This window comes from Pristiophorus japonicus, chromosome 1, assembly GCF_044704955.1.
Source record: "Pristiophorus japonicus isolate sPriJap1 chromosome 1, sPriJap1.hap1, whole genome shotgun sequence".
In the NCBI taxonomy this organism is placed as follows: domain Eukaryota; kingdom Metazoa; phylum Chordata; class Chondrichthyes; family Pristiophoridae; genus Pristiophorus; species Pristiophorus japonicus.
The window spans coordinates 161,971,050-162,043,138 of record NC_091977.1 but is presented as its reverse complement, the minus strand read 5'-3'; positions in this window follow the sequence as shown (position 1 = coordinate 162,043,138).

Below are 72,089 nucleotides of genomic sequence, written 5' to 3'. Positions count from 1 at the left end.
GTCAGGAGGAACTGTGTCCTCCGTACTCGCTTGAGTGCTAGGGGTCTCACTCTGAGCCGACACGACACCTTGTGGTGCAGCGCTGTGTCCAGCCAGCAACGCATGCCGATGGGCATTGGTTGCGGCGGTCTGTTCTCGGATCACTTCCAAGGTCTCCCATGCTATCTCCGTTTGCACGGAAGACCAGTTGGAGAAGTTCGCGATGAACTGGCTCCAAGTTGTTGAGAACTGGCTCCAGTTCGTGGAGAAACCCTCAAACTCCTGGATAAGGTCGCGACCGATCGGGACCGTCTCCCTGCACAGGGATAGCAAGCATTCCATCTGCCCGTCCGAGGTAGGCGATTGCTCACCTTGCTGACCCGACCTCCGTGTGGTCGGCGTGTGCAAAATGTCGCACCTTGGCACCGCCACCTGCACACCGCTTGGTCCCGGTGCCTCATCCCTCTCAATAGAGATGACCGCAGGTTCTTCCCCCCCGCCCCCCCACAACAATGTTCAATTCCTCCTCCTCCTCCTGCTCTTCCTCCACACTAAATTTTTCACCTTCTTCCTCCTCCGAGGTGGTTGCTGCTGATGGTGCAGGAGGAGTGGATGGTTGAAGTGAGACAACCGTCTCAGGTTGACCTTAAACACGAATGACATTTCTAAACAACTTATTAGAACATTAACGGTGATCATTTATAGGAAACATTACATATCAATAGTTTCCAATACCCCATATGCACAAGGGATCACCAGGGCTGTCATGACATCATTCTTTAAAATATCTTTAATAATGTTTGACACATTACACCGTTCCCATTACTCACGAGACTCAAGGCTGGGCTCGGCCAGACCATGGGTCGTGACCGAACAGCTGTCATGTCCCACCAGCACGATCGCAAGCTCCTCAATTTCTGATAGAGGCTGGAGCGGAGCAGAGCCGCCCCCCATCCTCCTCTGCTCCGAACAGTTGATAGATATCTTATTCTGCAAATGAGAAGAGAACATGGCATTGCATAAGCTAATGGACTTGGTAATAAACATTTAAGAATGACAGACTTAAATTCAATGCCGGAGATGCAATGTTCGATTAAAAATTTGCATTGCATATGAACAATATTTCATAAATATAAAATGCAACTTACTGTTAGGATGCATAAATTAATTCATAATTTAATTAAGAAATAAAATTCGAGCTTCCAATTAAAATTTGCATGCATCATTAAAATATTACATATAACATTTTAAATATAACATGCAACTTACTCTGGCTGCTGCCAACAAGCTATTGCACCTTTTCTGGCACTGGTCAGGTGTCCGCATCTCGTGGGATGCAGATGTGACGACATCGGCAATCTCCTGCCAGATGTTTCGGTAGACATGGGATGGAGGTTTCCCATGCCCACCCCGTGTCAAGTCGTCCCACCTGCCATGCACAATGTTGACAAGTGCCTCGTTGGCCTCGTCGCTGAAGGGTTTTGCCTTTTACTTTTCGCTTTCGCCCACAATTTTGATATATAATTTTAATAATAAAGTTTTAAATTAATTTTGTCACTTTCTGGCCACTTCCACAATAAAAAGACTAAAAATATACATTTTTTAAAGTAAAAATAACTTTTTTTGATCACAACAAATTCCAACAAGGTCCAACAATTCTTCTCTGCCTCTCTGCCTTCCTTCACTTGCTCTATCTCTACTCTCTCTCTCTCTGTGACCCTCTCTGTGCCTTCTGAGCATGTGTGATGACCCCTGACCTCTCAAAACACGGCAAAGAAAGTCAGCCTAAAAAAAAATCCCACACATGCACAAAATAGTGTTGCTAGGGAAGCTTTTTTTTTTAGTTCTGCTTTCGGTGGGTGATCGTGAGATCGCCGAAAAATCACATTGCCCATTTGACATCGCTGGGGTAAGGCCGAGTGGAAAATCGCAAAAAAAAAATGGGCCTTGTCCCAGTGATCAGCAAGGCCGAGACATCCCACATCGCTGGAACAAGGCCCATTTTTTTCGGCCTTAGCCACCTAGTGAAAAGTCTAGCCCTCAAGGTTGTAAGTGAAACTGGCAGGCAAGTGACCAAAGGGGCCCAGGCAGCTTGTGAACACTGTCAACAAATGACCATTGGCTGTGCTGCTTCTGATTTGACATTATGCTTGCAGTATATTCCAATTAGAAAACCAGCAAAATAAGGGCCCAGATTTAGTTGGAGCGGGACATGGAGTCAGAGAATCATAGAATGATACAGCACAGCAGGAGGCCATTCAGCCCATCGTGCCTGTGCCGGCTCTTTGATAGAGCTATCCAATTAATCCCACTCCCCTATTCTTTCCCCACATAGCCTTCCCAACTTGTCTTGCCACCTTCAAAGATTTGTGTACATACAGGTCTCTCTTTTCCTGCACCACCTTTAAATTTGTACTGTTTAGAGATTATATTGCCTCTCCTCATTTTTCTCACCAAAATGTATCACTTCACACTTCTCTGTGTTAAATTTCATCTGCAATGTATCTGCCCATTTTACTAGTCTGTCTATGGCCTCCTAAAGTTTGGTTATTATATTTCCAAGTTTCATATCATCTGCAAACTTTGAAATTATGCCCTGTATACCCAAGTCCAGATCATTACTATGGACCTGAAATTCCGATAGAGGTCTTCCCATGGGCAAATTAAAGAAAAAAGGTAAAAAAATCTGCGCACTTACCTGTTGCTGCTGCGCCCGCTCGAACTTTCGAGCCTGAGGCCTTCACTCCTACGCATCGGAGCACGTGCACGTCAGGACATGCGCAGGACTGGAGCTGTCGTCACATGGCTCTGGGCAGCCAATCAAGGTACAGTATTTTCTCATTCATAATAATGGGAACTCGTAAGTTGGAGTTCCCATTATTATGAATGAGAATCCTCCCCCCCAAAACACACAAAAAATCAATAAAAAATAGAAAAATACACAACATATTTAAGAATCATTTAAATTAAAGTTCTTATAAAAAATATTTTCCCGACTTTTTTTAAAGATGCCTTAAAATAAACTTACCATAGTGGGGAGGATTTTTAACAATAAAGTATGTTTTCATATGTGTTTATTTAATTTAATTTTAATGTTTTTATGTATTTTTAAACACTTGCGCCTGTAAAAGTAGGCTATACGCCAGCTTTTTCAGGCATAAGATTTTAAAGGACATTTGCAGGGCTAGATATTCGTAAATATCGGAAATCTTGCCCTGCAAGTGTCCTCGCTCCTGATATGCACGAGATCTGTCAAGCCAGAAACTTGTCAGATCAGAAAAGCCGGCTTTCAGCGCATGCGCATTACATGCTGAAACCCGGCTTTTCCGATGCCTTCCTGTGTCCGTAGGAACTTCATACGGACCCGGGACATCGGGATTTCAGGGTCTATATATCAAAAAGAACAGTGGAATTAATACCGACACCACCACCCTCCCGCCACCCCCCCCAACCCCCCGAACACCACAATGTTCTTCCCTCCCATCTGAAAAACAACCATTCACCACTACTCTCCACTTTCTGTCCTTAGCCAATTTTGTATTCAGGCTGTCTCTGCCCCTTTAATTTTGATTATAAATCTATTATGCGGTCAGATGCCTTTTGAAAGTCCATGTACACAACATCAACTGTATTACTCTCATCAACCCTCTCCATTACTTCATCAAAAAACGCTATCAAATTAGTCAAACAAATCCATTCTGACTTTCGTTTATTAGCTCATACATTTCCAAATGCCAATTAATTTTGTCCCGGATTATTGTCTATAAAAGTTTCCCCATCACCAATGTTAGACTGACTGACTTATAGTTGCTGAGTTTATCCCTCTCCCCTTTTTTGAACAAGGGTGTAACATTTACAATTCTCCAGTTCTCTGGCACCACTCCCATATCCAAGGAGCATTGTAAGACTGTGGCCAGAGCTTGTGCATTTTCCACTTTTACTTCCCTCAGTTACCTAGGATGCATCCCATCTGGACCGGGTGACTTTGAGGATTTCCAACCTTTTAAATACATCCTCTGTATCTATTTTTATCCTATCTAATATCATTGCTGCTTCCTCCTTTACTGTTACATTGGCAGCATCCTCTGTTCTAGTGAAGACAGGTGCAAAGCCTCAGCCAGGCCCTCTGACTCCACAAGGAGATCTCTTTTTTGGTCCCCAATCAGCCACACCCTTCCATGATTTTTAGGATGAAAATTCGGTCTGTTGCCACCTCTGTTCGTGCCCCAGAGGGGCGATAATGACAATGGAAATAATTTCCGGGTGGGTGGCAGCTTCCAGTGCCCCGCCAGGACATTTTGTGGCAGTTTTGCGGGGGTGTGGAAGAGGCGAGCCAATGTGCAATGCCCCTGGTTGCGACACCGTTTTGAAATTTGTTTTCTGGGGAACCCGTAGCGCCTCGTAGCGTGCCCTAGTGGGACCGCCTGGGAAAGCTGGCAATCCGAGCTATACCGGCGGCAGTGAGGAAAGGAATGTCTAGCTGAGGTAAGTATGATTGTTTTTATTTTTTTATTTTTCGATTTATGTTGATGTGGCGTCAGTAAGCTATTGAGAATGTTTTTGGTGTTTTTTCCCTCACGGAAGCCTCTCTTAGGGCACTCCGAGGCCAGATCTTTAGCTCGGGATTTTCAGTTGCTCAGCCGGCCTAGCGCCCTAAATGAGATGTGGAACACCTCCCTCAGCGTTCTGCTCCACACTCAGGGCCCAGCTGATGAATTTTGCGGCTGCAGATGCAAACCATTTCCCGGAGCAAAATTTACCGCCCCGCCGCCATTAGCGCCTCAAAATGGGCGGTACCAAATTTCCACCCCATGTGTTTTAAAAGACTTTGGGTTCCTTTCTATGTTGGTTGTTAATCTATTCTCACTCTCTCTTTGCTCCTCTTCTCTTTTTTAGACCTCCTCTTTACTTTCTATATTCAGCTTGGTTCTCGACTGTTTTATGAACCTTCCAATTGTCATAAGCCTCCTTTTTTGTTTAACTTTAACCTCTATATCTTTAGTCCAGGGAGCTCCAGCTTTGGATTCCCCTTCTCCCCCCTCAGGGGAATGTATCTACTCTGTACCTGAACCATCTTTTCTTTGAAGCCTCCTATTGCCCAATTACTGTTTTAATTTGATCCTGCCTGGGCCAGATCCCTTTCACCTCACTGATGTTAGCCCTCCTTTTATGCTTGATGGTACCTTGTTCTTTTCCATAACTATTTTGAACGTGATATTATGATCATTTATGAGCATTGTAAAAACCATTGCACGTACCTCGGCCACCTCACCTTTTAGCATCGCTCCTGAAGTGCCCAGTCTCCAGCTGAAAGCCTCCTGCGACTGCCGGTTTTTCACCCGCTGATGCTGCAGGGGGAGGAACTGAAGTTCAGGTCCGGGGCGATGTGCACAGTGATGATGTCACGATCTCTGGGCGAAGGAGATCGGGGCGCAACGTCCTACCGCTGCCGCAAACCTCACGCTGAATTTACCGGGAGTCGATCTTCTCGCGCGCCTGGTCGTTAAGTGCTTAGCGCCTCGTTATTGCCCCTCGGAGGCGATAACGGGAGGCACTAAGGTGGCCAATTTCTAGGCCAAAGGACCGAAACACTTGCTGTACTTTCTCAATTAAAACATTTCATTCTGGCTCTTGTAATTTCAGGGGTTGACTACCTGACATAGATGATGGGTAGATGTGTGCTCAGAGTGGCCTGAATAAAATATCAAAAAAATTTTCCATTATTACACATTTGAAAGATAACGGATGACTCTGTGCTGAGCATCAAATGTATTGATGCAGAAAAATGTGATTAACGGCCCAAAATTTGCAGTCGGATGCTTCCCGCGGACGGATGTCTCCGACCTGCAAAAAAGATATGAATTTACCTGGTGGTCCTGGTGGTGCGTAGAATTGCCTCCTGGGCCTCTACGGGTACCCGCGGATAGAAGCCCACGTATCCGCGGGGCGCATGCGGTTCGCAAGCTTGCCCAACCAATAAAAGAAGGGAATCTCCATTCATGCTTATGGGGAGTACTGTTCATACGTAAATCCCATGAGTAAAATAAAATAAATAAAAAAACAATATTACATATTTAAAATTAATTAAAATGCCATTTAATTAAATATTTTAAACAAAAATGTAAGCTTTTGAAAAAAAATTATGGGGGCAAAATGCGACAGTTGAGATGCTACCTTTTAACATTTTGAAAAGTTAGCGCCAGGCGAAAACCTCTGCAAAATTAGGCCTTTTCGCCTCAGAAAGGAAGTGGGGTGGTAAATGAGATGCTAATGACCTCAGTGGGGTGCTGCAGGGACACCAATGGTAGAGTGCTATATCCAGTTTAACAATTATCCTTCAATCCTTGACTCTGGCTCATTCCTGCTCATAGGGCTCAATTTTGGTCATGTTTTGCTCCAATTTTTTTGGAGCAAGTTGGTTTTTCTGGCATAAGTTAAAAAACGCCACTTTCCCCAATCAACTTGCTCCAGAGTAATTCAGTTAGGTACAATTTTTTTTAGTTGAGTTTTTTTTCCAAAAGGGGGCGCTCCCAGCCACTTACGCCAGTTTTGGCCATTTATGTCACTTTGGCCAGCCAAAACTTACTCCAAATCGACTAGGTCAGCGTATGTGGCCAGCTCTGAAAAACCTTGCGGGCAGTTAAGAAATCAACGCAGGTTAGTACATTTAAAGCACCAAGACTTACAAAGCACTAAACAAAGCACAAAAATAAGCTTTCAATAACCAATAAAAAATAGAAGGAAGCTGAGGATCTGCACCAAGACTTACAAAGCACAAAATGTAACAAGCAATCAATCAATAACAAATAAAAAATAGAAGTCCTAACTTTATGCCAGAAACAAGTTTTTTTTTTAAGTTCCAACCACTTGGGTTTTACTCAAAATAAACAATTTGGAATACAATATATCACAGGGCTGCCATTCTCAAGGACAGGAGAGGTTAGCTCATCAAGACCGTTGGTCATTTTTATTTTTTGCCTTCAACCTTCCCCGTTCTTTTCTTGTTGTGCTTCTTGGCAAACTGCATGTTCCTTAGAAACTCAGGATCAACTTCTTTCAGGGGCTCAAATCGGCAGAAACAAGTTGCTCGCGGGCCGGTGCGGGTGATCATTCGGCCAAGGATAGGGCTGGTGAACATTGGGTCCTGCTGACAGCTTGCAGGACACGCTGGGAGGGCGAGGAGCATGTGTGCAGACTCCACTGCGCATGCAGACAGCTGCCGGCAGTGTTTTCGGCGCAGGGCTGTAGCTCCGCTCCCCACTTCACCATGGACGCCGCGCCAGCACCCGGGACACTCGGCAGAGGGGCTAGGATACTCAGTAAGGATTTTGCTGCCGTTTTGAGCGTTCAAAGTTGGTGCATCTCGGCTGAGTACGCCGAAAAAAGGGGTTGGGGAAAATCTAGCCCTTAAAGGCGAGATTCTATCAAGCTGTACCTGCACAATTTCAGCACTGCTTCATTGGAGGGGGAACTCTGAGTTACTGACACAACTTTCTGGGATGGCTGCTAAAAATCCTGCTCGAAGGGAGAGGCCAACTTTGTGTACAGTTTTGGTCTCCTTACCTTAGGAGGGATATACTTGCCATAGAAGGAGTGCCACAAAGGTTCATCAGACTGATTCCTGGGATGGGGGGATTGTCCAATGAGGAGAGATTGCGTAGACTAGACCTATATTCTCTAGCGTTTAGGAGAATGAGAACATAAGAACATAAAACATAAGAATTAGGAACAGGAGTAGGCCATCTAGCCCCTCGAGCCTGCTCCGCCATTCAATAAGATCATGGCTGATCTGACCGTGGACTCAGCTCCACTTACCTGCCCTCTCCCCGTAACCCTTACTTCCCTTATTGGTTAAAAATCTATCTATCTGTGATTTGAATACATTCAATGAGCTAGCCTCAACTGCTTCCCTGGGCGGAGAATTCCACAGATTCACAATTCTCTGGGAGAAAAAATTCCTTCTCAACTCGGTTTTAAATTGGCTCCCCCATATTTTGAGGCTGTGCCCCCTAGTTCTAGTCTCCCCTACCAGTGGAAACAACCTCTCTGCCTCTAATTTGTCTATCCCTTTCATGATTTTAAATGTTTCTATAAGATCACCCCTCATCCTTCTGAACTCCAACGAGTAAAGACCCAGTCTACTCAATCTATCATCATAAGGTAACCCCCTCATCTCCGGAATCAGCCTAGTGAATCGTCTCTGTACCTCCTCCAAAGCCAGTATATCCTTCCTTAAGTAAGGTGACCAAAACTGCATGCAGTACTCCAGGTGCGGCCTTATCAATACCCTATACAGTTGCAGCAGGACCTCCCTGCTTTTGTACTCCATCCCTCTCGCAATGAAGGCCAACATTCCATTCGCCTTCCTGATTACCTGCTGCACCTGCAAACTAACTTTTTGGGATTCATGCACCAATGGTGGAGCAGTGGAGACGTGTCCGTAAGCAGCTCTTGACGCTGCTGGCCGACGACGGCTCTCTCGTCTCGGATCCGGAGGGCGTCAACAACAGGGCCCATGAATATTACGGGGCTCTGTTCTCTCTGGATCCGTCCAGCGAGGAAGCGCATAGAGTTTTGTGGGAGGACCTGCCGAAGGTCAGCCCGGAGGGCGCCGAAAATTTGGAAGCTCCGCTAAGCCTGGCGGAGCTGACCGGTGCCCTCGACCGGCTCTCGAGGGGAAAATCCCCGGGGCTGGACGGGCTGACCGTGGAGTTCCACAGGGCGTTCTGGGACGTCCTGGGGGGCGACTACGCGCGGGTCCTGGGGGAAAGTCTGCCGACCGGGGAGATGCCCCTCTCTTGGCGCAGGGCAGTCATCGTCCTGCTGCCTAAGAAGGGCGATCTCCGCCTCCTTAAGAACTGGCGCCCGGTCTCCCTCCTCAGCACGGACTACAAAATCTTCGCCAGGACGATGTCTGCTCGCCTTGGTGCCGTGCTGGACCACATGATCCACCCCGACCAGTCCGACACGGTCCCAGGCCGGACAATCCACGACAACATCCATCTGGTCCGGGACCTCATCCATTGTTCCCAGGAGGCTGGTCTGTCGGTCGCCTTCCTATCCCTCGACCAAGAGAAGGCGTTCGACAGGGTGCATCACGACTATCTGCTCGGAACTCTGCGCGCTTTCGGGCTCGGGACGCATTTCGTAGCCCGGATCCGACTTTTGTACGCCGCCGCGGAGTGTCTGATTAAGGTTAATGGGTCCTTGACGGCGCCCCTTCGCTTTAGGAGAGGGGTGCGCCAGGGATGCCCCATGTCCGGCCAGTTATACACCGTTTGCGTGGAGCCTTTCCTGCGCCTCTTGCGGACGAGGTTGACGGGACTGGCTCTGCAAGGGCCGGGCGTGGAGGTCGTCCTCTCGGCTTACGCCGATGACGTGCTCCTCGCGGTAGAGGATCCCGCTGACCTGCGGAGGATGCGTGAGTGCCAGGAGATTTACTCGGCCGCGTCCTCCGCCAGGATCAACTGGGAGAAATGTTCCGGACTCCTGGTGGGTCAGTGGCGGGTGGACTCCCTGCCGGAGGAGCTCAGACCTTTTGCCTGGAGCACGATCCATCTCCTCTATCTGGGAGTCTACCTTAGCCCCGACGAGGGAGCCTGGCCGGCGAACTGGCAGGAGCTGGAGGCCAAGGTCGCCGCTCGCCTAGGGCGCTGGACAGGACTGCTCCGACTGCTGTCCTACAGGGGTCGAGCGCGAGTCATAAACCAGCTGGTGGTCGCAATGTTGTGGTACCGGCTGGTCACTTTGACCCCTCCCCCTGCGTTTGTCGCCAAGATACAGAAGAAGCTGGTGGACTTCTTCTGGAACAACAGGAAGCACTGGGTCTCTGCTGCGGTCTTGAGTCTCCCGCTTGAGGAGAGCGGTCAGTCGTTGGTGTGCGTCAGCGCCCAGCTCGCGACTTTCCGTCTTCAGACCCTGCAGAGATACCTTTACGTCGAGCCCCCTCCTAGGTGGTGCGCTCTGGCGACGTATTTCTTCCGCCAGCAGCGCGACCTCAATTACGACACGCAGCTCCTGTTTGTGAACTTGGGGGGTGTCAGGACCGCCCTCCGGGAGCTGCCTGTCTTTTACAAGGAACTCATCAGGGTTGGAACAAAGTCTCCACCAAGCGCAGCTCTCCGCCGGCTGGAGTGGCGGCCGTCCTGCAGGAGCCGCTGCTCGGGAATCCGTACCTCCACGACCGAGGTTTTATGTGGCGGACGGAAGAGAGGGCTGTGGCTGGTGAGGTGACCAGGATCAAGGACCTGCTCGATGGTGGAGGAGCGGGCTGGATGGCGCCAGACACGCTGGCGCAGCACCTAAATTCTGCCAACGTCCGCCACGCGGCCGATGCCATCGAGTCGCTAAAAACAGCTCTGGGCCCTGACTCCGTTAGGTGCATCGAGGAGGCTCAAGCACGTGGGGAGATCCCGTCCGAACTGACCCCCGTCCGGACGGAATTCCTCATCGGCGCCAAACCCCGGAACCTCCCTCGGGGGCCGGCGCCTCACAACTTGAGCCGCCTCGGGGAAATCCCCTCCGTGCCTTTCAGTTCCGCGCAGAGGGGTTTCTTGTACGGGCTGCTCCTGCACACTCTCAACTTTGCCATCCTCGCCTGCCATCCGGACACGCCATGGCGTACCATCTTGCCGTCCGGAGGAGGCGGGGGTCCCCGATGGAGGGCACTCTACGCAGGGGTCCTCCCACTATTCGTCGGGGACTTGGCCTGGAGGGTGGTGCACGGAGCAGTGCCGTGCAACAAATTTTTAAGCCGGTTCACGGACTCCCAGGCCGCCTGCAATTTCTGCAGTCTGGAGGAGTCCGTGTTCCATGTTTTTATTGAATGCACGAGGTTGCAGCCCCTGTTTTATTATTTGAAGGGGCTGCTCCTGAAATTCTGGCTGCACTTCAGTCCCACTCTCCTGATCTTTGGGCACCCTGTGCGGAGGGGAGCGGGTAGGTCCGAAGGCCTCCTCGTAGGACTGCTCCTGGGCACGGCCAAGGGTGCCATCAGCCGGTCCAGGCAGCGGGCGGTCGAGGGGGTCGTTCAACCTGACTGCCTGCCTCTCTTCCGCTCTTACATCCGGTCCAGGGTGTCCTTGGAGATGGAGCATGCGGTGTCCACCGGTACGCTCGCGGCCTTCCGTGAGAGGTGGGCACCGGAGGGACTGGAGTGCATCATCACGCCCGGCAACCAAATTTTAATTTGATTTTACATTTTAAAGTTTAATTTGTTTTAATTGCCGGTGCTTTTAGTGTCCCCCTCCCCTTTTATAGGGGGCACTTGGAAAAATGTGATTTTAGCGCCCAAAAATAAAACAAAAAAAAAAGAAAGAAAGAAAAAACCACAAAAAAGGAAAAAAAAAAGGGGCCTTGAAAATGTCTGCTGTGTCATCCAGGGCGGGTGGCACGGTTTAATGTTTATTTTTTTTTCAGGTAAACTCAAAAAGAGTTTCATGCACAAGGACCCCCAGGTCCCTCTGCACTTCAACGTGTTGTAATTTCTCCCCATTCAAATAATATTCCCTTTTACTGTTTTTTTTCCCAAGGTGTATTCCATCTGCCAAACCTTAGCCCATTCGCTTAACCTATCCAAATCTCTTTGCAGCCTCTCTGTGTCCTCTACACAACCCGCTTTCCCACTAATCTTTGTGTCATCTGCAAATTTTGTTCCACTAAAAATCTGTCCCCTCTTCCAGGTCATCTATGTATATTGTAAACAGTTGTGGTCCCAGCACCGATCCCTGTGGCACACCACTAAACACCAATTTCCAACCCGAAAAGGACCCATTTATCCCGACTCTCTGCTTTCTGTTCGCCAGCCAATTCTCTAGCCATGCTAATACATTTCCTCTGACTCCATGTACCTCGAGCTTCTGCAGTAACCTTTTGTGTGGCACCTTATCGAATGCCTTTTGGAAATCTAAATACACCACATCCATCGGTACACCTCTATCCACCATGCTCGTTATATCCTCAAAGAATTCTAGTATATTAGTTAAACATGATTTCGCCTTCATGAATCCATGCTGCTTCTGCTTGATTGCACTATTCCTATCTAGATGTCCCGCTATTTCTTCCTTAATGATAGTTTCAAGCATTTTCCCCATTACAGATGTTCTTATGTTCTTATGTTCTTATGTCTTCAGGGTCATGTGGGGAGAAGTGGCCGAGGAGGTGTCGGCCAGCACTGTGGTCGATAGAACCATGACCCTGGTTCAACGACCTCAGTCGAGTGGTCAAGGTGAGTACAAGCTTCCAAACCTGTAAGATTCAAAAATTCATGGAAACCCCCCCAGTGTTTGGACTCACTGAAAAGGAAATTCGATTTGGGCCTATTAAACAGAAAGTTTAGGATCCTAAAATGCATATGGAAGAAATTTATGAGTCTTAACCAAGTTTGGGATTTTAAAAGGCATGTTTGGGCATGTGGGGAAAAGCTGCAGAAACAGAGGGGTGGGATCAACCTTTACCTTTATAATTTGGATATTGTAGCTAATCAGTCTGTCTGGGGGAGCTGTTTAAACATAGTCAGGCTCCCAGAAAACACTAGCATTTAAACAATCGACCACAGAAGAAACATTATCCACCCCATCCACAGGGCCCAAATCGAACATACATTTTCCAACACCTTTTCGACATGCATGGAAATATCTGGCTCAGCCCAGACTTCCTGAAGCCAAAGCAGTGATACTACAATGGACAAGAGCTCATCAGCTCAGAAATAAGGAGTACCGCGATCCCAAAGTCTATCAACGCCAGATTAAAACATTTAATCAAGTTTCAGTTAGTTAGCCCGCCAAAACTTAAACAAAGAAGACCACTTAAAATCAATGGGCAGCAAAACTTAAACAAAAGAAACATTAGATTTGGCGCAAAGATTAAACGGCCTCTCAGAATATAACTGAGGGCCTATCGTACCAAAAGGAGAACTATTCTGACTATCACTTCGGAACAACAAGATCAAGATCGAGAGCACATGGTAAGAAAACACAGGAAGAAACATCGTGACATCAGAGAAAAGAACTTCAAAAACCAATCAGTGGAACATCAATACCAACTGACTTGATAACAGCCATCAACCGGACCACCGCGACCGACGAAACCAACCAGGAAAATCAACCACCAAGAAAACCGGGGTCCACGCAACTTTTCCACTCTACAATTTGTGCCTAGACATTCCAGCGGGTAAAAATTACCTAAAGAACTTAAAACCCTATTGATAACAAAGAAAATTGGTACTTACCAGAGATAAATCCAAAACGCGTCTAACCCCATCAGCGGACTCACCCCAACTGGCTTCAATACGCAGCAGAGGTCTTCTACCACGTCCGGGGTACAGCAAGGCAAACCGGCTATAACCAAGGAACCCCGAAACCGTGACACAGCCCTAGCTGTCAAAGGAAGGATCTGGTGAGCATAAATCCTGGAGCCCTAGATTTTGACCTAGTTAGAGAGTAAGTGGGAGGGGGGAGGTATTTCTGTTGTGTTTATTACCTGTAATAAAGTATTCTCCATTGTTTAGAACCTTTTTGTAAGATTTTACAGTTTTATTGGAGTGTATTTGTGTTATTTGCTTTCTTGAATAAAACCCAAGCCGCCTTTGTACAAAACAGTTGTCTGCTGTACTTTATCACACCCTGATTAATAAATCCAAGGTCGAGAACCAGGGAGTGGGAGCGACTCGAAACCGCTCTGGTCAGGAAGGCAAGCTGACAGACCCACCACCCCCTACACACCTCCTACATACCAGCCTCTGAACATCTGTCTGTGCACTCTATGCAAACCATCACTTCCCCACCACTCACACACCAAACATCTGCAACTACTCAAACTCTTCCTCATCTCACGCCTTGCCTACATTCACAGCTATTAAACCACAGCAGGAATATTTCCCACACAGATAGCTGGACTCTAACTCACACCAGTTCCTTTCTTTTGCAGGCCAAGATGACACATAATAGGAGGGAGCAGCAGAGGACTGGCGGGTGTGATTCTCAACTGAAAGAGCTCTCTGACCTGGAGGAGCGAGTGCTGTGGCTCATTGGCCCGCAGGTGGTAGGCACCGTGGCTGGCGGAGACGTTGAGCCCGCTGGGGACAACAATGGTATCCTTTTCTTATCCCACTTCCCCGTCACATCAGAAGGCTTTATCACTTTCCACCTCTTCATACTGTCTGACTTCCTTGCTCCACTCCTGCCCACCTGCACCCACCTTAATGCAAGTCTTGTGTCATTGATGCTTTTTGATAATCAGCAAGCAGATGACCAGCCTGTACCTGAGTCTCCCCCCCTCCCCTCCCCATTACAGTGGAGAAGAGGAGGAGGATCCAAGCATTATGTCACTGTATCTCTCACCTGCAGGCACCAGCTCAGAGACTGGCACTCCGCGGTCCTTAGAGGTTAGGTTAGTAGAGGGGTCTGCACTGGGTGATGCACCGGGGACTAGCGGGCTGCAGCAAGGTCAAGGGGAAAAGGTACCTCTAGAGCTAGCTCCCCGGAGGGAGAGTTCGCGCATGAGTTCTGCTCCACAGGGCTCAGATGAGGACCTCGATGGGGAGGCGTTCACAAGAAGGGTGATGACCATGCACTCCGACATGATGAGTGCAATGGCAAATGTGCCTGAGAGCCTGTCTGCTATGGTAAGGAGCATGGAGGAGAACGCCTCCAACATTGCACAGAGCTCTGTGCACACCATGGATTCCATCATTTCCAGTCGGTAGACAATGGTGGATTCCCAGAGAGACCATGCGGACCCAGACCTCATGATGCATGTCGTGGGCGATGTGGCAGCTTCCATTGCAGCACAGGCGGAGGCAATGCAAGGTCTCAGTGCTGTAATGCAGACAATGGTTGCTGGCATGGAAGCTCAGACTGCACTCACACAGTCTCAGTTGGATGCCACATGTGCTCTGACTTCTGTCATCGCCGCTGGGTCCACCACAGTCCACCGGATATCTCACAGTGTCGCAGCAGCCCACCAAACTGTGCTGCAGCAGATTGGTGTGGATGCTGAGGTGCTGCCCCTGAGGAGTGACAATGGGTCAGTGGAGCGGGAACCTGCTGCCCTCTCTAAGGATGACAGCATTACTGATCCCACCACTGCCACTCCGCCATTGCACTTGTTGCTGCCTGTCACCCAGCCAGCCCAATGCTGCCGCCCAGCCTGAGGTGGTGCAGTCTACAGCCGGGCCTTCCAGGCCCAGAGCTGGTCGAGGGCGTCCTGCAAGGCTATCTGTAGTCTCTGGGCCTGGCACACAGCAGCCGTCCACCAGCTGTGCTGCAGCCACAGGAGCCATACTGCAGCGGAGCACTAGATTAGTTAAACGGAGTGTTAAGATGGGATATAAGGAATTGCACAAGGGTGGTAGTTAAATATCTTTGCTGTTTATGATACTGTTCCATGACATAAATTTTAATTAGAATGTTGCATCTTTGCAACATTCCCTTACAGTTCACCAAGGGAATATGTGGTTATGTTACTGGACTAATAATCCAGACACCTGGACTAATCCGGAGACATGAGTTCAAATCCCACCATGACAGCTGGGGAATTTAATTTCAGTTAATTAAATAAATCTTGAATATAAAGTTAGTATCAGTAATGGTGACCATGAAACTATCGGATTGTTGTAAAAACCCATCTGGTTCACTAACGTCCTTTAGGAAAGGAAATCTGCTGTCTTTATGTGGTCTGGCCTATATGTGACTTCAGACCCAGAGCAATGTGGTTGACTCTTAACTGCTCTCTGAAATGGCCATTCAGTTGTCCCGTGGCACAGCAGCGCGATCATAATACCACTGCTGACTTTGACGTCTGTATTCAACATGATCGTTCAAGTCAGGGTGGACAAGAGAGAACTTGGTTTTGAAACCTCTCTTCATCAATAGTTCAGCAGGGGGGACCCCGGTAAGCGTGTGAGGTCTTGTCCTGTAACTAAGCAATATGCATGACAAGTGAGTCTGCAGCAAACCTTGAGTTACACATTTCATACTCTGCTTGATGGTTTGGACAGCACGCTCTGCTTGACCATTAGATGCGGGTTTGAATGATGCTGACCTCACATGTTTGATACCATTGAGTTTCATGAACTCTTGAAACTCCAGACTAGTGAAGCAAGGTCCGTTGTCACTTACAACGATGTCGGGCAGACCATGAGTGTCAAACATGACACGAAGGCTCTCAATGGTAGCTGTGGATGAGTGCTATGTAGGTCATGTACAAATTTCTCTTTGCCTTTCTTTGGCATAACAACACGATTATCCCACAGTAAACAATCTGACTGAATGGATAGTTCGTCTTTGCGACAGTTGTAAGGTTTGATCTCAACACCCATTTCTTTGGGTATGGCAGACCAATTACCACTAAGGATACAACGTTTCACAACCAATAATATCGGGTCCTGGCTGGTCCAGGTCTTAATTTGTTGAGCCGTGACATGGGTTCCTTCACTTTCAAAAGCATCCATAACTAACAGTAGGTCTGCAGGTTGTGGCGTCTCCACCTCCGGTGTGGGCAATGGCAGGTGGCTCAGTGCATGGGCACAATTCTCAGTGCCAGGTCTATGGCGAATGACATAAACATAGGCAGATAATGTCAACGCCCACCTCTGGATGCGGGACGATGCATTGGTATTTATACCTTTGTTTTCCGAAAAAAATGAAATGAGTGGCTTGTGATCTGGTTCCAGTTCAAACCGAATACCAAACAGATACTGATGCATCTTTTTAACTCCATACACACAGGCTAATGCTTCTTTTTATACCACGCTGTAGGCTCTTTTCGCCTTTGACAAACTTTTAGAAGCATTCGCAACAGGTTGTAGTTTACCCGGCTCATTAGTTTGTTGGAGTACGCAACCAACTCCATATGACGAAGCATTACGGTCCAATACCAGACGCTTACGTGAATCATAATGTACCAGCAGCTTGTTCAAGCAAAGCAGATTAGTAGCTTTCTCAAAAGCTCTATCTTGAGACGCACCCCAAACCCAGTTGTCGCCTTTTCTTAGCAGCATGTGCAGTGGCTCTAATGAAGTGCTCCATCTAGGTAGGAAATTACCGAAGTAGCTGGGTAGACCAAGGAATGAACGCAGCTTCGTCACATTCTGAGGCTTGGGTGCATTTTTGATGGCCTTGGTTTTCGAGTCTGTAGGCCTGATGCCGTCAGCAGCAATTTTCTTCCCCAGGAATTCGACTTCTGGTGCCATGAAGACGCACTTCGAACGTTTCAGTCTGAATTTCACTTTGTCCAGACGATGTAGAACCTCTTCCACATTGTTCAGATGTTCGGCAGTGTCAAGACCTGTGACCAGGATGTCATCTTGGAACACGATGGCTCTCGAGACAGACTTCAGTAGACTCTCCATGTTCCTCTGAAATATGGCTGCAGCCGAGCGAATTCAAAAAAGACACCTGTTGTAGATAAACAGTCCATTATAAGTGTTGATGCACGTAAGTTTCTTCGATGTCTCAGCCAGCTCCTGAGTCATGTAGGCTGACGTCAGATCCAGTTTAGTGAACGACTCCCTCCCGTCTAGTGTTGTGAACAGGTCATCAGCCTTCGGGAAAGGGTATTGATCTTGTTTTGAAACTTGGTTGATCGTAACCTTGTAGTCTCCACAAATCCTGACAGTGCCATCACTCTTCAACTCAGGAACAATGGGGCTGGCCCATTCGTTAAATTCGACCGGTGATATGACCCCTTCTCGCTAGAGATTTCGACCTTCTCCCTCATGTACAGAACCACCTGAGCTTTATGATGGACAGGTCTTGCATCCGAGCCCACGTGGATCTGCACCTTGGCTCCCGTGAAATTGCCGATGCCTGGTTCAAACAGCGAGGGGAACTTGCTCAGCACTTGAGCACATGGAGTACCATCCTCCGACGATAACGCTTTGATATCGTTCCAATTCCATTTGACTTTTTCTAGCCAATTCCTGCCAAACATCATTGGACTGTGGTCTGGAACAATCCATAATGATAAATCATGAACCGCACCATCATGCGACACCTTGACTACTGCACTGCCAATCACCATTATGAGTTCATTAGTGTACGTACGCAACTTGGTATTGACTGGACTCATCTTAGGCCTCACAGCCTTATTATCCCACAGCTTGTCGAATGTCCTCTGGCTCATTATTGATTGACTCGCACCCGTGTCCAATTCTATCGGTTCTGGCACACCGTTAAGTTTCACATTAATCATTATCAGTTGACTCTTTGTTCAGAACAAATACAGTCCATACACTACCTCCTCTGGTATCTCGAATTGCATATCCGGATCCGCGCTATACTGGTCATCATCCTCCACGTGGTGTGTCACAGCACGCTTGCTCAGTTCTGGATACATGCCCTGGAGATGCCCCAGTCTTGAACAGTCTTTACAGATGTACTGTTTAAACCGACACTGATGAGGCTGATGATTTCCCCCACAATGCAAACACGGTGAAATCGGATTCATTCCCGTTGGCGGACTTTGGGCAGCCACAGGTTTCGCATACGCAGTCGCGTGGGCCCTACCATATGCAGCTCTGCCAAACGACGATACAATCTTGTTTACAGTACTTGCCGAGTTCCGATTTTTCGATGATGTCTGCTTTAAGCTTTTGTCCGTCGTCATGCATGCCTGGGCAATCGTGGTGGCCTTGCTCAAATCCAGCATCTCCGCTGCCAGTAGCTTACGCAGTGTCACCTCGTGGTTGATGCCGATTACAAAGAAGTCCCGCAGCATGTCTCCCAATGCATTTTCGAACTTACACGGTCCAGCTAGACATCTTAGGTCGGCAACAAATTCCAACACATCCTGGCCCTCAGAACAAACGTGCGTGTAGAATGGATATCGTGAGATGATGATGCCTTCTTCTGGTTTGAGATGGTCACATACCAGAGCACACAATTTCTCATAGTCCTTGTCCGTTGGACTTGCAGGCGAGAGACGATTCTTTTTGAGTCCATAGATTTTCGGACCGCAAACCGTGAGGAAGACCGCCCTGCGCCCAACTGTGTCAGTGGGTTCCTCCATTTTGTTGGCTACGAAGTACTGGTCCAGGCGAGCTACAAAATCTGCCCAGTCCTCTCCCTCCACGAATCTCTCCAGAATTCCAATTGTGCTCATTTTTGCATGCGAAAATTCTTAAGTTACCTCGTTGCCAAATGTTATGTATGTAATAACTCGATAGACTGAATACTGTAAACTAACACAGGTACAAACCTGGCTCTGATTTATTAGGGCCCAACATGATTATATTACATGATGGCTTGCCTTTTATACCTGGGCCGCACACACGTGCATACAGCCCAATGGCCTCCGACAGTGGTGCCACCTGGTGGCTAGTAACCCCAACCATACATACATGACAGAAATGTAGTCCCTTCTCCTTCTGTACAGAGCATCTGTCACCTCGAGACTGGAGCAATGGACGGCAAACTCGGAGATGTTGGAGATGTCTCCTGTTGCACACTGGAAGGATCCACTGGTGTAGAAATTGAACATGATGATGACCTTGAGTGCCACTGAGAGAACCATCTGGCTGGTCTGAGGCTCAAGATCTGGTTGCAGGAGATGGCAGAGCTCTATGACCACCATCGTAGCTGAAGCGCAGCCTTCGAACACACTGTTCCTCAGTGAGATTGATGTAAGAGAACTGCTGCCGGAACACCCTGGGAGGGTAAGGCCTCCTGTTGAGAGCCCTGTTGGCCCTCCTCCCTCTCCCTGCCTTTCTCTCTGACTTTCTCTCTGACATTCTCCCTGACTTTCTCTCTGACATTCTCCCTGACTTTCTCTCTGACATTCTCCCTGACTTTCTCTCTGACTTTCTCTCTGACTTTCTCCCTGCCTTTCTCCCTGACTTTCTCTCTGCCCCTTCCCCTGACCTTCTCTCTGACTTTCTCTCTGACTTTCTCTCTGATTTTCTCCCTGACCTTCTCTCTGACTTTCTCTCTGACTTTCTCTCTGACATTCTCCCTGACTTTCTCTCTGACTTTCTCTCTCTGACTTTCTCTCTCTGACTTTCTCTCTGACTTTCTCTCTGACTTTCTCCCTGACTTTCTCTCTGACCTTCTCTCTGACTTTCTCCCTGACTTTCTCCCTGACTTTCTCTCTGACCTTCTCTCTGACTTTCTCCCTGACTTTCTCTCTGACTTTCTCCCTGACTGTCTCTCTGACTTTCTCCCTGACTGTCTCTCTGACTTTCTCCCTGACTTTCTCTCTGACTTTCTCCCTGACTGTCTCTCTGACTTTCTCTCTGCCCTTCTCCCTGACTTTCTCCCTGACTTTCTCTCTGCCTTTCTCTCTGACCTTCTCTCTGACTTTCTCCCTGACTTTCTCTCTGACTTTCTCTCTGACTTTCTCCCTGACTGTCTCTCTGACTTTCTCCCTGACTTTCTCTCTGACTTTCTCCCTGACTTTCTCCCTGACTTTCTCTCTGCCTTTCTCTCTGCCCTTCTCCCTGACTTTCTCCCTGACTTTCTCTCTGACTTTCTCTCTGCCCTTCTCCCTGACTTTCTCTCTGACTTTCTCTCAGCCTAATTTGCCTCTGACGGTGCCGTCGGAGCAGGAGGTCGAGTGCCAACACATGAAACAAAATTTGTCATTTCAAATCTGCCCTCAATGAAACACAGGAATGTTTAACAACCGGAGCAGCTGAGAATTACTGCAATCTGTGTAAAAGCCAGTTTGCCTATATGGAAGTAAGCTGACAACAGTAATGGCCGACTAAAACCTTTTCCAAAGATGGCGCCTTTTAATAGCGTTCCTCCAGCCGACTCCCGACTGCAACTCGACAGCTGATGCTGTCGTCACTGCCACGTGGGGAGAGTGGGGTCACGTCCGAATTTTGGTATCGGGGCGTTGCACACGGTGATGGCATCATCATCGGTGGGCACAACCAAGCAGGGCGCTGCCTGTTAACGCCGCCACAAAGCCCCCGCCCTATTTAGTGGGAGGTGCAGTTTTCGCCGCGCCCGGTGGCAATGTCATTTGTGCCTCCCCATTAGCACCCCCAGGGGCACTCAATTTTGACCCTTATATGTTTTAACGGGGCTAAAAAATAAACTTACCTTAATGGACTGGAATTTTTAAGTTTAAATGAGTGATAACATTTTATTTTTCTATTTTTTTAAACTCTTAAACTGGAAAAAGCTGGCCTTACGCCTGCTTTTACCAGGTATAAAAATTTCAAGGACATTCGCTGGGCAGAAGTTGGGCAAATAGCCGAACTCTCTGCTCACAGAGGCCCTTTACTTTCAGATGCGTTGGACCTGTCAAGAGAATGCTTGACAGATCACAAGTTCCAGGTTTCAGCGCATGCACAACGCATGCCTAAACGCCTTCTATCTTTTCCCGCATCACGTACGGCACCGCTCTGGCCTTGTGGTGTACTGGCCTGGCATCCGGGTTTATGTGAATCACTACCTTGGTCCCCATGAAAGTGCCAATGCCGGGTTGAAATAGTGAGTCAAATTTGTCCAGGACCTATGAGCATGATATTTGCTCCACAGAAGAAATTGCATTGACATCGCTTCATTTTCAGTTCATGACAGCAAGCCAACTCCTCCCCAGTATTGCGGGGCCATCCCCCAGGACAATCCAGAGTGACAATCTGTTCTCCGAATCTTTGTGGGTCATGACTACCGTGGCGCTGCCTATTACCGGACTGATCTCCTTTGTATATGTCCGTAGCTGTACGTCAATCAGCAATAATTTTGGCCTCCTGGCCTTGGATGCCCATAACTTGGCGAACTGTTTGATACTCATCAGAGACTGGCTGGCCCCCGTGTCTAGCTCCATTGATACTGGGATGCCATTGAGGAGCACTTTCATCATTATCGGTGGCGTCCTGTATGTGCTATATATGTGCTCCACATGAACTCGCTGAACTTCAGCTTCCAGCGATTTCCCCCAGTGTTCATTTGGCCTCGTAGGGCTTACATCGGGCCCGTCCTCCTCGTACATCAACCTGGCTGCAGGCTTCCTGCACATATGCAACAAGTGACTGCTGATGTTGCAATTTCTGCAGGTGTATTGCTGATATCTGCAAGCTCTGGCTGTGTGTTTGCCTCCACACCTCCAACATGAACTGTTGTTGGAAACAAAAGGTCCATTACCAGTCGAACATCTCTGACTGTCTCTGTAACTGTCCTTAAGCATACCATTGACAGGTGTTGATGGCCCCATTACTGGCCGCATTGTCCCTTGCGATGACATGAATCGCTATTCAGCTAGTCATTGTCTCTGTTGAATTCCCCCTTTGGGTTCGACTACATGCTCGGGCATGTCCGATTGCCCCTGTCTGCATGGAGAACTGTGTGCCGCGTTAACAATGTTGACTCCCTGTCCATTTGCTGTATTTAAACCAAGATTTTTATCAAACTTCATTCTGGTCTCTTCCTCCCCTGAGATAAATGTCTGGGCCATCAAAGCTGCCGTTTTCAGGGTCAAGTCTTTGGTCACAATCAGTTTCCTGAAAACCCAGTGTGCCCGATGCCCTCAATAAAAAAGTCTCGCAGCATCTCCGCTCTGCATGCATCTGGGAACTTACATAGGCTCGCCAGTCGCCGGAGATCTGCCACGAAGTCTGGAATGCTTTGCCCTTCTCACCGTCGGTGTGTGTAAAACCTGTGTCTCGCCATGTGCATGCTGTTCGTCGGTTTAAGGTGTTCCCCGATCAATTTACTGAGCTCTTCAACAGTCTTGTCCGCCGGCTTCTCTGGCACTAGAAAATCCTTCGTCAGCGAGTACGTCCTGAATTCACAAACCGTCAGGAGATGAGCCCTGCGTTTGTCGGCCGAATCCTGTCCCAACCATTCCTTAGTGATGAAACTTTGCTGTAGTCTCTCAATACAATCGTCCCAATCATCACCAACACAGTACCGCTCATCTGTGCTGCTAGTGGCCATGCTCGCGTGGTTTCAATCCCAGTTTCTCGTCGCCAATGATATGTCCTTACAATACAGTATAAATGCACACGAGGCCCATACTTGAGAGAAGGTCACTCTGTGACCAGTAACCTTTATTTGCCAGCACTGAAGTGATGAAGGTGGGTGGAGCTTCCCCTTTTATACCTGAAAGTCCAGGTTAGGAGTGTCTCCCACAAGTTCACCACCTCGTGGTCAATGTTCTGACGGGTGTACAAGTTAGGTCAGTTTATACATGGATTGAATACATGACACCCGGAACTAGTGGGGCACCTACGAGCATGTACGCACCTCAATTCAGCCCCAATACTTTTATTCTGAGTGACAATAGCTGAAGAAGAGTTTGGGGGTGAAATTGCCCCTTTTTAAAGCCCCATTAGTAACTCCGGAGGGGTGCTAAAGGAGTGGAGGAGACATTTCGCCCGGGGAAGGGGGCGCTACCGCCTCCCAGGAAATTGCCCGGCAGTTTGCGGAGGCACTGCAACGGCAGCACCGCGCCTTGTAGTTAGCGCTCCAGGTTGCCATCTGTTTTTTCCTGCCGACCCTTGGGTCGGCTCAACGATGGTGGCCCTAGCATGGTCCGGGCCACCATTGAGAAGCCTGGCACTCCATTTTGGGTGGCGGACTGCAGGCCCGGTTGCACGCTGCCCCAGTGGCCTAGTGGAGGCCACCAGAGGCCTTGCAGTGTGTGCAGCAGCCCTCCCCTTTAAGTGAAGTGGAGGGATATTGAAGCGCATCCGTGTAGAGCTTCCCTCAGCGCCCCAGTAACGCCCTGGTTACCACCCCCAAAGAAAGTGGAGTGCTCGAGATTGCACTCCGCTTCCTTTGAGGGGCAGTAAGAGTTATTCCGGGTTCAGAAAATCCCGGCCCCAGAAGGTTACCGCCTCCAACAGGGGCACAGTGCAATTTCACCCCCTTTGTGTCTGAGGGTATAGGGCTGAAGGCCTGTGTACTGGCACAATGGTTACATCTATTCTCCTTACATCCAACAGATTGAAAATGATTTCTCAAATGGAGCGAATCAGTCTTTTTCTTTCCCCCAAGAGTCTTTAGAACTCTGGAAATCCAGGCATTTTTAAGTTAACCAAGTAAACCACTTGCTTCATAAACAGGTCAGAATGCTTCTTTATACCAGCTCCCACCATTTCTATTTGAGGTTCAGAACTTAGGGATGTCTCATGAGTATTTTTCAATAATATGAACAAAGATTTTGTTGAATAATCTGTACATTGTAGGCACATGGGAACAGGAGTAGGCCATTCAGCATCTGAAGCCTGTTCTGCCATTCAATTAAGTCATGGCTGATCTGCATCTTCACTCTATCTTGCATTTAATTGGCAGATGAATTTCAATATACATAAGTATGCATTTTGGTAGGAAGAATAAGAAGATTACATATTGCTTGGATAATAAGAAAGTAAATGGGGTAGAGAAGCAAAGGGATCCACAGAGACACAAATCACTAAAAATAGCGATGCAGGTTAATAAGTCCATAAAAATCTGGTGTTTATTTCTAGAGGGATAGAATTGAAAAGCAGGGAAGTCATGTTACACTTCTATAGACCTTGGGTTAGACCACATGGAGTGATGTGCACTGTACTGATCTTCATATTATAAAAAACATACAGAGGCATTGCAGAAGGTGCAAAAAAGATTAACAAGGATAATACCAGAACTGAGAGGTTATAACTATCAGGAAAGTCTGAACTGGGGCAGGGGCTCTTTTCTCTAAAACAAAAAGGCAGAGGGTTGATCTGCTAGAGGTCTTTAGAAAGAGTTTGATACAGTAGACGTGGAGAAAATGTTTCTACTTGGGTGGAGGGAAGGGGAGATGAGAACGAGAGCCATAAATATAAATCCAATAGGGAATTAATGTAAGATACCCTATTCATGTATACATATATAGGATTACAATTTGATTTAATCTTGTATGATTAAGGTGTTTTGCTTTCTTTTTACTTATAAGTGGCTTGTGGATTTGTATTGTAGCTAGAAATGATGAAACGGTTAAGTTGTTCATTCCCAGGATGCTTTAGGATTTAATGTATCAATATACAATTTAGCTGACTGTGTTGTTCAGATGCAGGATGTGTGATTCAGGACTGTTTGACTAAAACTTTGTCAATACATTTTGAAACAATGGGTCCAGGAGGTTAAACACATTGGCATCTGGTGTTTTGACATGAACTACCTCATTTCTGGGTGTCTTGTCTGCAATAACTGTTATCAGGACAAAATTAATCATTAAGGACAGTATATATGATTAAAGGCCTACAAAGTTCTTGGGGGTGAAATTGTCCCCTTTTATAGCCCTGTTAGCACCTTCTGGGTTGCTAACAGGGCATAATGGCGTTTGCGCCCGGGGTGTGGGGTAGTGCACCCCAGTAAATTGCCCCGTAGTTTTGGGGGGGGCACTGATTCAGCAGCAGCATGCCGTGCAATTAGCGCTCTGGGCCGGCGCACAACAGGCGATGATATAATCACCATGCGCGCCGATTCCTCACCGGCCCGCGCCGACTCCAATACGCCCATGGGTTAAATTGCCCCACGGGCCGCGAAGCTGGCGAGGGCGGATATCAACGCCAGCTTCGTGAGTCGCGACTCTTGCATCGGCCCGACAATGGTGGCCCTTTCATCGACCGGGCCACCATCGTGCAGCCCTGCATTACGTTTTGGGTGCCAGGCTGCTGGCCTGGTGAATCATCTCCCTGGTGGCCCAGTGGCAGCCACCAAAGGGCCTGCAGAGTGCGCAGCTGCCTTCCTCTTTAATTGTAGCACGTCAGCACGATGCAGAGCTTCCAAGTTGCACTGGCCTGCTCCGCGATACATCCGCACCAGTTCAGGAAGCGCAACCAGCTTGTCAACTTTGTGCTGTGTGCTAATTGTAATGATTGCATGCACAGCCTTGTGCTGAATGTGCTGCTACCAGGTTGTGCGCTAGGCAGAGGTCCAAAGTTCCCGAGGTTCGAGTGAGGCTTGATTTACTTAAAATAAGCCTGCGCCTCTTGAAGGCAGTCTGCACCTCTTAAAGATTAGCAGCCTTCTGCTGCTGAAAATGGTGGAAGTGCTTCAGCACTCGGCAGTCTGCACCTCTTAAAGGTGAGCTGCCATCTGCTGATGAAAAATGGTGAAAGGGCTTCAGCACTACCCCAAATGGCTCAACAGGCCAGGGAAATGGCACCCAGGGTCTCAGACACATCACTTGAGCCTTGTGCAGGGGGTGAATACTGGAAGAGAGGATCTCTACCCACAAGGGGCCAGGAGGCCCTCGAGAAAGAAGGATATGGGATCAGATCGTCCAGGCAGTTACAGCCGGTATTAACTGGCTGCAGTGCCCAAAGAAGCTTCATGAGCTCAGATGAGTGTTTAAGGTCATTAAATGCATCTTCAAAAACCACCTCCTACCAACTGGATCACTAGCCTCACACACTGCTCAATGCACCACTCACCCCCCATGCCGTCACTCACCTACCAACAATCTCTAGCAAACATGAGGCACACCTCCCATTCCTAGCTTCACGTCACCCTTTTGGAAGCGATGGTGCTGGCCATTCTTGGCAGCGATGGTTGAGCTCTTGGGCAGTAGTGGGGCTGAAAAAATACAAGATGCTGGTATCCTCATATGTTATCCTCCTTCTCACTGATTTACAAGCTACACATAGTGTAAGCATGCACCTTTTGCTTTACCCCACTCCCCTCACTATAACCCTACCATTGTGCCTTCTTCCGTTTTGGGTGGCCAAGAAATCCAGCCTGCCCAGCTAATGGGTCAACAAGAAGAGGAAGAGGTGAGTGAAGAAGAAGAAACACCGTCACTCGATTTCACACTCCCAGCCACCAGCTCTGCGAGGTCATCTTGCAAGCCCATCTGCAGTGTCCCCCACTGAATGTCAGCAGCCTTCCAGCAGCCATGCTGCATTCACTGGGGTAGCACAGCACAAGAGCACGAGGATAGGCAAAGGCACACACAATACAGTCACTAAGGGAATGCACAAAGGTGATTGTTTCATTTTTTGATGTAATATTATATGCATATATGGATAAAGTTGGATTAGAAAGTTTGCTTTGTGCTGGCTTTTATTTCAACATTATGTTCAAGAGGACATTGTGATGGTCAGTAACAGAGGGTAGGTAAGGTGTGGGACAGATGTTGAAAGGGGAAGTGTTCACTGGGACCGCAGATGGATGATTCAATCCCGGATATTCCAACTAGAAAGGGGCTGCCTGGGTTGCCTCCTTCATTCTGCTTCTTCCTTTTCTGCTTCTTCCTATTCCTCCTCCTCCTCTTCCTCCTCCTCCTCCCTCTGCGAGCAGCTTGTCCCCTTTGGTTCCATCTCCATGTCATGCTGCAGCCCAAGGGGGACTGCAACAAGAGCCTCCAGGACTGGGAGCAAGTGATGTTCTCAAAGGCCTTCCTTTAAGAGCTAAAGCCTTGCAAACATCCCGCAGCATTCCCTGTACACCTTTCACACTTCAACAACTTTTTAAATGTATTACACCAAGCCACTACACCAATAAAATGTAAAGAAACCAGTACAAAAGAAAAAATCTAAACTTACCTGAACGTTGTGTGTGTCCTTTTAAGAAGTGCTGGTATGGGGTCCCGCATACTGCTGCAACTTCCAAAATATCAGACAGTGTGTCAACTCAGCATTGCATGCTGATTAACATTATGATCTGGATCATCTAAATCTCTGGATTAAGCGCAGGCAACAGCAACGCTGACGACCTGCCCAAAATGGCAGCTGCCAAGTTCCGTGCCACAAGTGGGCAGAAGCGAGGCAGCCACTATTTTTTCTTCCAAACCAGCCATAACGGCTGCCGCAAATGAGCTGAATTTCAAAGCCTTGGGGTCAGCTTCCACATTGTCTTTGACCCAACCACAAACAGGAGCTGCCATTTGCTCCAAGATGCTCTGCATTGTAGAGAGGCCCTCTCTGATTGAGCCACAAAGGCTCTGCTGGTTGGGAAAGTCTTTACAGGGCATTCATATTGACCTGGTACTTTGAGTGTCAGGGTTTGCTAGATGTCAAAGCCCGGCTTTAGATCTTTAGATGAGGATCTTGCATTTCTAGGCCTCCTCACAGGTACATTATGCTTCAATTCCAATATCTCATCTTCTGGCTTCTTTGTGAGTTGTGAATTACTCTGTTTTAATTTCCTCACGTAAACAATTTTGTCACCCGAGTTAACCTGGGCTGCTGAATGCAAGAGGCAGGGGTCATGATGGAGTCAGCTAATTGTACTGGCAGTGTCAAATATTGAAGGTTCTGGCATTGGTTCTTTTCACTCAGCAGAATCTTTCTTGCTTCCAGCTTCTGTGGAGAATGAAAATTGTAATGAGCTTCCTGCTCTCCACTTTTTCCTTCCTGTTAGGCTGATGTAAGAGTCCCCTCGGGGTATGAGCCTCAAAAAAGACAAGCCACTTAAGATCCTGAGGACGTGGTCAGCATAAAACCACCATTAGCGAGTGACTTCCCAGGATTTTCACCGCCTCGTCCTACTGCTTCCCTCCTACTGTAACTTGTCTTTGGTAATTGTGTGCAATCTTTTCCCACATGATAAAATAAGCTTGTTCTTGTCCGTCAGAAGTTATTGGAATTTGATAAGTATTTTAAGACTTCTCATTATTTCCCACAGAAACATGCATGCAGTGCAGGATGCGGTCTCCGTTTAATTGAAGATTTCTACATGTCGTTGTCATTACAGTTCATTTAGGGCCTTGTAATGTATTTGCTTCATGGGTTCTTTGCTTCAGAATTCATAGCAACACATTGCTATTAAGGACTAGTTGGTTTATTAACAAAAGTTTGACAATCACACTACACATTACCAGTTCATCCACTAGGCTCACAACTGCATACCTCGTCATGAATGGCCTAGACCCAACTGACTGGGGTTTTATTGAGTCTTCTGAACATCACGTGACTGGCTAAGTCACTCACAATCCAACATCTCTACAAACCTGTGAGCATTCTCACTGATGCATACATTACAAGCATAGATTATGTTTAGATTTGTAAATGCACTTTTAGGAAAAATATAGGTGTGCCATCCAAAAGGTATTAAATATACAAAAGCAAAATACTGCGAATGCTGGAATCTGAAATAAAAACAGAAAATGCTGGAAATCTCAATGGGTCAGGCAACATCTGTGGCGAGAAGCAGAGTTAACATTTCGGGTCAATGACCCTTCTTCAGAACTGGTGAATGTTCGAAATTAATACATTCTTAAGGAGCACTGAAAGGGGGAGGGGAGGAAACAACAAAAGGGAAGGTCTGTGATAAGGTGGAAGACAGGAGAGATTTGAGAGACAAAAGGGATGATGGGTCGACTTCTGATGGTAATAGAAAAGTTAGAAAAAGATTAGTTTAGATAGGGCGTGAATGGCAGGATAATTATCAGCTGACATGGGAAACAAAGAGAGAGAAAAAAATACATCAGAGCAAAATACGGGCAGAGGTTAAGATCTGAAATTGTTGAACTCGATGTTGAGTCCAGAAGGCTGTAAAGTGCCTAAACGAAAGATGGAGTGGAGAATTAAATTGACAGGTGACCGGAAGCTCGGTATTAAATATACATTAATGACATGGGCAGCCACTGAACGTACCTTTGCTGGATTTGTGAGGGCATCAAATTTCATCCTGCATAACAGAGGATGCCTGGGAGTTAGGGAGTTGCCACTCACTACCTGAGCCACCTCTTTCCACATGATCTTGTCTCTTGTATTGGCAGGTCTTTTGCCATATAATTCACAACCCCTCTTATCTAAGTTAAGTTAGAACAGTATTTACATAATTCTCAGAGATTCAGGCCCTCTTTTTCTGGTTCCTTTTTGACCCATGCTTTCAAATCATTAATTGCTGGTTCTGCTATAAGAGCAGTCCAGATTTAAATGCATCATGTTGCGTGCTGAAGTGCTTCTTCCGTCCCCCTCCCTACATTTTTTCTGGGTTTCATGGTGCAAGTAGCGAATTGCTGGCAGGATACGTCTCATCCAGCAATAGTGAAATTAGCTGATCCAGGATTTCTCATAGTTTGGTGGCAAGACAATTCTCCAGAAAGAAGTCCTCACCTGCTGTATATGCAACAGTGGATGGTGGGTCCTTGAACTTTGGGCCTACTACTTTTATTAAAACTGATATTCAATGAACGGCACTTGCATCAGATGAGGCAAAGGAACATTAGGCAGTGTCTTACTCTAGATTGCTTGTCTGACATCCAGTTTTGGATGAGCCACAATCTCATCGCCATTGTCTCAGGTTGAACTAGATTGTACGCAGCCTTGGCATCCTAGAACATAAGAACATAAGAAATAGGAGCAGGAGTAGGCCATTTGGTCCCTCGAGCCTGCTCCTCCATTCAATTATATCATGGCTGATCTTCTATCACAACTCCACTTGCCTGCACTATCCCCATATCTCTTGATTCCCTTAGTCTTATTTGATCAACTCATATCCTCTTCATCACAAAGAACACCTACTTTTGTATCTATAACATCACTCATCTCTGCACCTGCCTCAGCACATCTGCTGCTGAAACCTACATCCAGGCCTTTGTTACTGCCAGACTCCATTATTCCAATTCTCTCTTGGCCAACTTCTTATTCACCAAGCTCTGTAAACTTCAGTTCATCCAAAACTCTGCTACTCGTATCATATTTCGCCCAATTTTGAGTGAGATTATGAAGTAGAATCCAGCTAATGTTGTCATAGTGCATCCTTGGGATTGTTGTCATGTGATGTGGATTGTCAGTGGTGCATTCTGGCAAATTTAGTTCCATATATGGAACTACCAGGACTTGAGAAAAATGTCCAATTCTGCAACTGAGGCAGAAATCAAGGCTGCACTACAAAGTAGGCGTCTGTGGAGAAACCTGGTGTAGAAGCTTCTAATATTGGATGAATAATGTTATGGGTAAGTTTAATGAATTTGGTGTGAAATATTCAAATGGCTATATATTCAGCTGGGTCAGAAATATAAATGACAGCTAGAAACACTTAGGGAAAAATAGATTCAGTGGTATGACTGGTTGAAAATGCAGCCTCTTTAGGATTGTTTTTTGTGGAATCTTTGCTGCTCTGCATTTCAGCAAATCATTGTGGTTAAGGTGTCCATTTGATCCAATGAGAAAAGCACATTTTTTTCAGAAACAGGGAGATTTAATTGCCATCCTATACATTTTAGCTGTGATATGCTGTACTCAAGATTTTTAATTCTATAGATTTTATTGCTTTACTTCATGTGCTTATACCTACCACAGCAATGTTCCAGAAACCTGCAGCACTATGTTGTGGCATATGCTGTGGCACTAATGGCTATGAAGAAAATAAAATGTGGCCCACACTCGTGTCGTCCCACTTTGTGACTCTCGAGCTAATGCAGGATATGTACCTGTGATGAGTTTTCCATTTGATGATTATTTTGCACAAACGTGAATTGATTAAAAACTTTTAATATTTTGTTGAGGCAGAAATTACCATAATATAATAAAGTACTTTCAGACAATGATGAGAGTCGGAGCTTGGAGACATGGTGTTAGTACAGGTGTGGGATAAATTTAGCAGGTGGTGCAATGAGATTTCCTAAGGGTTGTTATACACAATTGCAAGGAAAGGCATGAATTCAAACAGCATTTTACATCAGTGTGTCATACCAGAGTCTTGGCATTCAGCCAATTATTACTGTTGCACCTCAGGGGACATTAGATTCCCTTTTTCATTTCATTTTGTGCATTTCATTCCAAATATATCATATAATCATTGTACTAGTCTCTGAGAAAGGACTTGGGTTTGTGAGATAGCTTTAATGCAATGTGATTATTAGTGTCTCCTTTACAGTTTAAATCTCTCGACATGCTTTTTTTCCTGTCTTGGTTTTGATGTTGAGCAAACACGTCAATGTGGGGTCAGTAGTGGACTGTATGTTATGTCTTTAATATGCTTATGAATGACTCCACGAGGTCTAGTATTGTACTTAAGCTGTTGTGACCTTAGTCCCATTTATTGTAACTCCAGAGTAAGGCACAAGCATGGTGGGCAGCCTTTTATACTGGGCCCTGCATACCTATGCAGGTGACCCTCAGGTCTCCCACCGTAGTGCCCTCTGGTGGCACACCTTATGTGACTATATAGTTAGTATACATGGTCGACATACATGACATCACTTCCCCCCCAAGTCTTTAATGCAAATTGACTTGTACATTGACAGTGACCTGGGCTTTCCTCTTCCTGGTTGACCATTGGAGGGTCGCTTCTAGCTTAGGTGGGTTGGTAGTGAGATTTGTTGAAAGTGGAGGTCCCCGTGGTTTCTGATTGTGAGTCCATGACTACTCCATTCTCTCCACCCCACACAGAGACCATGCTAATGGCCCGTTAAATGCAAGTTGCATTCAAGTTCATCATATGGGTTTTACATTTACATCTTGGTACATTTGTTGGTTGGATTACATTTGCATTTCTTTTTGGTACATTTACATGATCAGTACAGCTATATCAGTACATGTACTCAAGGACAATCTAGTTCCAGCACGGCCGGATGAGATCCGCGTCATCTGGTGGCGGCACAGTGCTCCATGCTAGTGGCTCTGTGGGCGAGGTGAGCTCATTTTGCTCGAGCTGCTGGAGCTCAGGGCTCTTGCCATTACTCCTAGTGTCAGGCAGGCCCAAAGACAGCTGATGTGTCTGTGACCTCCCTGTCCTTTTCGTTTGCATAGTGTCGCTGCTGCTCCCTGGTAAGCAGTTGGAGTGAGTGAGTGTTTTGTCTAAGCAATGGTGGGGCTGCCTCGTCTTGTCTAACAGTTCGCAGGAGCCTGCTGACTCGCTTTCCTTGAGAGCACCGTTGTGAGCACTCTCTAGTTTGGGATCTTGGCTGGTCCAGGTCCCATTAGGAGGAGCCGTTGTGGGTGACCCTTCGCTCTTGGACATTGCCATGGTGGTAAGTGGGTTTGTGGGCTGCACCTTTTCCACCCAGGTGGTGGGCGACGGTAGCCTACTGCGAGCATAGGCCTAGTTTACTGTTTCTGGCCCGTGGCAGTTCATGCCATCGGGTGCCTGCAATGTTAAACCGATCTGAGGCAGGGTATCGCTACTGGTGCCTCTGCTCTCCGGGGATCGTTTACTCTGTGGCTTGTCTACTTCTGTCAGCTGTGGGGACACTTTATGATACATCGTTCTGGTCCTGGGGATGCAGGCTACAGCATTGGGTAGCCCGCTGGACCTGTATACAACCATTAGGTGTTCACCTGCTACATTGGCTGATTGCAATTTGCACCCGACATCGCTCAACAACACTTTGCTCATTACATTTCAAGCAGTTCATTCAAAAATGGGGGTTGCTGGCCTCCTTTAAAATGGCCTTACTATTTGTACTCAATCGTCTTCCTTGTGTGGAACCACGTGTCATTGCTCCATTAGCACTGCACCTCGTGGTTTGGACACCATCATTTTCCTGTCCATGATGTCGACTGCCACGATCTTCTTTCCCAGGATTCTGCCCCTGAAGCTGGGAAAGCGCCCTCGGATCCAATCTTCCTCCCCAGGAATCCTGCCACTGAAACCGGGAAGGTGCGTTCGGGTCGTCTCGGCCGGATCATCGCCACGCAGTTGTGATGAGCGGTCTGTGCCTCGGGGGCTGCGCGGCTCTGCTCTCCGGTGCGGTCCAACCGAAGGTGGGGACTTGCTCTGCCTCTGAGCACGGGGGACGTCAATCACTGGAGGGATGAAGTCTTTAGATCCAATGAATCTTCCCCATCCATCTTCTTCCAAGTAGCATTGGTCCATCACCTGAAACAATCCACAATGGTAAATTGTGCACTGCGCCATCGTGGGATATACTTACATCCGCACTACCAACAACTGATATCAGTTCCTTGGTGTAGGAGCGCAGCTTTGCCTGAACCGGGACCAGCTTGGAGCGTTCAGCTGGATCGTTCCACAGCCTCTCAAAGGCTTCCTGGCTCATTACTGACTGACTCACCCCTGTGTCCACTTCCATGGAACGCCATTTATCTCAACTTCCATTATCACTGGAGGATAATCTGTGGTGCAGGTATATACTCCATACACTTCATCCTGGGACTGAGCTGCCTCTCTAGCCATCTCCTCATAATCCGCGCTAGATTCACAGCTATCTGCTGACTCCTCTTCCACGTGGTGAGTCACAGCTCTTTTGCACATTCGCTGGAGGTGGCCCTTTGTGCTGCAGCCTTTGCACACATAGTCTCTGAACTGACACTGGTGAGTCCTGTGTTTACCTCCGCAACACCAGCATGGTGCTACTCAACCTACGTTTGCACCCCTCGGCGGACTCTGAGTTAAAGGACTCGGGGGCCTGTACGCTCTGCCCTGGACAGATTCACGTTCAACAGTTCTGTCTGTGAAAGGCGCCATTCTATTTACAGTACTTGCTGGGTTTGAGTCCTGAGAGTGAGTCATCATCTGCTTGGAGCTGTAGCTTGAGGTCATGAACGCCTGGCTGATGCTGATAGCCTTCTGCAGAGTGACGGTGGTTTCAGCAGACAGTAGCCTGTGAAGAAGGGCCTCATGACCGATGCCAATTACGAAGACATCCCGCAACGCATCGGCGAGGGATGCACCGAATTCACACGGTCCTGCCAGCCTCCTGAGGTCGGCAGTGTACTTTGCGATTTCCTGGCCCTCGGGTATAAAAATCGATGCCTGGCTGTGAGGATGCTCTCCTTCGGTTTGAGTTGGTCCCGAATTAGCACTTTCAGCTCCTCATATGACTTGGTCATTGCTTTCTCTGGTGCAAGCAAGTCCCTGACGAGGCCGTAGACCGTGGGCCCACAACTGGTCAACAGGACAGCTCTGCGCTTATCTGCCAGAATGGCTGGATCGTTTGCTACGAAATATTGGTTGATCCGCTCCGTAAAGACTTCCCAATCTTCACCCTCTGAGACCTTTTCTAATGCACCAACGTTAGTCATTTTTGCGTGAAAGTTTGTAATCTCGTCGCCAGTTGTTGTCTTTAGTACTCTTATGAATGACTCCACAAGGTCTAATATTGTACTTGAGCTGTTGTGACTTTAGTCCCATTTATTGTAATTCCAGAATGAGGCACAAGCATGGTGGGCAGCCTTTTATTCTGGGCCCTGCACACCTATACAGGTGACCCTCAGGTCTCCCAACACAGTGCCCTCTGGTGGCACACCTTATGTGACTATACAGTTAGGATACATGGTCTACATACATGACACTGTACACCTTTCTTTTCAACTTGTTAAGGTAATTGATGTGCATTAGGAACCTCACATACCTAACTTTTTATGTACAACATGAAACAATATGCTGCTTACCAGTCTTGGCAAAATATCTTGGCCTAGAAATTAAATGGCACCGCACCAGTTTTTCAGGCCCAAAACGGGCACCTAAACATCCAATATGGCTGGCGGGACACGTGTACCCATTACGCACTGGAAATATTGAATCGGGCTGCTCCATAGGTATCCAGAGTACTTGCCACAACTATTTAAATTGCTGATTAAATTATGTAAATCACTGATTAAAATATTTAAATACGCTTGTTGTAGGATCCTTTTGCAATATTTGCCTGCTCCAGCACCTGACTCGTGATAAACTCACCCAGCAACTTGCGGCATGAACAGCCAGGAAGGACGCTTCAACAGCTCTATTTAATAGGCTCATCCACTACACACAGGTCCGTTGTTCGTTTGTCAATTGAGGCTGCTGGTGACCTGCTTTCTGACTCATAGAATTGATTTCTGATTGTTGAATATGTTTTAACTGATGCTAGACTGTTATAAGCTGCCTCTGAACACATTTACTGCAGTCATGGGTGGTCTGGTGGGGCTACCTTTGGTGATAGAGATGCTGGTATGCCTCCTGGTGTAGAGATCCTCACTTACCGCACTGATGCAATGGTGGAGGACTAGGTGGAGCATCAAGGAAGACAGGAGAGAGCAGGAACAGTTCACCGAAGAGAGGAGTATATCACGCAGGAGGCCATACCCACAGCAAGTCTTCAGGGAGCTTCTCCTACTTCAATTTCTCGAAGGATTAATGTATCTGTAGTGTATGAAATGATAGAATGAACTCCGTACTGTGAGCCAGTGACTAGGTGTAACCTGGTCAGTCTTTAATGGCTTCCAGAAATGAAGATACAAAGGTGAAGTTCAGGTTATATACCGGGCCCAGCACGAGTATACCAATGACCCTAGGACCTCTAACGGTAGTGCCCCCTGTTGGTGGGCAGACCTTATGTACATACATTACATCATTCCCCCCCCAGTTCTTGGCACAAGTCCATATTACAAGTTCAGACGGTCCGGAGCCTTTGCTCCCTCGTTGACCGTCTCAGTACATTCCCAGTGCTTTCCGAGTCTCTCACGACTTGGGGCTGGGCGTTGACCACAGTGGGTTCTTCTGATGGCTGGACGCGAGTTAGTTGGTCGTCTAAGCTCGCGGTGTCTACTTCCAATTGTTCCGGTTCGTCAGTGTGTCTTACCTTGACTTGATCAATGTGTTTCCTGCACATCTGCCCGTTCTTGAGCTTAACCATATACACCCGGTTATCCTCCTTATCTGTAACATTGCCCAGGAGCCACTTGGGCCCTTGACCATGGTTAAGTACATACACTGGGTCATTTACAGATATGTCGTGTGACACTGTGACGTGGTTGTGATACCACTGCTGGCGTTGACGTTGGGTTTCGACATGATCGTTAAGGTCAGGATGGACTAGAGAGAGCCTGGTTTTGAGGCCTCTCTTCATCAATAGTTCCGTAGGTGGGACCCCAGTGAGCGTGTGTGGCCTTGTCCTGTAACTGAGCAGTATGCGTGACGGGCGTGTCTGCAAGGAACCGTGAGTTACGTGTTTCAGGCTCTGCTTGATGGTTTGAACTGCCCGCTTTGCTTGACCATTGGACGCGGGTTTGAATGGGTCTGACCTCATGAGTTTTATTCCGTTGCGTTTTATGAACTCTTGAAACTCCAGGCTCGTGAAACATGGTCCGTTGTCACTGACAACGATGTCTAGCAGACCATGTATGGCAATCATGGCTCTCAGGTTCTCAATGGTGGCAGTGGAAATGCTAGATGACATAATCACACATTCTATCCATTTGGAGCATGCATCCACCATCACAAAAAACATTTTACCAAGGAAGGGGCCCACAAAGTCGATGTAGATTCTAGCCCACGGTTTGGATGGCCATGACCATAGACTTAGCGGAGCTTCCTTTGGGGCATTGCTTAACTGCATGCAAGTGCTGCACTGATGCACGCATGACTCTAAGTCCGAGTCAATGCCAAGCCACCAAACATGGGACCTGGCGATGGTCTTCATCATGACAATACCGGGATGCATACTATATAACACCCGTACAAATCTCGCCCTGCCTTTCTTGGGCATTACAACACGATTACCCACCAGTTAACAGTCAGACTGGATGGAAAGCTCATCTTTGCGACGACTGTGCGGTTTGGTTTCATCACCCATTTCTTTGGGGATGGTCGACCAGTCCCTATTAAGAACAGAACATTTTACAACTGATAGGGTCGGATCCTGGCTGGTCCAGGTCTTAACTTGTTGAGCAGTGACAGGTGACCCTTCACTCTCAAAGGCATCCATGACCATGAGTAGCTCTGCTGGCATTGGCATTTCCACCTCCGGTGTGGGCAACGGTAACCGGCTCAATGAATCAGTGCATTTGTCGGTGCCTGGTCTATGGCGAATGACATAATCATAGGCAGATAATGTCAGCACCCACCTCTGGATGGGGGCGATGCGTTGGTATTGATATCGTTGTTCTCGGAACATAAAAGGTAAGAACATAAGAACATAAGAAATAGGAACAGGAAAAAGCCATACGGCCCCTCGAGCCTGCTCCGCCATTCAATATCATGTCTGATCTGATCATGGACTCAGCTCCACTTCCCCGCCTGCTCCGCATAACCCCTTATCCCCTTATCGATTAAGTCTATTTCTGTCTTAAATTTATTCAATGTCTCAGCTTCCACAACTCTGAGGCAGCGAATTCCACAGATTCACAATTCTCTGAGAGAAGAAATTTCTCCTTAGCTCTGTTTTAAATTATTCTAAGATCGTGCCCTCTAGTTCAAGTCTCCCACATCAATGGAAACATCCTCTCTGCATCCACCCTGTCAAGCCCCCTCATAATCTTATACGTCTTGATAAGATCACCTCTCATTCTTCTGAATTCCAATGAGTAGAGGCCCAACCTACTCAACCTTTCCTCATAAGTCCCCTCATCCCTGGAATCAACCTAGTAAACCTTCTCTGAACTGCCTTCAAAGCAAGTATATCCTTTCTTAAATATGGAAACCAAAACTGAACGCAGTATTCCAGGTGTGGCCTCACCAATACCTTATATAGCTGTAGTAAGACGTCCCTGCTTTTATACTCCATCCCCTTTGCAATAAAGGCTAAGATACCATTGGCCTTCCTGATCACTTGCTGTACCTGCATATTATCCTTTTGTGTTTCATGCACAAGTACCCCCAGGTCCCGCTGTACTGCGGCACTTTATAATCTTTCTCCATTGAAATAATAACTTGCTCTTTGATTTTTTTCTGCCAAAGTGCATGACCTCACATTTTCCAACATTATACTCCATTTGCCAAATTTTTACCCATTCACTTAGCCTGTCTATGTCCTTTTGCAGATTTTTTGTGTCCTCCTCACACATTGCTTTTCCTCCCATATTTTTATCATCAGCAAACTTGGCTACGTTACACTGAGTCCCTTCTTCCAAGTCGTTAATATAGATTGTAAATAGTTGGGGTCCCAGCACTGATCCCTGCGGCACTGTACTGGTTACTGATTGCCAATCAGAAAATGAACCATTTATCCCGACTCTCTGTTCTCTGTTAGTTAGCCAATCCTCTATCCATGCTAATATATTACCCCCAACCCCGTGAACTTTTATCTTGTGCAGTAACCTTTTATGTGGCACCTTGTCAAATGCTTTCTGGAAGTCCAAATACACCACATCCACTGGTTCCCCTTTATCCACCCTGTTCGTTACATCCTCAAAAGAACTCCAACAAATTTGTCAAACATGACTTCCCCTTCATAAATCCATGCTGACTCTGCTTGACCGAATTTTGCTTTTCCAAATGTCCTGATACTGCTTCTTTAATAATGGACTCCAACATTTTCCCCCTGCACACATACTGCCTGAAGCAGCACTGACGGGGTCAGTGATTGCCCCTGCAACGCCAACACGTTGAACTCGGATTTGCGCCTGATGGCGGACTTTAAGCGGCTCCCGTTCTCACATACGCAGTAGAGTAAGCCCTCGATAGCGAACTCGGAGCGGCTCCCGGTCTTGCAGACGCAGTCGAATAGGCCCTGTCATGGCCAGCACTGCCGGCCGTCGATACAATTGTGTACACAGTACTTACCGTGGAGTTCCTGTTTTGTTGCAATATCTGCTTCGTGTTTTTCTGCGTGGACATGCAAGCCTGGGCGATGGTGATGACCTTGCTGAGGTCCGGCACCTCCGCAGCCAGCAACTTACTTACGATCATCTCGTGGTTGACCCCGATCACGAAAAAGTCACGCAGCATATAGAAACATAGAAACATAGAAAATAGGTGCAGGAGTAGGCCATTCAGCCCTTCTAGCCTGCACCGCCATGGCTGAACATGCAACTTCAGTACCCCATTCCTGCTTTCTCGCCATACCCCTTGATCCCCCGAGTAGTAAGGACTTCATCTAACTCCCTTTTGAATATATTTAGTGAATTGGCCTCAACTACTTTCTGTGGTAGAGAATTCCACAGGTTCACCACTCTCTGGGTGAAGAAGTTTCTCCTCATCTCGGTCCTAAATGGCTTACCCCTTATCCTTAGACTGTGACCCCTGGTTCTGGACTTCCCCAACATTGGGAACATTCTTCCTGCATCTAACCTGTCTGAACCCGTCAGAATTTCTATGAGATCCCCGCTCATTCTTCTGAACTCCAGTGAATACAAGTCCAGTTGATCCAGTCTTTCTTGATAGGTCAGTCCCACCATCCCGGGAATCAGTCTGGTTATGATGATGACCTTCCAATGCAGGCCCAAATTTGCAAGGCCCTGCAAGACGTCTCAGGTCGGCAACAAATGCCACTGCGTCCTGGCCTTCTGGATGAACGTGCGTATAGAAGCGATATCTGGATATGAGGATTCCTTCGGTGGGTTTAAGGTGTTCCCGGACTAGAGCACACAGTTCTTTGTAATCCTTTTCTGTAGTAAGAGAGGGTGAGAGCAGATTCTTGATGAGTGCATAGATCGTGGGGCCACAGAGGGTGAGAAGAACTGTCCTGCGCTTCTCTGCATCCTTTTCTTTGTTTAGGTCGTTTGCCACGAAATACTGGTCAAGACGATCCGTGAAATCTCCCCAATCCTCTCCCTCATTGAATCTCTCGAGAATTCCAACAGTACTCGATCGTGCTGTGCTCGCCATACTTTTGCGTGGGTTTCTTTTTGCCTCGTCGCCAGTTGTAGTGTATGAAATGATACAATGAACTCCGTACTGTGAGCCAGTGACTAGGTGTAACCTGGTCAGTCTTTAATGGCTTCCAGAAGTGAAGATACAAAGATGAAGTTCAGATTATATACTGGGCCCAGCACAAGTGTACCTATGACCCGAGGATCTCCAGCAGTAGTGCCCCCTGTTGGTGGGCAGATCTTATGTACGTACATTATATCATCAGGTGCCTCCATTTCAAAAAGGAGGTTGTCACCGAGCTGTGTCACCTCCTGCAGCCACAACAAGTCTCATCCTGCGGCTGTTAAGGTCACCTTTATGCCACAAGCTCCTTTCAGGCTGCAGCAGGTGACATCAGTGACATCTCCCAGTTTGCAATTCACTATTGTGTCAGGAAAGTCACCAAGGCTCTCTTCACCAGGAGAAACATCTGCATCCTATTGACAGAGCGAAGCAGGATGACTGAGCACTAGGTTTTGTCCACATGAAAGGTTTCACCAAGATCCAAGATGCCGTTGCCTTGCATTCACATTGCCTTGGGTGCTTCCCATCACCAGCCTGGCATCTTTCTTAGTAGAAAGGGAATCCACTCCATTAGCGTCCAGCTGGTTTGTGACTACAGGCAAAGCATCATGCAGGTCTGTGCCCAGGTACCTGAAAGCAGTCATCAATGTTCCCACTAAGCTGTGCTTTTGTTCTGTTTCTTTCAATGCGCAGTCCCTTTAAATTTCTGCACATGCAGTATTTAAAATGTAAAAGTCGGTGAGCGGTCTGTGCTGGACCTTTGTCATCACTATGCGGCTGTGCGGTCGTGCATGTTAGTGGGAACATTGGCAGTTTGATTCATTTATCCTGCACCAGTCCTCTGTGCTGCCTTTGTTCCAAACGGGCTGTCAGATTAAAGGCTGGCTACTGTGCGACAAGAACTATCCCCTTCCAACTTGGCTCATGACTCCTGTCAGGAACTGCAGAGCTGGCATATAACGAGAGCCATGCTGCCATCAAAAATAGCATCGAGCAGACAATTGGCATACTCAAGCAACGTTTCTGCTGCCTAGAACATTCGGGAGGAGCTTTGCAATGCAATGAGTGGGAATCCAGATTTTTGGTTGTCTGCTGAATGCTTCCTACCTTTGCTATCATGAGAGATCAGCCCTTTCCACCACCTGGGCAGCAAGAAGTACAGCAGGGAAAGGAGGAGGAGAAGGAGAGTGAAGAGAAAGAAGAGGAGTGACAACGACCAGCAGTGCCCCTTGCTGCCAGAGCTCTCAGTAAGAAGCTCATCCAAGAGTGCTTCATAAGAACCATCTTTCCTACTTCCAATACACCAACAATCTCACAATCCTTATGACCACCATCCTTACTGCTAGCATCTGATTACCTTCCTTCAGACCAGCCTTCTGAGTCCTGGCCTCATTTCACTACAAATATTAACACCAACACAAAATCCAGAACAAAAAAACAAACTGAATTCCATCTGTGTCTAATAGTTAACAGGAATTAATTATAAAATACCCTTGTACTTGACCCTAGTGCCTATCTTCTGTGATTGTTTACTTATCCTAGTGCTCCTGTGAAGTGTTTTGCCTGTGGTTGCAGCTTGGGAGGTGGAAACCTGCTGAGCTTCCATTGAGGACACTTCAAATGGCCGTGGTGAGCGTCCTCAAGCAGCTCTGTGCCATGAGGGTCCGGCTATAGACTACAGCATCTCGACCTTGACAGGGTCAGTCTGGCCCAGCTTGCTGTGTGGCACTAACAAGGGCACTGGTGGAGTGGATGACGGGTGATTAGGCATAATGTCTTTCTGAGAGAGGACAGCAGGTCCCTCTCCCACAGGGGGCCAAAGCCACTGCCCTGGGAATGCACCTCAGCACTCCACCTGCTCTGAGCAACAACAAAGTGCAGCTCTAACAGCAGTGTTAGCTGCCATGGAAGCTGTCAGCATAGGCTCCATCATATTGGGCACCACTGTCGTGTTCATGGAGCTGACCGCTTGGTCTAATTTGGTAAGAATGGCCTCTCTGCACTGTGTGAAGCTTTGAGATAAGTAAGGGCTGGACTCCTCCATGCTCTGAGCCATTGTCACTAAGTTCACTGGCAGGCTGATCAGCACCTAACATTTCCTGGTGTATGCCCATCAGCCTGCATTGGTTGCCTGGACCCTCAAAGTCAGCAACTGAGTCTTCTGCAGCAGAGATAGAACACAATTTCATCCTCCAGTGAGCTGGCACCTGTTACAACCTATCCTCCTGTCCTCATGCACACTTGTGCCCGGTGATTCACCTCGTGAAGACCCCTCCTCTAGCCTAACCTCTAAAGTATACATGATGCCAGTCTCTGAGCTGGTATTTTCTAGAGTCAAATCGAGTGAGGAAGGCATGCCTCCTCTTCCTGAAGTGACAGAGGTATTTTCTCATTTCAGCACTTGAAGTGAAAGAGAGGGGCAAGGGTTTGCTTTTAGTGTGGAGGGAGAACAAAGAAAGTAGTGGCTGGTGAAAGCAGCTGCAGTTTGTCATGCAGAGTGTATAGGGAGAGGTATAAGTAACAAAGGGAGAAAGAGAATAAGGGTGTGGTGAAACCCTGCATGATGTCTCCTCCAGTGCTGCCACTCACCACGGCCATGATTCTCTCCTTGTCCGTGATGGCCAGCACGTTCTCTTCCATGGGGAAGATGGTGGGCTCAGCCTCCTCCGATGGCAGCTTCCTGTCTCAGGTTGTGCATGTCCATTTCCTGAAAGATAGAAGGGAGTGTGTTTGTAACAGGCTTTTGAGGTATTTGGAGATTGTTCCTGTCTTGGTAGAATAGGTGGCATGCAATGTGTAAGATATGAGGCGTGGGGAAGTAAGACTTGCAGTGAGTGTGTGAATATGAAGAGAAGGAGGTGGAGTGAAGTGTGGTACAGTGAGTGTAGAAAAGTAAAGGGACGCGTGGACTATTGTGAATAGTGATGCTGGAATGGTTGAGGTGTGAGCAGGGAGTAAAAGCATTATTCTTACCTTGACAACCCTGATGAGGTCATTCAACTTGTTCCGGCATCGCAGCCATGTCCTGGTAGCCATTGACCTCTTCTGCGACCCCTTCCCACTGGTCAGGAAGGTGTTACCAGGAGAGCCTTACTGCCACCGGGGGGTGGGAGGACGCACACACAGAATCTTCCTCCTATCCACCATCTGCACTCGGATCTCCAATGTAGCCATTTTAGCCTTTTGATATTTCTTCCTGTCTGCAGCCAGAGTGCACCTCCCATTTAAGAGGTACTGTCAACCTTTAATTACGTCAGAGATGCACGTTTTCTGGCACCCACAAACTGGTGTGCAGCCATTGAATATCATGGAGAATGTTGACTGCATGCCTGAATCATTTTAATAAGGTCCCAGCACAAACTAATTTTTTTCCTGGGACTACATTAACAGGCATGTGCATGATTGAATCCCTAACCCCTTACTTTAGATTACCATGCAAATGTGCAAAGTTTTTCCAGAAAGATAAGATTAAATTGCTTCAGATTGCAGTCTATCAGTATTCAACACTTTTGCTAAAGAGAGGGAGGGAAGAATGTTGAGAAAATTAATGAACTTGTTTATACGTTTTAGAATTTTTTTAAGAACAATTTTTGGATTGAATTTGTGCACAATACAATCTCCCAAAACTAAATTGCATAGAATAGTAAAGCAAATAATCTGATGGAAATGTAACAATGTAGAAAAACACCAACATCTTTTTTGCAAATTGGTGAATGAATTTTCCAGACGCTGCATTAGCTAAGTGTGGCAACTCGGTACAGGTCAGCACCTGCGTCTACCTGTTTCCATCAGTTGTTTGTGCTTGCATATGGTTCACAATAATTGAATTGCAAACACAGGTTCCAATTATGAAGATGAAAGCTTTCATAAGTAATAGCTCTCAAAGCAATGTAAAATGGCTTGTTAACAAAACGAAGGGAATTAATCACAATCCTATCAACACATTTACAACCTCTCCACATGAAGAACTTACAATGCAACAATCGCTGAGAAGTAATAAGACTAATTATAGGTCTCTCCTTTTTCCCAGTCTTACAAGAACGCTCCGGGATAAGGTACTAAAATAATATGCAAGTAAAAGCTGCCTTTTCTGGGCTATTTTTAAGGCTGGGGGCAGAGAGAGGAAACACCTTCTTTAGAACTGCTCCGCATCTGCCCTGCTCTTACTGAGATGCATTGACAAGCACAGCATTTAAAGTTAATCTGAATGCAGCTCATTAGGCTTAACTACTTTCTGAGTGCTAGAGTGTGAAGTATGAATTTAAAAGCATTGCAAGTTTTAAGTCTGTTAAGTTAACTTGAATGCTGTGCAGGACTGAATGGACTGATTTTTCCTCTGGGCAGTTGCACATGACCCAGACCCATTTTCTTGAATTAGGAAACTTTAAACATGCAGAAATGGTCGGTTTCCAAAACACAATATTGACCCCCATGACTTCAAATGTTAATCTGGTTGGGAGAACAAAAAGTATCTCAGACTGTTCGAGGCAATTGCAGCTCTACATGAAAAAAATGCTCCAAACTCTGCTGTAAATCAAGTAATCGCTCTTCAAAGCATCGCCAGGCTGCGGGCTCCATTTAAAGCAAGTTCACTAGAACTCTTTTTGGATCTCCATTTAAAGCAAGTTCACTAGAATCAGTCGATGCTGGCAACAGGTGTGCCTCTTCTAAATTACCCTTGGTGAATTGGGGATGCAAGTCACAGAATTTAGCCAATCCAGCGCTGGCCATCCTCAATACCATTTATTATAGTCAGCTTCAGGTAGCATCGGTGTGCAATGCTTCAGACCTGCTTGGGAACAACAGCGTAGCCACTATGAGGTGGCAGCTAAGCTGAAATAGGTTATTCCACAATTTGCATGCCTCAAAAGTTCATGTGTTAAAAGTGCACTGAAAGCAGTCTGTTAAATCTGGGCCAATTCATCTCAAGGGTTGTGCATGATATATGTATAAGATTAGTATGTTTTGGAAAGTAGTAAGGGAAGATCCAATTGAGTTCAAACAACAAAACAGCTTAGGCGTTAAGATTATTGAATGATAAAATCTTCATTTCCTTTGAATACACAAAAACAGCTTTCATGCCTTAAAGCTGCCAGTGAACTTCAGATTAGCAATCATTTGAGAACTGTGGTTAAACCAACATGGATGTTTTCCACCCATATTTGTGATTCATAAAACAGGAAGTGTGTAATGTTCATTTGTAAATACCTTTAATGAAATGGAAGCAAAATCATAGGTTAAGTTTAATGGGCCCAAGTTTCGGGCCGCGCCTAGAACGGCGCAGCCCCAACCTGGACGCCCGTTTTTCGTGCCACAAAGTGCGCCTAAAAAAACTTACAGATTCTCCGGCTCCCTGCAGGTCCTCTGGCCCTCGGCGCGGCGCAGCACGAGCTGTAGGAGGCGGAGCTAGGTCCCTGTGCTGAAAACATTGCCGGGACCTCTGCACATGCGCGCTACAGTGGGCGCGCATGTGCAGTAGCTCCAGGCACCCAAAACTGTGTGGGAGGGGCCCGAAGCACGTAGCCCCTAGCCCTGGCCGAATGGCCTCACTGGGGCTGCGTGAATAAGGCTCCTCCCACGCCCAGCTCCTGCTTCCTCCCGACCTGACCCGACTCCCGCTTCCCCCCAGCCCCCCCCCACGCCCCCGCCCCCGGACCGGACCCGACACCAACCCGACTCCCGCTTTCCCCCCCACCCCTGGACCAGACCCGACCCGGCCCGACCCCCCCCCCCCCCGCACCCAACCTGACCTCCCTCTCCCTCCCTCCCACCCCCCCCAACCCGAACCGACCTCCCTCCCACCACCCCCCCGACCCGACCCGCGCTCCCGAGCCCCACCCCCCCACCCGGACTGGACCCGACCCAACCTGACCTCCCTTCCCCCGACCCCGACACGAACCGATCCGACCCGACCTCCCTCTGCCCCCCACCCCCGACCCGAACTGATCCGAACCGAACCGACCCGACCATACCCGACCCGTGCTCCCTCCCTCCCCCCCCACTACCCAAACCAACCCGACCTCCCTCCTCCCCCCCCCGACCCGATCCGTGCTCCCGACCACCGCCCACCCCACCCCCCCGGACCGGACCGGACCGGACCCGACCCTACCCGACCTCCCTCTGCCCCCCCGACCCGACCCGCGCTCCCCCCGACCCGACCCAACGCCACCTACCTGTAAATCTGGTGCTGGTGACGGGCCCTGCCCGAAGTCTTGGGCCCGGCCAGGCCCGGCCTGTTCAGCCTCCCTCCCCCTTCTCCTTTCCCCCCCCCCATCTCCTTCCCCCCCTATCTCCTTCCCCCACCTTCTCCTTTCCCCTCCTTCTCCTTCCCCCCTTCTCCTTTCCCCCCTTCTTTCCTTTCCCCCCCTTCTCCTCCCCCTTCCCCTTCTCCTCCTCCCTTCCCCTTCTCCTCCCCCCTTCCCCTTCTCTTTCTCCCCCTTCCCTCCACCTTCTCCCCTTCCCTCCACCTTCTCCCCTTCCCTCTGCCTTCTCCTCTTCCCTCCCCCTTCTCCCCCTTCCCTCCCCCTTCTCCCCCTTCCCTCCCTCCCCCTCTGTCTCCCTCCCCTCCCCCTGCCCCCCCTCTCTCCCTCTACCCCCGCCTCCCCCTCCCCTCGCTGTCAGAAACACAGACACTGACAGACATAGAGTGAGAGACACACAGACAGACAGAGAGATAGAGACACTGACAGAGACACACTGGGGGGGCATCCCAGCACACTGTTGGAGGGCTCCCAGTGCTGCAGTCGGTAAGTAGAAAATTTTTTATTTATTGATTTTTTAAAAAATTATTTCTTATTAATTTTTTTTGATTGATTTATTGGCTGATTTATTGATGTTTTTATCATTTATTATTGATGATGGCTCTTTATTTGTAAAATTGAAGTGTTTAATGTTTGTTAACTTCCCTTTAACCCCCCCCCCCCCACCACACCCATTCCCTACACCTGATTTGTAACCTACGCCTGATTTTCTAAAGTGTAGAAAAGTTTTTTTCGAGTGTACAAAAATCTTCACTTACTCCATTCTAAGTTAGTTTGTCGTAAGTTTTCACTGCCGAAACTTTGAAAACAGGCGTAAGTGGCCGGACATGCCCCCTTTTGAAAAAAAAATTCTGTTCCAAAGTGAAACTGTTCTAACTGACTAGAACTGGAGCAAACTAAATGCCAAGAATTTGAATTTCTAAGATATTCCGTTCTACACCAGTTGCTCCAAAAAATCAGGAGCAACTGAGGCCGAAACTTGGGCCCAATAATTCTGAACGTAACCTACTAAGAGATATTTTCATCAACAAAATTTCTACAAGAAATACCAATGTTTTAGTGATTGGGCTGCTGTGACTGTGATAGAACGGGTGCTAACAACTGGTGCATTGTGACCGGGACCCCACCACATCTTCTGTGGCCAGGAAATGTAATACATCCAGCAGGCCACGTAAATGCAAAGCTGGCAAGGCAGGCTACTAAGTAGTGGGGGCATTTAAAATAAGCTCCTTTTCTGGAGCATTGATTTAAATTCTTCATACAACTAGGTCTTTCAGGCAATGGGCCCACAGAATCAGGCCATTCCATTAAGTCCATGCCTGCATTTTTCTCCACATCAGTCACCTAGTTTAAACCCATTCTCTTGCTTGCGCCTGATATACTTTATTCCTCATTTTCAAGCAACTTTCTAAATATCCAATCGATTATGAACTCTTGCTTCAACAATGATTTGTGACAGAGAATTTCACATTCTCACCATTCTCTGCATTTTGCTATTTTTTCTAACTTTCTAATGAATCCTTTTTGTGATTAATTGCGTGCCCTTTCATTAATGCTTCACCAACTAGTGAAGTATATCATCATTTATCTTTTCCTAATCTTTCACAGTCTTGAAGACCTCTACTGGTTCAACTCTTAACCTTCTTAACCCCAATGGAAAAAGCCTTAACCTCTCAAGTTTCTCTTCATAACTCTAACTCTTCATCCCAGTAACATGCCAGTGAACCCAAACTGCACCTTTTATGTTACTTTTATATGAGGTGTGCAAAACACCAACTACAGTCCAACAAAGATCTTGTACAAGTTCCAACATAACCTTCTTCTTTATTCTGGCACAAAAACAAAATCAAGGATTCCGTTTTCTATTTTGTAATGCTCTTACTCACTGCACCAGCAGCTTTAAATACCTGTGTATCTGCACACTAAGGTCCCTTCTGCTATTACACTACATTTAAATTCTTATCATTTAACATGTATTTCTTTAGTAAATGTATCACCCAGTATAAAACTGAGCCATACAGACCACGGTACAAAGTAGTTGATTTCAAAAAGTATGGATGTAGGGGTGTTACAATTGACCACAGTATTCCTGGGCAAAGAAGGAGCTCAAATCACCCAAGAGTTCTCTTGGGATGTGTGCAGTCAAGGACAAGACCAAACGGAACCAAAGGTAATGCCCCGACATTTAAGGGATAATTTAATGAATACATGTTTAGGCTGGAATTTTACCGGCACTGACAGGGCAGGATCGGAGGCAGGTCAGCTGTCAAAATAGAAATGTCTGACAGCGGGTCGGGAGCCTGCTGTCAACCTGCCTCCACACTAGACTCCATGTGTCGGGTCTGTCAGCAAGTGGGGGGCAGGCATTTTAGATGTTACTAAAGGCCAATGAAACACCATTTTAAACTGTACTTACCATTTTTCAAGCTTTTTTACTAGGTCTCGGTGCTTGGGGATTACGTCAGGTAAGTAGGTCGGTTGTTCCATCAGTATCCATTCTTCTGAATAGTTGACTACAGCAAATGTGGTATAAAAGCTACCATTTCACAGCTGTTCACTTTCCAATCTCAGAAGCTGGAGCCTTCAGGATTTGGAAGACACATTTGAGCTTTATCCACTGTCACCTGCTTGGAACAACTTGGCACACCAGCAGCACCAACAACAACACCAACCTTCTCCGCAATCAACTGATGCTGCACAGGACACAGGCCATTAGCACTCGACCACATTGCTGCCTGGGAGGCTAGGGATGACTTTGCCATGGCCCCATTTACTTCACTTGACGCTGTACACGCTGGCTGCCACATGATGTGCCAGGTTGGTACCATCCCACACCAGCACCATAAAGTATCCCTAATGCCCAAGCCATTCCTTTCACATTCGTCAGCATTGCAGGGGGTTACCTTTATATCTCACCATTCACTGCAACTCACTAAGCCACTCCCAAAGGTGCAAACAGATCTGTCCAAGAAGGCAACACATTGAAAATAAAGGTTTCAATGTTTGAGAACACATTAACAGAAACTTTACATCAAAATTGTTGAAAACACCCAATTGCCTAGCCTTGTGTGTTGTTAGTTGGTATGCTTGCACTAGGATGAGGGTGAGTGTGAGGGGTGGCTAGTGAGATGGGGATGTGATAATGTAGATAGAGAGAGAGGGATGGGTGGAGGTGCAAGGTAAGTTGGTGTGAGTAAGGATGTGCAGGAGTAGGGTAGGGAAGGCAGAGTGATAAGGATGTGATGAGTGGCACAGCAGTATGAGGTTGAATGATGCATGATCTACTGAGATCATTGAAAGGTTTGTGCCACTGCAGCTTGGTCCTGCTGATCACATCCCTCCTGTGCAATGTGCAGCCAGGCTGCATTGAACTCCTCGGGAGGTCCCTATGGAGGGATTCATGAGAGAGCCTGGGTGCAGCCATGCACCTTTGTGCAGTGCTTGTCAGTGCTTGCAGCACCTCAATGCTGTAGCACACTGACAACACAACTGTCAAAATGAATGTGGTCATTGGCCCTTTAAGGAAACCGGTTGATGACGTGCCATCAAATGATGTCATCCAACCTGCTTCCTTTTAATTGGCCGGGAGCCTTGCTGGGAGGGTTTAACAAGCCCCATCAAAGTAAAATCACTTGTAGAGAGCAGGATGGAACCGGCAGCGGTCCGAGAGCTCGCTACAGACCACGGCCGCCTCACTCCCGACTCGGTAGGCAACATCACGGCCTTTCAGTGGGGATTCTCACCCGCTAGCAGCACAAGCTCGTAAAATTACGCTTTCATTGTGAAGGATGGTCACTTAGGCAAAGTACTGGGGAAGGAGCGGAATACCTCAGAGGGAAAACGAAAATGGAGGCAGAAGAAAAACATCTATTTAAACTTATTTAAATCTATTTAAAAATGTATTTATGGTTTTAACTTTTAGTTTATTGCCTTTGTCCTGTGGTTTAGTGGGTTGGCTTATTATTGATGTGAATCACAAGTGGCAGGACGTGGGATCAAGCCCATGATTGAACACATGGTTATTACTGATCCCAGTGAGGTCATCATAGGACTTCTGCACAGGGAGGGAAGGAAGAAAAATCAGCAGACAGATAACTGCAGGTACTCATATATTGCTGATGGCACAGCAACATTGCCAGAGATGGTCTGCTCATGAGATAATTATGGAACACCTTTAAACCCTGTATGTTTTTGGAGATGTATAGGAATGTACAAATAAGGATGATTTTAACTCATTCTGCACAGCGTAAATGGGTCAGTAGCAACATGAAAATAGCATTGGGTTACTTACCATCCCGTTAAAATGGGTGACTGACTGTTTCTGGCAGAAGACCACTTGTAATGTGTAAATTGGTGTCCTATGACATACCTAGGATTCTGATTGCAATTTTGAGGTAGAAACAGGCACAGCATACATGTGCAATGCTCTGCCCATTTGTACCAGGTGTTAAGCAGCCTAATCAGTGGTCCTTAAAGGAATCAATGGTGGCCGTTGAGAAAATGGCTCTGGAAATTATCTCTTTTCTTTGTGGAGTCTCTCTGGGGATTGAGGGCAAAAAATGATTGCAAATAAAACAGGGCGAATTTTCCTTGCCTAATGCCCCATGCGCACCAATTTTCAGAGAGCTAGGAATAAGAAAAAAGGGCAGAAATTCAATGCAACTGAACTCTGCACTGTTTGAGCTAAAAATTGAATAGCTTAGTGCCATCCGCGAGCAGCAATATTAGCACCGCTCGCCAACTGGATTGGAGTTTAGCAGCGGCACTAATAATTAGCACCAGTGTAATGCCCCGGTAGTGCCACGGAAGACAACTTTAATGTTTTCGCCACCTTAGCGCCAGGTGCTAATCTTGCCAATGAAAGCTGTCCTGGAGCGCTTATGAAAGGGATTAGTGAACCAGGTAAGTTTTAGTGATTATTTCCTATCATATAACTTTATTTGGGGAGCTTGATGATTGAAATAGGACATTTATAATTTCTTTTCTTTTCTTTTTCTTTTCTGGAAATCTTACTCTTAGAGTGCTATGTTGCCATTTTTTTAGCACCAGAACTTGAGTAGCGCTACTGGCTTAGCGCCCTAACACTTCCCTTAGCGCTCCACTCCATTCTTAGGGCGCTAACAATCAATTTTGCTACTGCCGGCGTTAAAAAAACTTCCGGCACTAAAATTAGCGCCCCAACGTTATTAACACCTTAAGAGCACATTTATTCAATTTTTCCCCCTTTGTGTTTAACACACATTTCTGGTCATAAGTTGGACATTGCTCTGAAACAGGTATTGAAACACAAATTAAATGGGAACAAGAGGTAGTAAACTGAAATTGGTTTCTACCTCAATTTCCTTCCTTAATTCTGGTTGCAGGAGAAGGGCTTCTACCTGCCAGTATACTGCCAACAGGAAATATCTGGACTGGACAGAGCAGTAATGCTTTTGGAGCTCCGATTCACAAGGGAAGCAATGACAGATTTGTGCAACATGATGCAGGAGGACATACAATGACACTCCAGGGCAAGCACAGTAACTCCAGTGACAATGAAGACGAGAGCCATCTTGAACTCCTTTACCTTGGGCTGTTTCAGGCGGCCAAGATGGATATCAGCAACATTAGTTTGCAGTGCCTTACTGAAAAAACAAAAGCTTGATGCATTGTTTGCCAGAACATTCAGATACATTGTGAATCACCACAAATTGCTGGATGTTTTGCACTACTCCCCACCGTTAGCCTCGCTAAAATGGCAACTCGTCCTCAACCTCCACGTGAGTTTCATGAAGTTGTCATAATTGCCGATTTAACTCACCACAGAAAGATAGAACTGGAACGTAACAACTAAACCCTTTTAATGAGGAGAGTTATGTTCCTGCAATGCCAATCAACCTCTCTGGCCCAGAAAGTGAACAATTGAAACTGTGGAGTCTCATTATTTTCTGACAAATATTAAAATGTTAGAGATTTTGAAAATGTTAAATTAAATTTTTTGTCTTGCTTTACTTCTGTCTCTTTTTTTCTCACTTAATCCAATTTTTCCTTCCCTCTCTATTTCTCTTTCTGTGCCTGATTGTACTTTAATTCACCCTGTCTCCTTCTCCATTGTTCCTCTGTTTTTTTCTCAATCCTTAAATCCCATTGGTTACATAAGAACATGCGGCCCCTCGAGCCTGCCCCACCATTTAATACGATTATGGCTGATCCGATCATGGACTCAGGTCCACTTTCCTGCCCGCTCCCCATAACTCCTTATTCCCTTATCGGTTAAGAAACAGTCTATCTCTGTTTTAAATTTATTCAATGACTCAGCTTCCACAGCTCTCTGAGACAGCAAATTCCACAGATTTACAACCCTCTGAGAGAAGAAATTCCTTCTCATCTCAGTTTTAAATGGGCGGCCCCTAATTCTAAGTTTATGCCCCCTAGTTCTAGTTTCCCCTATCAGTGGAAACATCCTCTCTGCATCCACCTTGTCAAGCCCCCTCATAATCTTATACATTACAATAAAATCACCTCTCATTCTTCTGAATTCTAATGAGTAGAGGCCCAACCTACTCAACTTTTCCTCATATAAGTCAACTTCCTCATCTCCGGAATCAGCCTAGTGAACCATCTCTGAACTGCCTCCAAAGCAAATATATCCTTTCTTAAATATGGAAACCAAAACTGTACGCAGTATTCCAGATGTGGCCTCACTAATACCCTGCATAACTGTAGCAAGAGTTCCCTGCTTTTATACTCCATCCCCTTTGCAATAAAGGCCAAGATTCCCTTGGCATTCCTGATCATTTGCTGTACCTGCATACTAACTTTTGTGTTTCATGCACCAACAACCCCAAGTCCCTCTGTACTGCAGCACTTTGCAATTTTTCTCCATTTAAATAATAACTTGCTCTTCGATTTTTTTCTGCATAACCTAACACTTTCCAACATTATACTCCATCTGCCAAATTTTTGCCCACTCACTTAGTCTCTCTATGTCCTTTTGCACGTTTTTTGTGTTCTCCTCACACATTGCTTTTCCTCCCATATCGTCAGCAAACTTGGCTACATTACACTAGGTCCCTTCATCCAAGTCGTTTATATAGATTGTAAATAGTTGGGGTCCCAGCACTGATCCTTGCGGCACTCCACTAGTTTCTCTTGCCAACCCGAGAATGAACCATTTATCCCCACTCTTTGTTTTCTGTTAGTTAGCCAATCCTCTATCCATGCTAATATTATTACCCCCAACCCTGCGAACTTTTATCTTGTGCAGTAACCTTTTATGTGGCACCTTGTCAAATGCCTTCTGGAAATCCAAATATACCACATCCACTGGTTCCCCTTTATCCACCTGCGTAGATAAGGGTATTATGGTTGATGTACTGTACATAGATTTCTAAAAGGCTTTTGATAAATTGCTGCATAATAGGCTTGCCAGCAAAGTTGAAGCCATGGAATAAAAGGGGCAGTGGCAGCATGGATGCGGAATTGGCTAAGTGATAGATAACAGAGAGAAGTGTTGAACAGTTATTTTTCGGACTAGAGGAAGGTATGGTGGTGTTCCCCAGGGGTCGGTTCTAAGACCACTGCTTTTCTTGATATATATTAATGACTTGGACACGGGTTTAGAGGGCACCATTTCAAAATTTTCAGATGACACAAAATCGGAAGTATAGAGAACAGTGAGGATGAGAGGGATAGAGTTCAGGAAGATATAGACCGGCTGGTGAAATGGGCGGACACGTGGCAGATGAAATTTAACGCAAAAACATTTGAATGATACATTTTGGTAGAAAGAATGAGGAGAGGAAATATAAACTAAATGGTACAATTCTGATGGGGATGCACGAACAGAGAGACTGGGGGTATGGGGGCACAAATTGTTGAAGCTGGCAGGGTAGGTTGAGAAAGATGTTAAAAAAGATTACGGAAACAGGGCTTCATGAATAGAGGTATCGAGTATAAAAGTGTGGAAATTATGATGAACCTGTATAAGGCACTGGTTCGGCCCCAACTAAAGCAAATCTGGACTACACTTTAGGAAGGATGTGAAGACCTTAGAGAAGGTGCAGAAAAGATTTACGAGAATATTTCTAGGAATGTGCAACTTCAGATATGTGGATAGACTGGAGAAGCTGGGGTTGTTCTCCTTGGACCAGAAAAGATTGAGAGGAGATTTGATAGAAGTGTTTAAAATCATGAGGAGTCTGGACAGAGTAGAAAGAAACTGTTCCCATTGGCATAAGATCTGGAATGCACTGCCTGAAAGACTCAATCTTATCTTTCAAAAGAGAATTGGATAAGTATTTGAAGGAAAAACATTTGCAGGGCTATGGGGAAAGGGCGGTGGAGTGGGAGTTGAGTTGAGCAGAGAATCAGCACAGGCTCAACAAGGCGAATGGCCTTCTTCTGTGCTGTAACCATAGGGCCCAAGTTTCAGGTTGCTCCTATTTTTTTGGAGTATTTTAGAAATCACAATTCTCGGCATTTAGTTTGCTCCAGTTCTAGTGAGTTAGTTTAGTTTCGTTTTAGTTCCGTTTTTTTTTTCAAAAGGGGGCGTTACGAACCACTTATGCCAAATTTGCAAGTTTAGGCAGCGAGAAGTTACTCCAAACTAACTTGGAATGGAATAAGTGTCGACTTTTGTACGCTCAGAAAAACCTTGGATACACTTTAGAATTAAGCCAGAGATGAGGGGGGGGATGGGGGGCGGGGAGGGGGGTGGTGGGGGAAGTTAGAGGGAAGTTAGGGGATTTTCCAAAGCATTAAACACCACTTTTAAAAATAAAGAACCATCATCAATAATAAATGATAAATAAATCAATAAATAAAAAATAAAAAGTTCCTACCTCACCTATCAGTTCGGGAGCACCGGGAGCCCAGCCAGGGCTAGGGGCTGCGTGCTGCAGGCTGGAAATCGGCACTCTGCCCGCTCCAGGAGCCCATTCGGCCAAGGCTAGGGGCTACATGCTTTGGGCCCCTCCCACACAGCCAGCAGAACATGCACACAGAATCTGGGGGCCAGGAGCTACTGTGCACGTGCACAGCTGCCGGTACTCTTTTTGGCCTAGGGCTGTAGCTCCGCCCCCCCGCTGTTGTGCTGCGTCGCGCTGACTACTGAACAGGCCTGCTGCACTCGGAGAATCACGAGGTACGTTTTTGGCGCGCTTTTCATTCCACAAAATAGGCAGGCCTCTCAGAGGTGTGCCGTTCTAGCGGATATCGGAAACTTGGGCCCTATGATTCTACCTGTATCTATTCTGTCTCCTGCAATGATGGGACATCAGAAAGGAAGACATTGGACAAAACTGTAGATAAAGGTATCAGCGGTGGAAGGTTTGAGGCACGTGCTGAGCCAGACAATGCAGCAAAGGTGAAAATAAGAAGGCAGCCAACAATTTTCTTGTCCCACTGGGCAGCAGACAGATGAAGCATACCTGAATTGCACTCCACCTGCAATGACTTGAACCCAATTTTTTCCAGGTTCAGGTCATTCTCCTACTCCCAGTGCTCCTGTCCAACCCTTCCTCTGGCAAGGCCTTGTGTCAAGACAAAGAGTTGGAAATATGCCCATGCTGCAGGTCTGAGAGATCCAGAGCAGTTGGAATGGTCTTTGATTTACAAGAGGATATGTATATGCTGAACCTTTCACCCGTATACAATAATCAGCAATACCTTGAGAGAATTCATGCATAATTCTGATATACTGCTGCCAAACAGATTATGTGAGATTGAATTAAAAAGAAACAATTTAAAAGAAAGACTTGGATTTATATAGAGCCTTTCTTGATCACCGGACGTCTCAATGCGCTTTACAGCCAATGAAGTACTTTTGGAGTATAGCCACTGCTGCAAAGTAGGGAACGTGGCAGCCAATTTGCGCACAAGCAAGCTCCCACAAACAGCAGCGTGAAAATTACCAGATAATCTGTTTTTTTGTTATGTTGATTGAGGAATAAATATTGGAAAGGACACCGGGAATAACTCCCCTGTTCCTCTTCGAAATAGTGCCAGGGGATCTTTTACGTCCACTTGAGAGAACAGACGGGGCCTCAGTTTAATGTCTCATCTGAAAGATGGCACCTCCGACAGTGCAGCACTCCCTGAGCACTGCACTGGAGTGTCAGTTTAGATTTTTTTATGCTCAAGTACCTAGGGCCCAAGTTTCCACATGATTTGCACCTGATTTTTAGGAGCAACTGGTGGAGAACGGACTATCTTAGAAATCGCAATTCTCCACATTTTTTTTTCTGCAGTTCTAGTCAGGTAGAACAGTTCTACTTTAGAACAGAATTTTTTCTTCAAAAGGGGGCGTGTCCGGCCACTGACGCCTGATTTGAAAGTTTCCACAGTGAAAACGTACTCCAAACTAAAGTAGAATGGAGCAAGTGAAGATTTTTGTAGAACTGAAAAAACCTGTTCTACACATAAAAAAATCAGGCGCAGGTTACAAATTAGGCGTCCAGAACGAGGTGGGGGGGAGGGGGGGAAGGGAACTCATTAAATTCGACAATAAATCCTTATTTATACTTATACAAATATTATACAAATAAATCCAACCTGAATAAACATTTAAAAGCAAAGAAAAGATTAAATAAACCATCTTCCTACCTGTGTGAAAGTGCTTCAGGCAGCTCAGCGATGTTCCCGCGAACGGGAGGGAGAGGGAGGGGAGGGAGAGGGAGGGGCAGGCAGCCAAAGATAAAGCAGCAGGCTTCGAGCTGTGAGGGGGACTGAGGCCATTTGGACAGGGAGAGGCAGCCACATCGACAGTTTTATATTTACATTTGCAGAATGGGTGCTGCATTGTCAACACCACATATTATGAAATGGTTCGCCATCGATTCATTGCATAGGAGAGAATTGATTAGAGCTCACCGCAACAGGAACGTCGTAGCCCGTAGGTTGATGGGCAGGAGACCTCACCCACATCGACACTATCGAACCAGGCGCTCGTACCTGGACATGAGCGAGGCTGATTGTGTGAAAAGGCTGCGTTTTCGCAGAGAAGTTGTCACTGAGATCTGTGATATGGTGAGAGCAGATTTGCAGCCCAGAAGCAGAAGGACAACTGCCTTGTCTGTTGAAGTGAAGGTAACAGCTGCACTTTCTTTCTATGCCTCGGGATCGTTTCAGGCTACAACTGGAGATGTGTGTGCCATCTCTCAACGTGCAATACATACCTGCGTTTACCAGGTCACGGCTGCACTTTATGCGCGAAGGAATGACTTCATCAATTTCCCAATGACCGCACAAGCGATCCATGAGAGGGCTGTGGGCTTCTTCAGGATTGCCGGCTTCCCAAAGGTACAGGGCTGCATTGATTGTACCCACATAGCCTTGCGAGCACCCATGGAGGATTCTGAGCAGTACCGAAATAGGAAAGGTTTCCACTCTATCAATGTGCAGCTTGTGTGTGACGACAAGCAGCGCATCATGTCAGTCGATGCGAGATACCCTTGCAGCACCCATGATGCGTTCATCCTACGCGACAGCGTTCTATCTGACATGTTTGAGCAGCAGCCAGAAGGGCAGAGCTGGCTACTGGGAGACAAAGGGTACGGCCTGACCACCTGGCTCATGACACCTCTACGCGTGACACAGACAGAAGCTGACCATCAAAACAACTTGGCGCACATTGCGACGCGCAGCATCATTGAGAGGACCATTGGCATATTGAAACAGCGATTCCGATGCCTGGACCATTCTGGAGGACAGTTGCAATACTCTCCTGAGATGGTCGGTCACTTCACTGTTGTGTGCTGCATGCTTCATAACTTAGCCATCATGAGGCAGCAGGAGCTGGTAGTGGAACCCAAAGACCCACGTGAGGGTCCAGTGCATGATGATAGTATTACGGAAGACCAGGATGGGGATGATAACGACAATCAGGAAAGCATGAAAGTGCCTGATGCCGGAGCACGAGGTCGGAGGAGGGCCGTCCATCGTGCCCCTTTAATGATTGCGCGAGCCTTGCGCCAGCAGCTCATCCGTGAACGCTTCAACTACTGATGCCTGAGGGCTCTGCGAACACTTTTGCATATGGACATGTTTATTCTTTGCAGTTGTTCCTGCGTTGTGTTGTGTTAATGGAACATGAAACAGTTTTAATGAAAAAATATTTTATTGAAAAGTTAACGTCACTCTAATAAAATATTTGTTGTATCAAACTTTACTTTTTAATATGACTCTTGAAGATCACTTAAAAACTTTAAGATCACTTATAAACTTGTAAAGTTACAAAAGTAACAAAACACTTTCTGTGAAAAATTTTACACTCTAAGATCACTTAAACTTCAAGATCACTTTTTAGATGCAAAATTAAATAATTTACAGAATGTGCGAGCATTTACACTATAAGATCACTTGAAAACCCTGAGATCACTTATAAGTTGTAAAGTTACAAAACTTACAAAACAATTTCAATTTGAAAAATTTTACACTCTGAAGAACACTTTTAAACTTCAGGATCACTTTTTAGGTGCAAAATTAAATAAGATACAAAAAAATGTGAGAGCATTTACACTATAAGATCACTTAAAAACCATAAGATCCCGTATAAGTTGTAACGTAACAAAACTTACAAAACAATTTCAATTTGAAAAACGGTACTACAGCTACATCAAGAACAAGAACAAAAGCAGCAAAGAAAGGCTGCAACCATCTCTCATCCACATCTCAGTGAATGCTCACTTCCTCATGGGGGTGTCATTTGATTGGCTGGGCTGTGTGCCCTTATTGCAGCAGCTACCTCAACCAGGCCCTCCCTGATGGCCTGTGCCGACACTTGCATACCCTCCCTGACGGCCTGTGCCGACACTTGCATGCCCTCCCTGATGGCCTGTGCCGTAATTTGTATGCCCTCCCTGATGGCCTGTGCCGTCGATTGCACTCCCTCGGACATTCCCTCCCTAAGTTCCCGTGTCATTACTGCTATTTCTCCCGTCAGGCTCGTCAACTCTTCACCTACTGCATTGACGCCACCGATGAGTGATCGAGTAAGCTCATTGGTCTCCATAGCCAAGGCCACAACCTGAGCCGCATCTGTTGCATGCTGCATCTCAGGAGAGCGTGTCTCCAATCTCCTTCTCCTCTGCCTGGGTCTGCCTTGTGGCACCACTACACTGGGAGGCGCGGGCACGGACGGTGGGATGCTCGGTGTTGCAAGCGGCACCACTACACAGAGAGGCGCAGGCTGGGACTGTGGGACGCGCTGTGTTCCAGATGGCTGAACTGGAGGGAGAGGCTCGGGCTGGAATGGTGGGATGCTCTGTGTTGCAGACGGCAGCACTTGAGTGCGAGCCATGGGCTGGGATGTTGGACGAATGGGTGTAAACTGCTCCATGATATCAGCAGCAACACTGGGACCCGAAGCGTCGGAATCGAAACCATAGCAGGTGGAACCAGAACCTATGCGAGAGGGAGGCGCAGGCTGGTACGGTAGTGCACTGACTGTAGAAAGCTGCATTATACCAGCAGCACCACTGGGACCCGCAACATCGGAAGCGAAACCATGGATGGTGGGACCAAGACCTATGCTAGGGGTTGAAACTCTGATGCCCCTTGATGGGGGCTCATAAACATTAAATTGGAAGCTCCCCCCTGCAGACATTTCAGTCATCGCTGCCATCATCCAGTCTGGATCGTCCGCAGCTGGTTGTACTGGTTCTTGTTCTGTATCTTCAGGATCCTCAGGGTTGGCAGCAGCAGCATCATCATCGTCATCATCATCATCATGTTCTGCAAAATACATCAGAACAGTCAAATGCTTAACAGCAAGGGAGGGGGCCGGGTGGGTGGCATGAGTACTCTCACACATAGCAGGCCAGGCAGCAGGTTGATTTAAAGGGCCACGATGCATTTTCAGGACTTACCCTCTTCCTCGCGTGCGGGCCCAGCTTGTGCTGTACTGATTGCTTTTCTCCACGTCCGACTCATCATAGCAGCTACCCTTTGTTCCAAGGGTGTCAGTGGATGCAGGTTGGGCACACCTCATCCTGTACGAGTTGCCTCCCTTTTGTTGTGGGCCAATTTCTTCTGCAAACTGTAAAATAGAGAATCGGGATAAATAGGTCATTTTCCGATTGGCAAACTGTAACTAGTGGGGTGCTGCAGGGATCGGTGCTGGGTCCTCAACTATTTACAATCTATATTAATGACTTGGACGAAGGGACCGAGTGTAATGTAGCCAATTGATGATGATATATTGATGGATGGGAAAGCAAGTTGTGAGGAGGACACAAAGAATCCTTAAAGAGATATAGACAGGCTAAGTGAGTGGGCAAACATTTGGCAGATGGAGTATAATGTGGGAAAATGTGAGGTTATCCACTTTGGCAAGAAAAATCAAAAATCAAATTATTATTTAAATGGAGAGAGATTACAAAATGCTGCAGTACAGAGGGACCTGGGGGTCCTTGTGCATGAAACACAAAGTTAGTATGCAGGTGCAAGTAATCAGGAAGGCAAATGGAATGTTGGCCTTTATTGCAAGGGGATAGAGTATAAGTACATAAGAACATAACAACATAACAAATAGGAGCAGAAGTAAGCCATTTGGCCCCTCGAGCCTGCTCCATCATTCAATAAGATCATGGTTGATCTGATCATGGACTCAACTCCACTTCCCTGCCCGCTTCCCATAACTCTTTACTCCCTTATCACTCAAAAATCTGTCGATCTCCACCTTAAATATATTCAATGATCCAGCTTCCACAGCTCTCTAGGGCAGATAATTCCATAGTTCGCCAACACTCTGAGAGAAGACATTCCTCCTCATTTCAGTTTTAAATGGGCGGCCCCTTATTTTGAGACTATGTCCCCTAGTTTTAGTTTCCCCTATGAGTGGAAATATCTGCTCTGCATCCACCTTGTCGAGCCCCCTCATTATCTTATGTTTTGATAAGATATCCTCTCATTCTTCTGAACTCCAATATGTATAGGCCCAACCTACTCAACCTATTTTCATAAGTCAACCCCCTCATCTCCGGAATCAACCTAGTCATCATCATCATCGGTGGTCCCTCGAAACGAGGATGACTTGCTTCCACGCAAAAAAAAGGATGAGTTCACAGGTGTTTCGAAAGAAGAACCCGAACTACATCCTCAAGGGTGGAAGATGCCTGGGCGTGGATTTTTTTAACATATGGTGGCTGTTGCACACCAGCCACCACATGGGCTTGACAGAGCTAGGTCTTGGTCCAGTGGCAAGGATTACCCAAGATAACTGGAGACGTGCTCTGCTGCACGGACCCAATGCGCACACATATCGCACTGTGGGCTGGCCCGTGCTGCCCCTGGGCCCCTGGCACCAAACTCATGCCTCCCCTGGGCCCCGATCACATCCCTCCACAGTCTCTCATAGCTCCTTCACCCTAACCTCGCTGCTCCTGCTGTATCTGCCCACACGCCGATCACCGACCTGGACCTTGCTGACGTCACTTTTCACTGCCGTTGCCCTCCTGCACCAGCTCGCGCTGCTCCCTGGAGCAGTATGCCTCCACGCTGTTCACAGGCCACTGCTCGCCGCTCCTTTTATGGCCTCGACCTGCCGCTGGTATTCTCACGCAGGTCGGGGCCTCCATGCTGCTCCCAGGCCGCCGCTCACCACTCCTTTTATGGCCCTGACCAGCCGCTGATGGTCTCTCACAGGTCGGGGTCCCCACGAGATTATCCATGGTCTAATTGAATGGCGGTGCGGGTTCGAGGGGCTGAATGGTCTCCTCCTGTTCCCAAGTTCCTCCCTGTAAATGGGGCCAGCAAAGGGGAAGGGAAGGAGCCACAGAAAGTACAGCCTAGTGAACCTTCTCTGAACAGCCTCCAATGCAAGTATATCCTTCCTTAAATACGGAGACCAAATTGTACACAGTACTCCAGGTATGGCCTCACCAATACCCTGTACAGTTGTAGCAGGACTTCTCTGAGTTTATACTCTATCTCCCTTGCAATAAAGACCAACATTCCATGTGCCTGCCTGATTACTTGCTGTACCTGCATACTAACTTTTTGTGTTTCATACACAAGGACTCCCAGGTCACTCTGTACTGCAGCACTTGAAATTTTTCTCCATTTAAGTTATCATTTGCTTTTCTATTATTTCTGCCAAAGTGGATAACCTCACATTTTCCCACATTATACTCCATCTGCCAAATGTTTGCCCACTCACTTAGCCTGTCTATATCGCTTTGCAGATTTTTTGTGTCTTCCTCACAATTTGCTTTCCCACCCATCTTTGTATAATCAGCAAACTTGGTAACATTATACTCGGCCCCTTCATCCAAGTCATTAATATAGATTGTATATAGTTGAGGACCCAGCACTGACCCCTGCGGCACCCGAGTAGTCACTGTTTGCCAACCGGAAAATTACCTATTTATCCCGACTTCTGTATTCAGTTAGTTAGCCAATCCTCTATCCATGCAATTATATTACCCCCAACCCCGTGAGCTTTTATGTTGTGCAGTAACCTTTTAGGTGGCACCTTATCAAATGCCTTCTGGAAATCCAAATACACCACATCCACTGGTTTCCCCTTATCCGCTCTGCTCATTACATTCTCAAAGAACTTCAGCAAATTTGTCAAACGTGATTTCCCTTTCATAAAATCATGCTGACTCTGCTTGATTGAATCATGCTTTTCCAAATGTCTGGCTATTGCTTCTTTAATAATGGACTCCAGCATTTTCCCAACAACAGATGTTAGGCTAACAGGTCTATAGTTTCCTGCTTTTTGTCTGCATCCTTTTTTAAATAGGGGCGTAACATTTGCGGTTTTCCAATCCGCTGGGACAGCCTTAGAATCCAGGGAATTTTGATAGATTACAACCAATGCATCCACTATCTCTGCAACAGCATTATAAAAGCAGATAAGTCCTGCTACAACTGTACAGGGTATTGGTGAGACCACACCTAGAGTAATGCATACAGTTTTGGTTTCCATATTTAAGAAAGGATATACTTGCATTGGAGGCAGTTCAGAGAAGGTTCACTAGGTTGATTCCTGAGATGAAAGGGTTGGCTTATGAGAAAGGTTGAGCAGGTTGGGACAATACTCATTGGAGTTTAGACGAATGAGTTGTGATCTTATTAAAACGTTTAAGATACTGAGGGGGCTCGACAAGGTAGATGCAGCGAGGATGTTTCCATTCATGGGGGAATCTAGAACTAGGGGGCATGATTTCAGATTAAAGGTCGCCCATTTAGAACTGAGATGAGGAGGAATTTCTTTTCTCAGAAGGTCATAAATCTGTGGAATTATCTACCTCAGGGAGCTGTGGCGGCTGGGTTATTGAATATATTTAAGGTGGAGATTGACAGATTTTTGAATGATAAGGGAGTGAAGGGTTATGGGGAGCGGGCGGCGAAATGGAGCTGAGCCCAAGGTCAGATCAGCCATGATCTTATTAAATGGCGGAGCAGGCTCGGGGGGCCAAATGGCCTACTCCTGCTCCTATTTCTTATGTTCTTATGTTCTTAAAACCCTTTAACTGCAGACATAACACCAGTAAAAGGGACAGAGTCTCATCCCGCGTCCCACATACTGGGCAAGTTTTCAGCACTACTCGCCCAATCTTACATAACACTATCAAGGTAAAAATCCAGCTCTGAGCCAATTTGAAATCCAGTTCAATCCATGCTGGACATTTAAAATTTGCCCACTCTCCCTTCCAAATCCTGTTGAAGTCCAGCTGTGGGTATTTACTCGGTCAAAACTCCTGATCAGCAGGTGTCTTAAATCTCAATTCTCTAAATACCACATAGAAATCTCGAGTATTACAGTTATCAAACTGGACCAACTCCTCCCCTTTCTCCAGCAGCAAGCTTGGAAAAGCGGGGCTCATTTTACCTCCTTTGGAGATTTGCATATTTATTTCTTCCACCCAATCCTGTGGCATTGCTCTCACAATCTTCTCATACATGATCATAATTGCTTTTTCTTCTACCTCCTGATCCTCCTCCCTACCGCTTCTGGCAACCAATCTGGAATTACCCCATAAGGATGAGAGGGGATCTCATAGAAACATATAAGATTCTGACGCGACTGGACAGGTTAGATGTGGGTAGAATGTTCCCGATGTTGGGGAAGTCCAGAACCAGGGGACACAGTCTTAGGATAAGGGGTAGGCCATTTAGGACTGAGATGAGGAGAAACTTCTTCACTCAGAGTTGTTAACCTGTGGAATTCCCTGCTGCAGAGAGTTGTTGATGCCAGTTCATTGGATATATTCAAGAGGGAGTTAGATATGGCCGTTACGGCTAAGGGGATCAAGGGGTATGGAGAGAAAGCAGGAAAGGGGTACTGAGGGAATGATCAGCCATGATCTTATTGAATGGTGGTGCAGGCTCGAAGGGCCGAATGGCCTACTCCTGCACCTATTTACTATGTTTCTATATAATACATCTTTCACTTATATCATACCAGCTTTTATAAAAGCTTGATTAAATAATACCTGTCCTTCAATGTTGATCCACCTGTTAAAAAATGAGGGCTGTTCTAAAAATTCCTCAACACATTTGGGCATAAACTGCACTGCACACTTAAAAAAAATTGGGCCCAAGTCTCTACAAACCCGTTATAAAACCTAGGGAGAAGTTTAATCGATTTCAAAAACATATTGCTGCATTCCATATAAAATATTCTCTGTCTTCCCATCCCACTTAATTAAAAAAAATGCTGGAAATAACTCTTCCAAAAACTTGTATTTGACTTCTGAAGAAATCGCTTCACCCATTTAATTCTAAAGGCTTTCTTCTTCAAATCAATGGGCTAGATTTTCCACTTTTTTTGCATGCATAATGCCCACTTAATGTCCATTTTAACTCTGAAATGACATATAACACCCAGATATCACCCATTTAGCCACAAAATGGAAACTGACGCCCATTTTTTGGACACTTATCGCCGAGCGTTTCTTTCCCCATGTGTGTAACGCCAGGAAAAAATAATCCGCCCGCCCACTTTTTTTGGGTGGAATCATCAGAATGGGCGAAACCAAAGCCCATAATATCCCCCAGTGTTACATTCCGCACGTAATTAACGCCGAGATTCAATAATACCGACCGTCCACTTTATTTTGTCGCAAAGATCACATTTGCCGAAACTAACGCCCAGGAGATCGGCCAGCGTCACTTTCACCACCTTGCACAGATCTCGCCCACAATATCGCTCGCCCCAAACTACTGCTGGGAAAAAGTGGAACTAACCGGAACTACTCATAACGTTATAGACGCCATGTTCTAAATCACATGTTGCATAATTTAAAAGGCTGCTCTGCTTCAACCTCGGGAGAGTTCAGATATACTCTGGAGGTCTTTGGAAGTGATGTGAACATCTGAACAAACATCTTTATCATACTGTGAACGATTGAAATTTAATAGGTGTCTTCACGAGAAATTCATTCTTTGTGACCAATCGGTGGAAAACAGATAGCTATTGGAATAGGGCCTGTCCTTTCTCACCCTCTCTTGATGACTACTTACATGCTGCAGACGCGAGATGGTAGAAGGTACAATCCACAGCATTATGTGCCCAATGTAAGACGTGACAGACTGATGAGGAGGACCAGACATTACACCTCCCGCAAGTACAGGGAAAAGCAGTCTTACCTCAACTTGTCCGATAACACCTGTCTTCGGAGACTGCTCTTCCACAAAGAGGTTATCACTGAGGTATGCCAACTCATAAGGGCAGATCTGCAGCCTGCTAGCGCCATCAGTACTACACTGTCCATCGAGGTCAAAGTCACCGCGGCATTGTCATTCTACACGTCGGGTTCTTTTCAGGCCTCAGCTGGCGACATTTGTGGCCTGTCTCAGTATGCCACACATTGCTGCATTAGACAGGTCACTGAAGCCCTGTACACACGCAGGATGGACTTTATCAGCTTCCCCATGACCAGGGAGGCTCAGGCTGAGAGGGCTTTAGGATTCTACCGAATTGCTAACTTCCCCAAGGTGCAGGGAGCAATAGACTGTACGCACATCGCGATGCGGGCACCTTTTCAGGATGCAGAGGTTTTGAGGAACCGCAAGAGATTCCACTCCCTGAATGTGCAACTCGTTGTTGACCAACAGCAAATTATTATGGCAGTAAATGCTAAATTTCTGGGCAGCATCAATGATGCTCACATCCTGCGTGAGAGCACTGTACCTGACTAGTTTAACAATCAGCCACAAGGTCAATGCTGGATGCTTGGTGACAAAGGATCTGGCCTCACCACCTGGCTGATGATTCCCATGCGTGACACCCACACCGAAGCCGAGAGCCAAGAGCCACTCGCAATATCGTGAAGAAAACCACTGGAGTGCTTAAGCAGCGCTTTAGATGTCTGCACCACTCAGGAGGCGAGCTCAATTCATGGTGGTGTGCTCCATGCTTGGCTATCAGGAGGGGACAAGAATTGCCAATAAAGTCTGACAGTCCACCTCAGCAGAGAGAGGAAGAGGAGGATGAGGAGGTGGATGCTGATATTGGGCCAGACAATCAGGTTGACACCGAAGCCATGCCCCTGCCCCCCTGTAGACCACATGAAAGGGCCCGTGATGGCATCATAGCTGCAAGAGCCTTACGTCAGGAGCTCATCAATGAGCGATTTGCCTGATAGAATGTTGGTTGTATTTACAAGGCTGACACACTACTGGGTGTGCAGGCCATACATCAATGGTGGGCATCACCTTAGTGACAGTTAAAGTTTAAGTTAATTGAAGTTAAGTGTAATTATATCCTTTGATGTTAAGGAATCACCAGCGTGTAATGGTGCAGCTATCTGAGCCAATGCGCAACAAGGTTTTGTTAAATAAAAAACATTTGAACCGAACATTTGTCTTAAATCATAAGTATTTCTGTAAAAACCAACCCTTCCCCCCCACCCCCCGCCCCGTTTCTCCTCCCCACCTCGATCCCTTCCCCTTCCCCTCCTGACGCCAAGCCGCCTGGCCGAGGAGCTCCTCAGGCGATGCTTCATTGGGGGGAGGGGAATGACGGCCAAATCACTTCTTGAGTGGATACGGGAGAGGACGGTCCCAAGGTGGGAACGTGCTCCGAGCCAGAAGCAAGATGTTGCTCCTGGCTCTCGTGTGTCGTTAGCAATGGAGGTGCGGCACCTTGGGGTGCAGTGCCGCTCTCCATGATCACTGGGAATCCTCTGCCCCCAGTGTTCCTGGCTATCAGCTCCAGAGCCTCCTCCATCACTTCCATGTTATATATTATTTGTTGGACAAAAACTCGGTGGTAACTATGTTCTTGGTGCTTAATAGGCTTTTTGCTGCTGGTGAATCTCCCTCGTGCCTCCCACAACAGCCAAACAAGCACACACCACACCCACACACGCTTTCAGTCCGTCTCTGCTCCCTCTCTCTCTGTCTCCTCTTCTGCGCATGCAATGATGACCCCTGACCTCCTAAATCATAGGAAACGAGCGTTGCCATGCCATTGCGAAGGACGGCGACACTTTACGGCAGAAGGTCAGAGAGATTTAATGCAACGTCCATTTCATATCGCTCGTAGTAACGTCCAATTTCAAAAATGGAGACTAGGGGCTAGAACCTCCACTTTTTTTGCCTGCTTAACGCCCACGTAACGCCCATTTTACCGCTGAAATTACTTATAACGCCCAGATATCACCCATTCTGGCACAAAATGGAAACTGACGGGCTTTTTTAGGAGACTTATCGACGAGCGTTATTTTCCCAATGAGCTTAACGCCGAGAACAAATACCACCGCCCGCCCACTTTTTTGGGGCGGAATCAACTGAATGGGCAAATTCAACGCCCACAATATTGCCCAGCATTACTTTCCGCATGGATTTAATGCCGAGATTCAATATTAACGCCCGGCGACTGTTACTTGTCGCAAACAGCATATTTACCCAAAATAGTGGCCATGGAGATCGCCCGTCTTCAATTTCACCACCTCGCACACATATCGCCCACAATATCGTTCACTCAAAAAACCGCCCACAAAAAGTGGAACTAACCAGAACAAACGCCAGCGGTGTGGCTGGCATTTGTTAAATCCCACTCTTACATGAGGAGCTGATATCGGAAAGATTCAACTGAGAGTGCTGATGTGAGTGACAACGCTGACACATTGCTGTGTGTGTGCAGCTCAGATATCAATGGTGCCCATAAACTTGGTGCCAGTTAAAGTTTATGTTGATTGATGTTAATATTGTGTTCCGAACACAGATGAGGCTGCACACAGGGAAGTTAAAGTAACAGTGACCTCAGTCTTTATTAAGACACTTCAGAGTGAGGAACAGGCCTTAGGGGCCGGCTTATATACAGTGCTCCCAAGGGATGCTGGGATCCCTTGGGACTTCAGGGGATGAGCTCCCTGGTGGCGGAACATGGGAGTGCATGCTTTACAGATACACAACATCACTCCCCCCGCAAAGTCAAAGTGAAAACTATTTACAAGGTGAGGCGGTCGGGAGCCTTTCTTTCCGTGGTGGACCGCCTCGGTACAAATGTCTGTTCTGGTATGTTGGCTGTACCCTCGCTGGGCTGGTGTATTATTGACCCTGCAGGGCTGCGAGGTGAGCCTGGCCTTGCTGGGCTGTTGGGCGTGATGGGTTCGATTTCCTGGTCCGGCGTGGTGTCGTTGATCCTTTGGGTGTGTGTTGTGGGCTCGAAAAAGATGGTGTCTGCTGTGGGTTGTTCAGGGCAGTCTGTGAACCGCAGCCTCGTTTGGTCCAGGTGCTTTCTGCAAATGTGTCCATTGTCTAGTTTGACGACAAACACCCTATTCCCTTCTTTAGGTATAACCGTGCCCGCGATCCACTTGGGACCATGTCCATAGTTTAGCACAAACAAGGGTTCATTCAGATCAATTTCCTGTGACACAGTGGTGCGACCATCGTTTACATTTTGTTGCTGCCGCCTGCTCTCTACCTGATCATGCAGGTTGGGGTGAACCAGCGAGAGTCTGGTTTTAAGTGTCCTTTTCATGAGTAGCTCAGCCGGGGGCACCCCTGTGAGCGAGTGGGGTCTTGTGCGGTAGGTGAGCAGTATTCGGAGTGAGCCTTCTGTGACTCGTTTAAGGCTCTGTTTGATGGTTTGTACTGCCCGCTCTGCCTGCCCATTGGAGGCTGGTTTAAACGGGGCCGAGGTGACATGTTTGATCCCATTGCGGGTCATGAATTCTTTAAATTCGGCACTGGTGAAACATGGCCCGTTGTTACTGACCAGTATGTCAGGCAGGCCGTGGGTGGCAAACATGGCCCTCAGGCTTTCAATGGTGGCATGCTTCCCGACATTATTTCACATTCAATCCATTTTGAAAAAGCATCCACCACCACCAGGAACATTTTACTGAGAAACGGGCCCGCATAGTCGCCATGGATCCTCGACCATGGTCTGGAGGGCCAGGACCACAAACTTAGTGGTGCCTCTCTGGGCGCGTTGCTCAACTGAGCACATACGCTGCATTGCCGTACACAGGACTCTAAGTCAGAGTCGATACCGGGCCACCACACGTGGGATCTGGCTATCACTTTCATCATTACTATACCCGAGTGAGTGCTGTGGAGATCCGAGATGAACGTCTCCCTGCCCTTTTTGGGTAGCACTACGCGGTTACGCCAAAACAGGCAGTCTGCCTGAATGGACAGCTCATCTTTTCGCTGCTGGAATGGCTTGATTAGCTCTTGCATTTCAACGGGGATGCTGGCCCAGCTCCCATGCAGTACACAGTTTTTTACTCGGGACAGCAGAGGATCTTGGCTGGTCCAAGTCCTAATCTGGCGGGCTGTGACAGGTGATTTATAATTTTCAAATGCTTCCATGACCATCAACAAGTCTGCGGGCTGCGCCACCATCAACAAGTTTGCAGACTGCGCCATTTCCACCCCCGTGGTGGGCAATGGTAGCCGACTGAGAGCATCCGCACAGTTCTCGGTGCCTGGCCTGTGGCGGATGGTATAGTTATATGCTGATAGCGCGAGTGCCCACCATTGTATGCGGGCTGAGGCATTAGTATTTATCCCCTTGTTTTCAGCGAACAGGAATGTGAGGGGCTTGTGATCGGTTTCCAGCTCAAATTTGAGGCCAAACAGGTACTGATGCATTTTCTTCACCCCGAACACACACGGTAATGCCTCTTTCTCAATCATGCTGTAGGCCCTCTCGGCCTTAGACAAGCTCCTGGAAGCATAGGCGACAGGTTGCAACTTCCCCGCAACGTTAGCTTGTTATAATACACACCCGACTCCGTACGACGATGCGTCACATGCTAGCACAAGTCTTTTACACGGGTTATACAATACAAACAGCTTGTTGGAGCATAAAATGCTTCTGGCTTTCTCAAAAGCAATTACTTGGTTTTTTCCCCATACCCAGTTCTCACCTTTACGCAATAACACATGTAGTGGTTCTAATAGGATGCTTAACCCCGGTAGGAAGTTACCGAAATAGTTGAGGAGTCCCAGGAACGACCGCAGCTCTGTGATGTTCTGTGGCCTGGGCATGTTCCTGATAGCCTCTGTCTTGGCATCTGTAGGCCGAATGTCATCCACCATGATCTTTCTCCCCAAAAACTCGACTTCTGTTGCCATGAAGACACATTTTGACCTCTTCAGCCGCAGCCCTGCGCGATCCAGTCACTGGAGGACCTCCTCCAGGTTTTGTAGGTGCTCGGCAATGTCCCGACCCATGACCAATATGTCGTCCTGAAAGACCATCATGTGTGGTACCGACTTGAGTAGGCTCTCCATGTTTCTCGGGAAGATCGCTGCAGCTGACCGAATACCAAACGGGCATCTGTTGTAGATGAACAGTCCCTGTGCGTGTTGATGCAGGTGAGGCCCCTCGAAGACTCCTTCAGCTCCTGCATCATGTAGGCCGAAGTCAGGTCGAGCTTGGCGAACATCTTGCCTCCTGCCAACGTCGCAAATAGGCCGTCTGCCTTAGGTAGCGGGTATTGGTCCTGTAGCGAGAAACGATTAATAATTACTTTATAATCGCCGCAAATCCTGACCATGCCATCACTTTTGAGTACTGGAACAATTAGGCTGGCCCACTCGCTGAATTCCACTGGAGAGATGATGCCCTCGCGTTGCAGCCTGTCCAACTCGATTTCCACTCTCTCACTCATCATGTGAGGTACCGCTCGCGCCTTGTGGCGAATGGGTCGTGCCTCTGGGACCAAGTGGATCCACACCTTCGCACCGGAAAAGTTTCCAATGCCTGGCTCAAAAAGGGAAAGAAATTTGTGCAGAACCTGGGTACATGAGTCCTCATCGACATGTGATAGCGCTCGGATGTCATCCCAGTTCAAGCGGATTTTGCCCAGCCAGCTCCTTCCAAGCAGTATGGGGCCATCGCCCGGGACAATCCAGAGTGGCAGTTCATGCATGTGCTCTCGTAGGTGACCTTTACCATGGCGCTGCCAAGGACAGTGATGAGCTCTTTGGTGTACGTTCTCAGTTTCGTGTGGATGGGGCTCAAGGCTGGTCTGAGTGCTTTGTTGCACCACAGTCT